This window comes from Panicum virgatum, chromosome 8K (assembly GCF_016808335.1).
Source record: "Panicum virgatum strain AP13 chromosome 8K, P.virgatum_v5, whole genome shotgun sequence".
Lineage (NCBI taxonomy): Eukaryota > Viridiplantae > Streptophyta > Magnoliopsida > Poales > Poaceae > Panicum > Panicum virgatum.
In genome coordinates, this window is record NC_053143.1 from 53,408,510 (window position 1) to 53,468,680 (window position 60,171).

General features: G+C 46.3%; 6 protein-coding genes, 1 long non-coding RNA gene and 1 pseudogene across 11 annotated transcripts; 3 read left to right on the forward strand and 5 right to left on the reverse strand.

Moving 5' to 3' along the window:
• The first annotated feature begins 10,496 nt into the window (after window positions 1-10,496).
• Window positions 10,497-12,011, forward strand: LOC120645226 (ankyrin repeat-containing protein NPR4-like). The gene is made up of 2 exons (XM_039922025.1): window positions 10,497-10,919; window positions 11,210-12,011. The coding sequence occupies exons 1-2, from the start codon at window positions 10,740-10,742 to the stop codon at window positions 11,564-11,566; spliced, it is 537 nt and encodes a 178-aa protein (XP_039777959.1). The 5' UTR covers window positions 10,497-10,739; the 3' UTR covers window positions 11,567-12,011.
• A 2,120-nt stretch (window positions 12,012-14,131) lies between these two features.
• Window positions 14,132-16,021, forward strand: LOC120645966 (annotated as a pseudogene).
• Window positions 16,022-16,251: 230 nt separating this feature from the next.
• Window positions 16,252-22,078, reverse strand: LOC120645227 (stachyose synthase-like). Its single transcript, XM_039922027.1, is given in 5 exon segments — window positions 16,252-16,286; window positions 18,896-19,484; window positions 19,648-20,985; window positions 20,987-21,047; window positions 21,168-22,078. Coding segments are annotated over 4 exon segments (2,694 nt in total). The 5' UTR covers window positions 21,893-22,078; the 3' UTR covers window positions 16,252-16,286; window positions 18,896-18,914.
• A 3,497-nt stretch (window positions 22,079-25,575) lies between these two features.
• LOC120645228 lies at window positions 25,576-35,614 on the reverse strand. The gene is made up of 13 exons (XM_039922028.1): window positions 35,467-35,614; window positions 35,024-35,168; window positions 34,698-34,938; window positions 34,046-34,308; window positions 33,346-33,869; window positions 32,724-32,822; window positions 31,997-32,076; window positions 31,714-31,792; window positions 28,495-28,574; window positions 28,212-28,290; window positions 26,441-26,520; window positions 26,158-26,236; window positions 25,576-26,008 (listed from the first exon to the last, which is right to left on the reverse strand). The coding sequence occupies exons 2-13, from the start codon at window positions 35,080-35,082 to the stop codon at window positions 25,935-25,937; spliced, it is 1,737 nt and encodes a 578-aa protein (XP_039777962.1). The 5' UTR covers window positions 35,083-35,168; window positions 35,467-35,614; the 3' UTR covers window positions 25,576-25,934.
• A 405-nt stretch (window positions 35,615-36,019) lies between these two features.
• LOC120645967 lies at window positions 36,020-39,371 on the reverse strand. Its single transcript, XM_039922666.1, has 6 exons — window positions 39,301-39,371; window positions 38,301-39,186; window positions 36,541-38,219; window positions 36,407-36,463; window positions 36,249-36,335; window positions 36,020-36,172 (listed from the first exon to the last, which is right to left on the reverse strand). The coding sequence occupies exons 1-6, from the start codon at window positions 39,369-39,371 to the stop codon at window positions 36,046-36,048; spliced, it is 2,907 nt and encodes a 968-aa protein (XP_039778600.1). The 3' UTR covers window positions 36,020-36,045.
• Window positions 39,372-40,399: 1,028 nt separating this feature from the next.
• Window positions 40,400-44,981, reverse strand: LOC120645229. Of its 5 annotated transcripts, none has more exons than XR_005664184.1 (4): window positions 44,297-44,981; window positions 41,774-43,450; window positions 40,807-41,165; window positions 40,400-40,616 (listed from the first exon to the last, which is right to left on the reverse strand). It is a non-coding gene; the product is annotated as an uncharacterized LOC120645229 (long non-coding RNA). The 5 variants fall into 5 exon arrangements; XR_005664185.1 differs by having other exon boundaries at window positions 41,774-43,132; window positions 43,324-44,981; XR_005664186.1 differs by having other exon boundaries at window positions 41,774-43,132; window positions 43,317-44,981.
• Window positions 44,982-47,238: 2,257 nt separating this feature from the next.
• On the reverse strand, window positions 47,239-50,703 carry LOC120645230 (ATP-dependent DNA helicase Q-like 1). Its single transcript, XM_039922030.1, has 10 exons — window positions 50,476-50,703; window positions 49,950-50,341; window positions 49,489-49,749; window positions 49,227-49,390; window positions 48,968-49,064; window positions 48,824-48,867; window positions 48,612-48,726; window positions 48,180-48,533; window positions 47,864-48,088; window positions 47,239-47,773 (listed from the first exon to the last, which is right to left on the reverse strand). Exons 1-10 carry the CDS (start codon window positions 50,591-50,593, stop codon window positions 47,669-47,671), a joined length of 1,875 nt encoding a protein of 624 aa, XP_039777964.1. The 5' UTR covers window positions 50,594-50,703; the 3' UTR covers window positions 47,239-47,668.
• A 1,901-nt stretch (window positions 50,704-52,604) lies between these two features.
• Window positions 52,605-54,317, forward strand: LOC120645231 (trinucleotide repeat-containing gene 18 protein-like). The gene is made up of 2 exons (XM_039922031.1): window positions 52,605-53,801; window positions 53,836-54,317. Exon 1 carries the CDS (start codon window positions 52,733-52,735, stop codon window positions 53,780-53,782), a length of 1,050 nt encoding a protein of 349 aa, XP_039777965.1. The 5' UTR covers window positions 52,605-52,732; the 3' UTR covers window positions 53,783-53,801; window positions 53,836-54,317.
• The last annotated feature ends 5,854 nt before the right edge of the window (window positions 54,318-60,171 follow it).

Sequence of the window (60,171 nt, forward strand, 5' to 3'; positions counted from 1 at the left end):
GCCAAGGATGCACAACAAGACGCTCCGAAGACCACAAGATCAAGATCATCGACATCTTCTGATTGATTCGTAAGAAGTCATTGTTATCATCAATATTCTGCTCGACCTCAGAAGAAAATTGCGGTATATTTTTGGATATTCAAAAGCCCCATGAAGTTCCGGTTCCAACGAATCTAGAATGAAGTCAATTGAAGTTTTCTACAAGAAGTTATGGCCAAAATATTGAAGGTCATGCACTCTGAAATTTTCCGGACAGCATGCAGCGCTAAAGTAAAACGGTCATAACTCTCTCGTTCGGACTCCGTTTAAAGCGAATGACCACTTGTTGGAAAGGTAATTTCATAAAATTTTCAATAGAGTTATATTTTGGTATATGTTCTATTCTGTATACAGGGTAAAATCCAAGGCAGGAGCAACATAATGGGAGCAAGATAGAGGAGATAACGATGACGACTACGAGGAGGAGCTTGGGCAATGCTTTCATCAAGCGTACATGATCAAATTCAGAGGAGAAGAACAAAACAAAGACCCCAAGAACATCGACAAATAAAGACACAAGCGGTGTACTTTCGACAAATGAAAATGTTGCAAGCAAACCACGATGGATTACAAGGGGCGACATCAAGCTGCATGGAACACCTTCACCTCTTGCATGAAGGACCATGGCTTCGCATCAATTTGAAGGTAAGAAACTCAAGCTCTATGACTTTAAATGAAGCACTTTGCGGGAGGCAACCCGATCTTTTATTTATTAATATGACCGTCTACATTGCACTCTTTAATCGGAATATCAAGTAACATTGTACCATTGCTCTAACAAAAACCACAACTTCATGTTGTTCATTCTAAATGTTATTGAGGGAGCACTTTGTTATTTGATCTTGGGAAACTTGTAGACCTTTTTGTGTGCCTATTATTGTTTTGAGTCTTTTTCTTTGTGTCTTTTTAGAGAGATTTATGAAGCTTCGCACCAAACTTTGATTCTAAACTTGTGGCTAGTTAGGCTAACTTTTTGTTTTGTTTTAAACCACCTCATCATGTCATATCATTTTGTTCACCTACCCCGTGTTGCGTTGCATACCATGTTGTTCATCTCACCCTTGCATTGCATTGCATGTTGCATAAAAAAACATTTTCTAAAAATATTGACTAGCCTCGCTTTTGAGATCCTAAAACCCTTAGGAAAACCACTCATAGAGCAATCCTAAAACCCCGTGTTGCAGCAAGGGGAACTCTGAGGAAAAGGTGGAGTCAAGCGGGAACAGTGCAGTAGCAGAACGAACCCCCGCTGCGTTGATTCCTGTGGTTACAGTGCACACGAGGCTGTTGGCAGTCGATAACGATGGTTTTCGCCACCAACGCTCCGCCTGATTTCATGAAATGTAGGCCATAACCATGCTACAATCATTATTACTAATGAGTTCCACAAGTTTTGGTGTTTATTTGACTTCAGGGATGACATATACAAATTTGACCCAAAACGGATGCTGTTTGGATAGGAAGGCCCGAATCCGGCCGACCGGCATACTTTCGGTGGAATCTTGGCATGAGAATTCATCAAAGTCACATAGAAGAAGAATCCAAGCCATTCCAATGGGCTAACACAAGAAATGCACAACTTGGACCCGGAAGGTTTGGACCCATATCCAAAAGAGAAGCCAACCTGGGCCATGGTCAAGTATTCAACATACACCCTATCAAAGATTCATACATGGTCAGAGAGGAGCATCTCGGTGCAACGGAGGACCGAGAGGCCACCGGAGGTAGGCTGCCTGGCCCAATGAGGCCGCCCAGCCCAAAAGAATGTCAGTTGAGCAAACCGCCAGAAGTACCGACCTCCCGATGAGATCATAGCCATCCACGCGAAGTCGGTGGCTAGGTGGCACCACCCCCAGACCGGCCAGCCTAGGGGAGGCCGCCCATCCCCCTTTGTCAGCCTCTGGTGACGCCCTTTCGCGTGGAGTTGAAGCCAAGGAAGAGGTAGCGTAGGCTTGCAGCGGTTAACCATTTCACCGATCTTGGCAGCTATAAATAGGACCCCCTCACCTCACTTGTAACACACACCTTGGGAGCTTGAGTGCCTCACAATTTCAGTTTCATCATTAGTAGAATAGGGAGAGTGTGAGGTGAGAGCTTTGGCGGAAGCCGGGCTAAAGGGGCGGAGTCGAGTTCTCTCGACCTTACCCCATCTTATACCCACCTCGGGGGAATCTTATAGTTGAGTAAGTTTTCCTCGCTTGTCTTTAGTTCCTCGCTAGTTTACTCTTTACTTAAGTTACTTGCTTAGTTACCCTCTTTGATCTGTGGGATCCCTTGTCTCTGTGGGTAGCAAATTCTATCCGTTTGGGGTTTCTTCTTGCCTTAGCGCGAGTTGGAAGTCAGTGACTCGATAGTTTAGGCGTGGTGCTTTGGCTTGGTAGTTGCCTCGGGTTGTGTTCCACCCGACGGCACCACAGTGGTAGGTGGCAAGTGGTGACAGCCTTGTCCGTCCCTAGTAGTCCACCACGTTCGGGTATTTTCATAGCAGTAGGATTGCCGAAAGTATGTTGGGCCCCTTCTCATCCCTTTCTGAGCACTTCGCTTAGGCTGCTGAAACAAATCAAGTCAGTAGCTTCTCAAGTTATCTTAGTAATTAGGATTCTATCTGGAGATAAGCCCTCTACCCTCGTACCTCTGCTCCTTAGCGGGTATGGCTGAATTGCTCCAGACCACTAGTCGATGCTTATCGTTCCTTGGATTTGATATCCCAGACTTACTCACCTGGTGAAAGCTACAATCTGTCTCTGTGCGCTTGCGGAGTAATTCGTTAGGCTAAGGAGTGCCAACAAACTTTCTGGAGCTGTTGTCGGGGAACGGTAGCAACACTAGTACTAGAGCTTTTCAGCTGTACACTTATCCATCCACCCTCCCACCTTTCCACATGGAGTATCCTCCTAGTTACCCGGCAGTTCCATACCACGAGTATATGGAACCGCCTCCATCCTGCCATCCCATTCTATCTGATGGTTACGAGATTCGTTCCAGTCTCGTAGCCATGGTTCGTGTATCACCCTTCTCTGGTAGAAGAGATGAATGCCCCTACACTCACTTGCAAGAATTCGAGGAGAATTGTTCTCTCCTTATCATACACGGGATGAACCAGAACACCCTACGGTGGAAGCTATTTCCGTTCTCTCTGACGGAAAGGGCAAAAACCTGGTACTACCGAACTGCAGTGAGAGTTGGAGGAGATGGGATTCAGCTGAAGGACGAGTTTTGTCTTTTCTTTTTCCCTATCCCCAAAGTGATTCCGTGTTGCAGACAACTACTCACTTTTGAGCTAGGCGACAATGAATCACTTGGGGCAGCGTGGGCGTGATTTACGCATCTCGCGACCTCAGGTCCCCCTCACAAGATTGCTGAGGAGATGTTGATGCAACACTTCATTTACGGCCTCAAACCGAAAAGCAAGCATTTCTTAAACCTCGCCTCCGAGGGATCGGTCTTGTATAAGACAGCGGCTGAAGTTAAGACCATCTTAGAGAAGGTCCTTAACTCTACTCCATACACCGATGTCTTTGACGATCCTCCCGAGCCAGAAGTTCCGCCCACTAAAAGGCAGCCACTCCATATCCTTTCCGCTATTTCCTCTCCACCTCCACCACACATAGAGGAAATCACCAAACCACCCAAGTTCTCAGATCACGAGCCACTCCTTGAAGAATTGCCTATGTTCATACCCAACCTCTTCTCAGAGGAAGAGTACATTGAACTCAGCCATGTTTCAAACATGCCGAAGGAACATAATTGCATTTGCTCACGATCGGAGGCATTCATTCCCGAGGCCACCTTGCAGATAGAGGGTCTTTCTACGATTGTGAGCCGGGAATGGATAGAAGAAGTGCAATCTTGTGATAGCATCACCTAGATCTACTGTAATCCTAGACTTCTCTTCTGCACTATTGGGGACGCCTGCCGGCCACAAGAGGCCTTTTACGACCCAAGGGTCGGGGTGAACGTAATGTCCAGAGCTCTGGCAAACCACATCTCGCCCGAGCAGCCCTTGACCTTGTCTCGTAAGCACCTGAAATGGATCGACGGCCAGATCGTGGAGTGTCAAGGTATTCTCTGAGTTGTTCCATTTATGATGGAAACCAACAATGTCTACCTAGACTTCCACATCTTCGATATCCCTAAAGGTGTAGAGTTCCTCTTAGTCGGAAGGCCAATAGAGCCTCTCGTCAACCCCAACAGAGATCGAGCCACGCTCGAGGTTAAGGTTGGCAGAGAAATTATCCCGGTCAGCTTAGTGCGTTCCTGCAACACCATTGCGGAAGCTAGGCTGGAGCAAGACCCACTTGAAGAGGCTGTGGGCACCATCCAAGAAGGGCTAACTCAACCCTCCCTCGATGATGTTGCCACTCATTTCACCCAGGAGCTAGAACCGGATGGCTAGAGTAAGCTGGACAGAGAGGAGCCACCGCAACCTACTCTCCCAGAGCTAAAACCGCTACCTCCTGGATTGAAGTACGCCTTTCTTCACAACAACAGAGCCACACCAATCGTCATCAGCGACAAGCTGACAGAGAGTGAGACTCGGCGGCTCGTTGCAGTACTAGAGAAGTACCGATCCATCATTGGGTACTCTCTGCAGGACTTGAAGGGGATTAGCCCAAATCTGTGTATCCATCGCATCCCTATGGAACCGGACCATAAGCCGTCGAGAGAGCACCAGCAGCGGCTTAATGATGCGATGAGGGAGGTAGTCAAAAAGGAGGTTCTAAAGCTACTGCACGCAGGTATCATATACCCCATGCAAGATAGTGAATGGGTTAGCCCAGTTCAAGTAGTCCCAAAGAAGGGAGGCATGATAGTGGTCCAGAACGAGAGAAATGAGCTCATACCTCAGAGGACCATCACTGGTTGGCGAATGTGTATCGACTACCGGATGTTTAACAAACCTACCCAGAAAGATCACTTCCCACTTCCCTTCATTGACGAAATGCTTGAACGGTTGGCCAAACATTCCTACTTCTATTACCTCAATGGCTATTCTAGTTATCATCAGATCCCCATCCATCCTGATGACCAGAATAAGACTACCTTCACCTGCTATACGGCACGTTTGCCTGTCGATGAATGTCCTTTTGTCTCTACGACACACCTGCTTCTTTTCAGCGGTGTATGATGGCGATCTTCTCTGACTTGATCAAGAACATCATAGAAGTTTTCATGGATGATTTCTTGGTCTATGGAAAGAGCTTTGATGAATGCCTTGAGAATTTGGATAAAGTTCTCAAGAGATGTCAAGACACGCACTTGGTCCTTAATTGGGAAAAGTGCCATTTCATGGTCAGAGAGGGGATTGTCCTCGGACATAGAGTGTCCGAAAGAGGGAAAGAAGTGGATCGAGTAAAGATAGAGGTGATCGAGTAATTGCCACCCCCGACAAATGTCAAAGGGGTGAGGAGTTTTCTGGGCCACGCTGGGTTTTATCGAAGATTCATCAAGGATTTCTCCCATATAGCCCGACCCTTGACATTCCCCTTACCAAGGATGCCCCTTTTAAATTCGATGATGATTGACTCCTAGCCTTCTATACCCTCAAGAAGGCACTCGTTACTACGCCCATCATACAACCCCCCGATTGGAGCATTCCTTTCGAGATTATGTGTGACGCTAGTGACTATGCTGTTGGAGCAGTGCTCGGTCAGTGCAAGGATAAACAACACTATGCCATATCTTATGCCAGTAAGACACTGACCGGCCCCCAGCTCAACTATGCCACAACGGAGAAGGAACTTTTGGCCGTGGTCTTTGCCATGGACAAGTTCAAGTCCTACTTGGTTGGTGCTGAAGTGATAGTGTACACGGATCACGCTGCACTTAAGTACCTACTCACCAAGAAGGACGCTAAGCCACGACTCATCCGTTGGATTTTGCTCCTTCAAGAGTTTGATCTTGAAATAAGGGACAAGAAAGGAGCAAATAACTGTGTGGCTGATCATCTCTCCCGGATGCAAATCCAAGGGTCGGATCTCCCGATCAATGACTATCTGAGAGACGATACTCGCCTGAAGGTTACCGCATCCAGTCCATGGTACGCTAACTTAGTGAACTTCATGGTGACCGGATACATACCTCCAGGAGAAGACAAGAAGAGGCTAATTCACCTCAACAGATTCCACCTTTGGGATGACCCTATCTGTTTAAGGTCTGTGCTGATGGTCTACTTCGTCGCTGTGTCCTGCTTTGTGAGACCCAGAAAATTCTTGAGTGTTATCACTCCTCGCCTTATGGAGGACACTACGGAGCATTCCATACCCATGCAAAAGTTTGGCAGAGTGGTTTCTTCTGGCCTAACATGTATGGAGATGCTAAAGAATTTGTCCGGCGTTGCCCAAGATGTCAGAAGCACAGGAATATCAATTCCTGAGATGCTATGCCCTTGAAGAGCAACCTTCAAGTGGAAATTTTCATGTATGGGGAGTTGACTTCATGGGTCCCTTCCCTATGTCAGAGCAGTGCTAGTACATCTTGGTGGCTGTGGACTACGTGTCCAAATGGGTAGAAGGACTTCCTTGTGTTGTGGCCGACTCAAGGAGCTCCAAAAGAATGTTCCAGGAAACAATATTCCCACGCTTTGGAGTTCCACGAGTCGTGATTAGCGATGGAGGCTCACACTTCATCGATAAAACCTTCAAGATGTGCCTCAGCGAACTTGGAGTAGACCACCGGGGTGCTACTCCATACCTTCCCCAAACGAGTGGCCAGGAAGAAATGTATAACAAGCAAATCAAGAACATTCTGCAAAAGACCGTAAATGCCATGGGGAAGGGATGGAAAAGCAAATTACCCGAGGCACTTTGGGAATATCGGACAGCTTATAAGACTCCGATAGGGATGACCCCCTACCAACTGCTCTACGGCAAGACCTGCCATCTTCCAGTAGAGCTAGAATTCAAGTCCCATTGGGTGCTCAAGAGGTGGAATATGGACCTCCAATCAGCTGGAATTAAGAGACATATTCAATTAGCTGAATTGGATGAGTGGAGGGAGAAAGCGTACCATAGTTCCAAGCTATATAAGGAGCGTGCGAAATGTTGGCACGATAAGCGGATCAAGATCAAGCAGTTTAAGGTGGGGGACAAAGTACTCCTCTTTAACTCCCGCATTCAATTGTTTGGTCATGGTAAGCTTAGAAGTAAGTGGGAGGGCCCTTACTTAGTGCTCGACGCCGCCGATCACGGCTGTAAGGATCACCGGGGTGTCCGACCCTAGAGGGGGAGGGGGTGAATAGGGTCGCTAATCGCTTTCTATCCTAGGGCTCAATCTATTTGCATAAGACAAACCTAAAACGTCCTACACATGCTAGTTATGACTAAGGTTTATCTATGCTACTCTTTACTTACCCCTAAAAGACTTGCAACCTATAGCCAATCCTAATCAAACTAACTAGGAAAGTAAAGGCACACAAGAAAGAGTAAATGCGGAAACGTAATACGGTAAGTAAAGAGGTAAGTGCAAGAGGGATGCAAACTCCCGAGTAGACACGGTCATGTAACGTGGTTCGGCACAAACGCCTACGTCCACGGGACACCTAGGCTCTTCCGATCACCGACTTGCACTACGCCACCAAGGCGATGCCGGCAAGCAAAGGCAAGTGCCCACAAGACATCGAGTCTCGTGCACCGCCACTGTCTCTCTCGGTCACCAGGCCGAAATCCACTACGGAGCTTCTCCACCAAGGAGGGGGTCTCCTCTTCCCCCGCACAAAGTGTCGTTGCCACTCCACACCAAGTCGGAGGGTCACACGATGGATCACAAGGATTGCTTGCCGCAGCAAGACTTCTCTCAAGGGAGCTCTCGCAAGAACTAATCCCTATTACAAGCACTAAGCACTCTCGCAAGTGTGCTTAAGCCTATATGATGTACAATGAAGCTCTAAGGTGGTTGGAGATGATCTTTGGCTCTTGTATACTTCCTTGGTCTCCAGCACTCTTAAATGAGCCGTGGGGTGGCATATATATAGACCACACGCCCCAAACTAGCCGTTGGAAAAAGGCTGACAAAAAGTGCTATCACCGGTTAAACCGATGCTCCCATTTTTTGTCATCACCGGTTTAACCGGTGAGTGCATTTTCCAACTAGCCGTTATACTTCAACGGCCACCTCAATCGACCGACATAATCAACCGATGCAGCATCGGTTTAATCGGTGAGTGTAGTTGCTGAAAAACTAACTCTCTGGACAACTGCACCGACATTCACCAATATCTAGTGTCGGTTCATCCGGTGTATAGATTTTGCCTCAGCTGCTGTGTCCAATGCACTGACGTATTCAAAAAGCCTAACGTTGGTTCAACCGGTGTTACCAAAACTCCCAGACGTGCTCCAAGTCAATGCACCGACGTATGTAATTTTCTTAGCATTGGTTCAACCGGTGATACTAAAATTTCTCTGTCTTGATTGTTTTGACTTGGTTTCTTCACGGTCTCTTCAATCTTCGAATCCTTTGGACCGAAGAAGTTTCAGGGCGCTGCCCTGAGACCCGCGAGGGGCGGCTCCCCCTCGACCCCCGTCCACTAACCGGGCGGCCCTTCGGGCCTAGCTACGCCTGTCTTCTCTTTATCATCATTTGAACCTAAAAACCTGAGAATGGTCATCTTAACAATCATATTAGTCCAAGTGTTGTGTGTGTCATTAATCACAAAAACATTATATTGAAATATGGCATGAGATGCCATTTTCGCTACAACGGTGCGGTTACCCTCCACGATGATGACGGGAACACTTTCAAGGTTAATGGCCAAAGATTAAAAGTGTTCCTAGAACAAGAAATGCCGGAACTCGAGGAAGTAGATGTCTTCGAGCTTTCTGAGATATGAAAAATCTCGTCTATGGTCCTCGCCAGACCCGAAACTGGCCTTATCATAGGATAGAACCCTTCTCTATTCTATTCTTTTCTTCCCTTTCTACCCCTGGGAAAACCACCCCAAGAATTGAGCCCTACGCTTGACGAGATAGCCTCTGCCAGAAGACCAGGGCCCACACTTCAGAGTGTGGGGCCGGCCAGCCTTGCTTCGGTCGCCTGGCCTTGCCCGAGCTGCCCTGCCCTGTCCAGGCCACCCGGCCTCCCCCGGACTCATTCCGGAGAGCCGTTGCATGGCTATGCTCCTCATCGAGTGAACGTTCCACTTCCAAAGGAGCTGCACCAATCAGGGTCGATTTAAGCCGGGAGGCTTCTTCCTCCTTGCCATTCCACTCCCTTCCTGCAGTCCCAGACCTCGGCCACCAATTCTTGAGCCTAGATCACGTCCATGGCATCACAATTCAAAAGCCCTGAGGGCACGAGGAGGATAGGGCCTCCTTTCCCAAACAAATCCAATCCAAGATCTCAACAATCCATGATCAAAACCTACTCCAAAGAGAGGAACAGAGGGAGGGAGACACAGGGGCGGCGGCCTGGAGAGTTAATGAGTCCACGAACAGAATACAAAAGCCGCACTTGACCTAACACAAGTGAAGGGGTATTTATACCCGTGGGACCGGTCAGACCGGTACGCTGGACCGGTCAGACCGGTTGGTTAGACCGGTCAGACCGGTGCCAGGGACCGGTCAGACCGGTTGGCCTGCAGCACCCCCTGTACACGATCTCATCCGACGGCCGAGGTTCTTTCTTCGAAACGAAGTCTTCTCCGCGATGCCGCCGTCTTGATGAAGATCCAGTCCGCGGTTTTGGAGGGTCCGCGAAACCCGGGTAGGTGGCCGGTTTTGAGAAAACCGCCAAAACCTCACGCGCGGGAAGATTCCCGCCTCCGCGCCATGGCCCTAGACGCCGTTCCCGCCTCGGCCTTCTGACGGCCCTAGACGCCGCCCGACGCCCGTCACCTCCTCGCCCGCAGCGAGGCCCTAGACGCCGTCGACGCCCGTCGCCTTCGTCAGTCCCGAGACCGACGCCCGTCACCTCCACGACTTGGCGTCTTCAACCGTCGTCCGCCTCCTTGGTTTTGTGGCGCAAGCCAAGAAATCCGCCTTCCGTCGCCGCTTGCTCCCTCGATCCAGGAGTGGACGCCACAGCTGCCGCCCGGTCCGAGCTCCGGTCCCGGCTGCCCTTCACCGTCGTCCACCGCACGGTCCATCGGCCACAGCACCTCCACGGCAGCTCCCCATCGACACTCGACGCCCGTGTACTTGCAATCCAAAGATCAAGCACACGATCACACCGCACGGTTGACAATTCACTCATCACAAGCAGGATAGAGTACTCTCGTTCCTCAGATAGTATAGTTGCAGAAGAAGTTTGATATAGGAGAAAGCAAATGTGACAAAAATGAAGTATATATATATATATACAAGACGGTTGACCGTCCTTCGCTTTTGACCATCTTTACTTGATTTCCAGCCATCGCTAAAAGGATTATGGAGACGCGTCCTTGGCTGGCTAGAGAAGAAGACGAGAACGCGGCTACTCCAATGCATATGGTGGTAGTATGGGGCAAGATTGACATGCTAACAGTTCTTTTGGAATATGATCCGTATTTGGGGTATGTCATAAATAAAGATGGCGACTCTCTCCTTTGTAATGCTGCATTCCGAGGCCATGTTGGTGTTGCTCGAGAGCTTCTTAAACATTGTCCAGATGCCCCCTACTACAACCCAATAAATGGCTGGACGTGCTTGCACTTTGCTGTATTGTACGAACAGACGGAATTCGTAGAATTTGTCCTTGGTTCGCCACAACTTGGTAAACTCGTTAACATGCAAGTTAAGAATGATGGAAGAACCGCTCTGCATCTCGCTGTCGAGAAGTGCAATCCGAAGATGGTCGCTGCATTACTGCGTCACCCAGACATAGACGCTACAGTTATGAACAGCGTCGGTAACCCAGCTGCCTGGACATTAGTTGATGCCATCGATCATGCCAAGACACTAAACTGGGTACGTATATTTGCTCAGTATATATGTAGGTCTTTGCATTAATAATTAGCAAACAGTCACTACATACGATCCATTCTGCCGGAAGGATTTTAAAACTAAATTAATATTCTAATTTTAGCATCCATCAGTTAGTGTGCAAACAGCACTGTAAACGAAGGGAATAGCACTGATGAAAAGATAGTTGTGTGTGTGCGCGCGCCCGCGTGTGTACATTATTTCCTTTAATATTATATTAGTTACTGCAATAAGTTCCATTGGCATGCTTATGCGAATATATATAATTTGTACAGAATGAAGTGTCCATGCTTATGTTGGAAGCTGATCCTCAACACGCAGGATCTATTTATAATCTCCGCAAGGAAGCCAAGGCTAAAGTGACAAACTTATCAAGACAGGGCATCAAGTCACTGACTCAAACATACACAGGCTACACTTCCCTAGTGGCGATCCTCATCGCGACGATTACTTTTGCTGCTGCTTTCACTTTGCCCGGAGGATACAGCAATGATGCTGGAAGCGAGGGCCTTCCCATCATGGCAAAGAAGGTTGCATTTCTGGCATTCTTGATCTCTGACACCATAGCAATGTGCTCCTCACTTGTTGTTGCCTTCGTATGCATCATATATAGCAAGGTGGGAGGATCTTGAGTTTTTGCTTTACTACAGATCTTTTACAAAGAAACTTATGTGGCTTGCGTACGTGGCAACCACAACAGCATTCGCAACTGGTTTATACACAGTTCTAGCTCCTCGTCACCTATGGCTGGCCATTATGGTTTGTGTTCTGACGGGTTCATTGCCCATTCTTACTAAGCTCCTAGGAGAATGGCCCATCTGGAAGTTGAGGTTTGGGCTGGGTCGGAAATTCGAGTCTGACCTCTTAATATGGTCTAATCTCTTTTCCTTCCGTTACCAGTTCTAGCAACATTCTTTTTTTAGGAAAGAAAATAAGAAGAATCTGTATGTTGCATGATAATAGGCTGATGGCATTATTTTGGTAATTTGGAGTTTCATGGAACCCCAAGCTATGTACTTTGACCATTCTGGTTATGTCAACTTAACCTTGAGCTTATGCGTGATCTTTTTTTTTCAACTTGAATTTCTTGTAGGTTTCTGTTTGTTGATGAGGAATATATCAGGATTTGTCTGGATAACATTTTCTTGTCTGACTTTGGATTTTGATTATTAGTATCTAAGATCCTGAAAACCATTTTATGAGCTTATTAGGATTAATATAAGATCATTTTTTATTGCTCATCTAAAACTTCAAATCCTACATAAGGTACCAAAACAAATTTTATCTAAGAAAAATATTACAAAGACAAAATGTTTTAGAGATCTCGAGATTAACCAACTAACCTTGACCTTATGAACAAATGAATCCAATAGAAACCAGCGATCTAACTAAATAGAAAGGAAAAGTATCATTTAGGGATCTCGGAACCTACTCTATTTACTTGTGGATTTACATCTCCGTATTTACAATTGTATTGAATTATGGTCATGCACTAGGTTGTTATGAGAAATTACTATAATTCATACAAATATGCATTTGCTAAAATTGCTGTGCTATTCTCAGCCTCCTCATTACTTTCTTAGTTCAGGTAGATAACTAAAACTGTTGACACCCTTTATGGCACTTGTCCGGCTGATGCTAATAAGGGGAAGGAAGCTGCCGGGGGAGCGAAGGCAAATTAGCTGATGGGAAAAGATCGACACTGATGGTTTACATTAGTAATGTGCCATGTAGAGTCTGAGTCCTCGGAGAGTCGTTTTGTTATAGAAAGATTGTTTTCTTTATGATTAAGCTATATGGTGTCGTAATCGACTTGGATTTGTTAGCTCGGACAATAAATATTGGCCTGAGGGCTTGTAATTAGGTTAACGCACAATCAATACAATAATTACTAGAACAATTCGGAATATGAGTTGCCTTTATTCTTTGTCTATTTCAGGTTAAATTGACCGGCACCGCTTTGGAGCCTGCGCCGGAGTAAAGTAAATCTTTCAAGTCTTCGTGTGGGTTCACTTAGGAAGCCGATCGTCAATTTTTTGTGTCAATAAAAACTAAACATGAGAAGTAGATATTTGGATCCCACCTGTGATAGTAACTTGAAATGTACTTGCGCCTTATACGAGTCTTCTTAAACCAACAAAAACAAATAAATGCCTCTTAATTCCACTCCCACACACCCTCTCCAAAACTAATTCAGTTCCATCCTCCCTACGTGCCGTTGAAATTTACATCTTTAAAATTGTGTTACTGCAAATGCAAATTAATTTTCCCTTCTAAAAAATATTGAATTTTTTAAAATGAGCTGTCACGTGCGTTTTCCCCTAGAAGCTAAATTTTTTCACATAAATATTGCCTGGCACGTGTGATGTCATATTGGATCAAGAGACCGTCGTTCCATTGTAGCAAGGGCAAAGGGTCATAGACTCATAGTCAACCTTTTGGTGACTCTTTATGTTTAAATTATGGACCTGAATGAAAGTAAACAAATGCATTTAAAGATGGACAATGACTGAAATGACACAATGGTTTGTCATGTTAAGTTGTCCAAACCGTGAGGAGTGAGGATTATCTACTACCAAACACGCGCACTTAGCAGCATTCGGGTATTCATACTGAGAACGAAGTCTAGAAGTTCAAACCATACTCAGATTTTTTTAGGAAAAGGGCGTACTTCCATAGAGTGGCGGAGGAAAGACTTAGGTGGACATAACTTAAACCAAATTAAATATATATATATATATAATAAATCATGACAAAATGCCCCCATATTAAACAGTTGTAAATTCAAAACCACGCAAACAATAAGAGCTAGTGCTGAGTTCTTAATTTGCTTTAACGCACTGGATTCTTGTTTGAAGGTTTGAATTTGAATCCGCCTCACAATCCCAAGTCAGTTCTCTGAATAATCCTTAAATCAAACAATCAAAATTCGAAATCATTTTTGGGCTAAATAGGGCCCTTAATGCTAGATGCGGCCCGTCTTTCTTCTTTTTACTCTTTTTTTTTTGCAGCAATCCGGCCCAACAGGCTGCCGGCTGCCTTCATGTGTCCTAGTCTACCTTTTTGTGGTATTTTGCCATGTATAAATGTATAGAGCAGCGTGTGGGCGTATATAGTGTGTATGGAAGGGGAGAAAAAAATGAACATTATTAGAATACACTTGCCGGCAGCAGTCGCCGGCTGATCCTACGGTGACGATGGCGCTAGATTTTCTTACTTCTTTGTCTTTGTTTATGGTGTTGGCCTTCGCCGCCGGCAGCGGCGGCGTGGCGGCGGAGGTGCTGACGGCGCGGTTCGCCCGGCATGTCCTGTCGGGGCGCTGGCTCACGCTCTTCGCGTGCCTGCTCATCCTCTCGGCGTCCGGCGCCACCTACGCCTTCGGCATCTACTCCCGGGCGCTCCGGGCGTCGCTGGGCTACGACCAGCGCGCCGTCGCCACGCTCGCCTTCTTCAAGGACCTCGGCAGCAACGTCGGCGTCCCGGCGGGGCTGCTCAACGAGGTCGCCCCGCCGTGGGCCGTGCTCGCCGTCGGCGCCGCCATGAACCTCGCCGGCTACCTCATGGTCTACCTCTCCCTCGCCGGCCGCGTCGCGCGCCCGCCCGTCTGGCTCATGTGCGCCTACGTCTGCGCCGGCGCCCATTCGCAGGCGTTCGCCGGCACCGCCGCGCTCGTCACCTGCGTCCGCAACTTCCCGGCGTCCCGCGGCGCCGTGCTCGGCCTGCTCAAGGGCTACGTCGGCCTCAGCAGCGCCATCCTCGCGCAGCTCCACCTCGCACTCTACGGCGGCGGCAGCGACGCCACCTCGCTCGTGCTGCTCATCGCCTGGCTCCCCGCCGCCGTCTCCGTCGCGTTCCTCGGCACCGTCCGCGTCGTGTCCCCGCAGCGCCGGCGGCCGGGCCAGCAGCAGAGCGCGGCTAGCCGCCGCGCCGGCGGCGGCGACGTGTTCTTCTGCTTGCTCTACATCTCCATCGCGCTCGCGGCGTACATCCTCGTCATGATCGTCGTTCAGAGGCAGGCCAGCTTCTCGCGCGCCGCCTACGCCGCGTCCGCCGCCGGGCTCCTCCTCCTCCTCTTCCTTCCCCTCGCCGTCGTGGTCAGGTAGGAGTACCGGATCAAGAAGGAGCTCGAGGAGTCCCTGCGCGCGACGCCCACGATGGTGACCGTCGTCGAGAAAACCGCCGCCCAATTGCCAATGGCAGAGGTGCCGGCGACGCCGGCGAGCACCGTCGATCCACTGCCGCCACCGCCGTCTTCCTGCGGCCTCACCTCCTTCCTGAGGAACGCATTCACCCCGCTGGCGCACGGCGAGGACTACTCGATCCCGCAGGCACTGGTGAGCGTGGACATGGTGATCCTGTTCGTGGCCACCGCCTGCGGCGCCGGCGGCACGCTGACGGCGATCGACAACATGGGGCAGATCGGGCAGTCGCTGGGGTACCCGCCCCGGAGCGTGGACGCCGCCGTCTCCCTCATCAGCGTCTGGAACTACGCCGGCCGCGTCGCCGCCGGGTACGGCTCGGAGGCGCTCCTCTCCCGGCACCGGATCCCGCGGCCGCTCGCGCTCACGGTGGTGCTCCTTTTCTCCTGCGCTGGCCACCTCCTCATCGCCCTCGGCGTGCCGCGCGCGCTCTACGCGGCGTCGGTGCTCACCGGCCTCTGCTTCGGCGCGCAGTGGCCGCTGCTCTACGCCGTCATCTCCGAGCTCTTCGGGCTCCGCCGCTACCCCACGCTCTACAACCTCGGCGCCGTCGCCAGCCCCGTCGGCGCCTACCTGCTCAACGTGCGCGTCGCGGGGCGGCTCTACGACGCCGAGGCCGCGAGGCAGCACGGCGGCGCGCTCCCGGTCGGCGGCGGGGACAAGACGTGCGTCGGCGTCGAGTGCTTCAGGAGGTCGTTCCTGATCATCACGGCAGCCACGGCGGCGGGCGCGCTCGTGTCGCTGGTGCTCGTGTGGAGGACGAGGGAGTTTTACAGGGGCGACATTTACGATCGGTGGCGGAGCAGCGCCCGGGCCAAGGAGGCACCGGAGGTAGTGGAATCAATGGAGGGCAAAGAAATGGCTAGGCTAGCTAGGAGTTTGAGTTGACCTGGTCAAAATTCAAGATGGGTAGCTAGGTGTTTGAGCTGACTTGGTCAAAATTTAAAAAAAAAAAAGAGGACTACTAGAGCAACTCAGAGGAGAAGTCATTACAAAATTCCAACTTAAAATCCATTTCACTGGGAATAATGCAAATTTCACACGATATGAAAACCAAATAATTCAGTCATACATTTTTTCAAATGTAAAAGAAACAAGAGAAAAAGGCAAAAAGTTGTAGAATTGCAAGCATTGTTGGTTGCAGCAGCGGAACCGCGAAGCTAAATTAGCGTGCGATCGCCAGAAGAGAAACAAATGCACGATGTGCAAGTGTCCAGGCCCCACCAAAGCAGCGCTCCGCGCTCCATAGCCCGTACTCCTCCCAAATTCCATTTTTTTCACGTTCCCCCCTCCTTTGTGTTTTCTACCAGAAATAACGTTATCTTTTGTTCCACTTACTTTTGCTTTTCTAATTCTTGTGCTTGGAATTTTGTATTTAGTTTCTTTTCTTAGATTTTGTTTCAAAAACTTGTTCGTGCATGTTAATAAATTTTGTGGATAAGTTTGGCTTCCAAAATTTTTGTTCCTAATTTTTAAGGCCGAATTTGTGTTTCCAAAGTTTGTACATGGTTCTGTTTGCATAAATTTATATAATCAGCAAACTTTTGTATATAAATTTTATATAAAGTATGCTAAAAAGTTATCTACAAGAAAACTCATTCGTGCATATTCATAAACTTTTTGTTGTATAACTATTAAATGCTAAGTTTTTAAGCAGGTCATTTTGATATGCATAACTTTTACTTATAATTTGTTTCCAAACAACTTTTTATAGGATAATTTTTTAACACAACTTTCACGAGACGTACAACTTATAAGCATAATTTTTCAGCCTACTTACTAAATGGTAATTTTAAATATAACTTTAATTTGAATATATTAGAAAAACTTCTCGTACAACTTTGATATATAAGTTTACCATATAGACTATAAAAATATAATTTATCAAGATAACTTTTTAGCATACTTTATACGACATATATGAAAAGAACATCTCGGAAACACAACATAAAAAAGGTAAACAAAAAACTAAAAAAAAAAGAGAATACTACTCCACGCCCAGTCAACTGGATTAGGAGGAAAAGAAAGATGTAGCCATTGTTGGGATTTTTTTCATTTTTGTATTTAAAAAAAATTAAAATTTCAAAAATATATGGCGGTTTCGAAAAATTTCAAAACTATACCCCTGTCGCCCCTTGCCTGGGCGACAGGGGCCTGTCGCCCTCTGGCTGGGCGACAGGACCTAAATGTAAAAAAAAAATACATTTAGGTCCTGGCGCCCGGGACGCATTAAACAGCGAACTTGTAAAATAGATATAAAATCGTAGAAAAATCAGAAAAATACAAACTCAACTGTTCTGGATTTTATGAAACAAGATCTACAACTTTTGTTATATAAAGTTTTTCATTTGATCAAAGTATCTTGCTCTATTTTAAATACTAGTTTAATGCACTTTTATTTAAATCTCAAGATCCATCCTTTGGATACATATCATCTTTGGCCAGAGTATTGCATATGGTAAGCATAGGCTTGTACAAAATTGGTAGGCCCAGAAAACATTTCTAAAATAAGTTTTTAAATTAAATCTTGCAATATGTCTAGTTTAAATGAGTTATTTATCCATGCTGCTATACTGAATTTTAGAAGCCATAACTTTTACAGTACTATTATTTTATTTCCTAAGAGCTACAAAAAAAGTTTGGTAAATTTTAGATAAGCACAACTAAACCAAATGAATTATTTCAAATTTTCTAGGTACAAGAACTATTTTTCTTGATTTAGTGCATTTACCTTAGTCATAATTCATTTGGTCTAGTTGTACTTATCTAAAATTTATCAAATTTTTTATATAACTCTTAGGAAATAAAATAATGGTACTGTAAAAGTTATGGCTTCTAAAACTCAGTATAGCAGCATGGATAAATAACACATTTAAACTAGATATATTGCAAGATTTAATTTAAAAACTTATTCTAGAAATGTTTTCTGGATCTACCAATTTTGTACAAGCCTATGCTCACCATATGAAACACTCTAGCCAAAGGTGACCTGCATCCAAAGGATGGATCTTGAGATTTAACTAAAAGTGCATTAAACTAGTATTTAAAATAGAGCAAGATACATTGATCAAATGAAAAACTTTATATAACAAAAGTTGTAGATCTTGTTTCATAGAATCCAGAACAGTTGAGTTTGTATTTTTACGATTTTTCTATGATTTTATATCGATTTTACAAGTTTGCTGTTTAATGCGTTCCGGGTGCCAGGACCTAAATGTAATTTTTTTTACATTTAGGTCATGTCGCCCATCCAGGGGACGACATGCCCCCTGTCGCCCAGGTAGGGGGCGACAGGGGTATAGTTTTGAAATTTTTCGAAACCATCATATATTTTTGAAATTGTTGGGGATCGGGAATGAATATAGAATGCGTAGGGGACCACTGGGGCCTTTGGGGACCAGACAAAGCTATATATGGGCTGTCCGAATTCGAGCGCTAGGAACTCTCTCAACGCGCTCGCTAAGGGCACTCCCAATGCAGACTTTATCGTAGAGTCTAAACCTCCTATTTATTATGTTTTGCTGCTGTAACAGTATATTTATGGAAGAGAGACGGAGATAAACCAAGACTCCAAGTCTTATTTAGACTCCAAGTCTTCACGCAAATCAAAAATGAATGTGAGAGAGACAAGTAGGCCATATAAACCAAAGTAATACACTTTGCATTGGGAAATATAGTTTCTTGTAATGGAGTCTTTTGAAGCTTAAAACTCTACAAGTAGAGTCTGCATTGGCCCTGCCCTAATTAGCGGCCCAGCGGAACTGCAGAGCATTCTCGTCTCCTAGTAACAGAAGACCACATCAGAGACACCATCTTTCTCCTGCTTCCACGTCACATCAACCATCAGCTTCCCGCCATTTCCCCATTCAAATCCAGCTTCACAGCCATCCACCAAGCTCCTCCGTGGCTTCACGTCAGAGTACACCAGCAGCCTCCCCGTCCCCTTCACCTTCATCCTCACCTCACCGCCACCATACTCCACGTCGACGATTGCTCCGCCGCAGTTCAGCAAGCCGACCAGCCCGATCGGCGCAAACCGCACTTTGGCGGCACCGCCGATGGTTGTGACTGGAGCGAACGTGAAGAGCTCAAAGGACGACGGCTGGAGGGTGAACTGGATGGGCTCTGAATGTGGCGTCATCAGGAGAAGCTCTTCGGTTTGGCATCGGTAGACGGCGTAGGATGCGGCGTCGGCCATTGCAGAGGTGTCCTCTCTCTGGCTCCACTCCACGTCGGCGGGCCGGACTTCGCCGGAGACCGGCTTGTAGCAGTGTGAGTAGCCTCTGACACGGTGCTCCGCCGGGTCCCAACCTGCGCCCTGGCAATTGAAGGCCCCAATGACCCCTCCAAACTGCGAAATGAGACAATAATTTTCAGTTTCAGACTTCATTTGCTACTACAAGTCAAGGTTCAAGAACAGCGCAATTCAAGGACTACTCGACTTTAGAAATTTGCAAATATTCTGAAATGGTCTGATGCAAATGCAGTCTATGCAGAAGAGCAAGATTACTGACCTTGTTGAGGTTCCAAATCTTGAGGGCAGTTTGCTGATCAAAGAGCGGGTTCTTGAAGAGGCAGTCCCTGGTGGGGAGAGCGTAGTGCAGGCACCGGGGCACGGTGCCGTCGGGGAAGACGAGCCTCCTGAGCAGGTCGAAGTCATGGCCGCCGAGGGAGTCGCTGACGTAGACGGGGCCGCCGCAGATGGCCCGGGCGGCGGCGTGGAAGGTGGCGCAGGCGTGGTCGGACTGGAACATGTCCCAGTCCGGGCGGATGAACTGGCCCATCCACAGGCTGTTGTACGCGCAGTTCACCATGTGGGCGCCCTGCAGCCAGTAGACACCCATGGGGTCGCCGTTGGGGTCCTCGAACCAGAAGTCGTCGCCGGCGCGGCCCATGGCCACCTGCCGCGTCCCGAGGAAGAAGAAGTCGTTGCACTGCTGCATGCTGGCGATGACGCCCGTCCCGGCGAAGTTCTTGGCGACGGACTTGGAGAGCCCGTCGTAGTAGGCCCTGGCGAGCTCGACGCGCCCGCCGTGCTCCTCGCAGACGTACTCCAGCGTGTGCACGACGTCGACCTTGACGCCGGTGACGCCCGCGCCGGCGAGGTACGAGTGCATGGACTCGTAGAGGTCGCCGGCCTGGTCGGGGCGCACCAGCCCGATCCCGCCCTCGACGAGGCGGTCCACGGCGAGGTCGTCCATGGTGCCGGCCAGCCCCGGCGACGGCCGCGCCGGCACCACGCGCGCGTCCAGCGGCGTCGCACCGGGGCGCACCCCGCCCCACCCTCCGCACAGCGCCTGCCACACGTACACGTCATCCAGCGCCGGGAACCGCCGCCGCAGGTCCTTGAGGAACGCCTTCAGCCCCAGCTCGCCGGCGCCGGCGCCGCCGTCGTCGGAGAGCTTGGCGAGAACGGCGTCCCTCTGCACGAGCAGCTGATCGAGCTCGCGTCGCAGCTGCTCGAGCTTCGTGTCAAAGCTCGACAGGTCCGTGGCGCCGCCCTGCGCCGCCTTCTTCCTGGCCTTCCGGGTGTTCTCGATCTCGGCGGCCTTACGCACGACGGCCTTGGGCATGGTCTTGTCGTAGAAGAGCTCCGGCGGGCGGCGGATCAGGGCGCCCTCCCTGTACCCGCGGAAGCGAGCGCACTCGTCGAAGCGGTAGAGGCGCGCGGTCATCTGGTCGCCGCCGAGCACGAGCCCCCGCGCGTCCTCGTGCGGCGGGTCGCCGTCGCGGTTCACGCTCTGCCAGCCGTCGTCGATGATGAGGAACCGCGGGGGCAGGCCGGCGCCGGCGAACTCCGACACGCCCTGCCAGACGCCAGCCGGGTCGACGGTGAGGTAGAATGCGTCCCACCGCCCACGTGCACCACCCGAACCGGTCCGCCATCGCCGGCAGCGCCTTCTCCTCTATCAACCTGCGGTGGCATCGTGCAGCAGGCGTTCCAGAGAATCAATCACAACCGTCCGATCGCAAAATTAACGGCCAAGATTGATGCACGAGGAGGAACAAAAAAAACATAAAAGTGTGTACCAACCTGAACGTGCCGAGGTGCACCCGGGCGGCGAGGTAGGCTTCCTGCATGAGCCTGTAGGGGTCGTCGCCGGCGTGGACGTAGGCGATGCGGCGGAAGTCGGTGCCGGTGACGGCAGCGGACCCGCTCTCGGCGCAGATGACGACGCCGTCGTCGTCGCCGGGGAAGATGGCCGAGCGGAAGCTCCCCTGCACGAGCGGCAGCACGAGGACGTAGCCGGCGCCGGAGCCGGCGAGCTCGGGCACCTCGAGGAGCACCCACTGCGTCTCCATCTGCAGGTCGCGGCCGCGCCGCCCCGCCCACGCCGTGCTCCACCACGTCTTGAACCGGAACACGCTCAGGAACCGCCGGGGGCCCGCCAGCCGCCCCACGCGGCACGGCGCGCGGCTCGCCGCCGGCAGCGTGAAGCCCAGGAATGCGCCGCGGCGCGCGTTCGCTGCGGCGCGCTCGGCCAGCTCCCGCGGCGCGTCCGACGCCGCCGCCGCGGGGTCGAAGGCCTCGGCGAACGGGGTGAGCGTGACGTTCCCCAGCACGTCCGTGAGGAGCGCGGCCTTATCGCCGCCACCGCCGACGGTGAGCTCCCCGTCCTGCAGCGAGAAGACGCACGGCGCGGACGACGACGCCGACGCCGCGCCGCGCTTGGCCGACGTGGCGGCGGCGGTGAGCTTGGGCGCGGGCGTGGCGGCGACCTTGGGCGTGGGCTGCTTGGACTCGTTAGGCGGCGCCATTGGCAACGCAACCGGCCGGGCACAAGAAGACTGGGGAGAGAATGTTCAGAGAGAAGAAGATTCAGGCGATGCCGAGAAGGGGATTGGCCGATCCTGGAGGTGTCTGAGGTGATGAGGATTGAGGACAATGTGAGCGAGCGTGTTGGATGGCGATTTATAGGCACGGGGCGCCAGGAGGAGGAAGACGCCGGCCACCTCTTTTAGGAAGGCTCTGGAGCGTGCTGAGTGTTAGGAAAGCTGGATATTGTGCTAGCTTAAGTGCCAAGGTAAAATCTTGTAATCGTGGAAATATATATCGTAATTGGGAAAGCATCGATACATTCTTTCTTGTAGATAGAAAGATATAGGCGGATTGTATAGTTTCCCAGGATTTGAGATATCGATGCTTTTTCCATCTAGGGATGTAAATGGTACGGATATTCCCAATCATATTCGAATTCGATCCGGTCTGGAAGGGTTTTTATCTGTCTGTATCCAATTTCGAGTATCCAATATTCGTAATCAATCCGTATCCGAATGCTCAAAAGTTACATTTTTATTATGTCGATATCCATTACTGTCTTATCCGACAAAAACTAACACTATCTATATCCGACTCCGTATTCGAATACAAATATAAAAATAATATCAGTCCCTATCCAATCCGTTAAAACCCGATTTCCATCTTTGTACCTGCCACGGACAGAAGATACTATACACTGAGTGCTGACGTCGCGACAGGTTAGAGGAGTCTCTTTTTTTCAGAGCATCAGGAACTCTGGGAGAGAGAGACGGATGCAACTGAATGGATGGCAACTGTACAATTCGCGATGTGTGTTGTGTTGGTCACCGTGTCGGGCTCATCAGATGGCCGGAGCAGCGTGGTCGGCGTCGGAGTGGCGTCGGCACGCGCAGCTCGACATGGACGGAAAGCGAGCGGTGGAGCTCGACATGTGCGTTCCAGATGTCACGCACGCTCGCCGATCTGTCTAGTAGCGAAGATGGCAGACGAAGAGACTGACATGTGTAGTGTACGTACGTGTCGCCAAATCTGATGGTGCAAATTGCAAAACCTAATTCTCGTCGTCCACAAGAATCCTCAGATTCAGTAAACTTGCCCTGTGCTTTTGGGGTTAGGTTTGAGTTTCTGATTTAATTGTGCTAATAAGACTCTTGATGCATCTAGAGCCATCCTATAGGAGTCAATGGTCCTGAACTTCTGATGAACCTCCATGACGAAACACGGATGCAATGCAACTGAATGGATTGCAACTGCACAATTCATTACACGAAAAGATTCAGAAAAGGTTTTTCAGATCAGGGAGCGCTTCAGAAGAGCAAATGAGATCTCGATGTGTGTTCGTCAGCGTGTCGAGCTCATCAGATGGGCGGAGCAGCGTGGTCGGCCGCTGTCGGCGGCGTCGGAAAGCGAGCTATGCAACCTTATCCAACCATCTGCGATGGCCTCGTGTCCCTGCCGCATTGGTGAACTGGGAGCAGAGAGGCTGTGTGCCGCTGTCTCGTTGCGAAGATGCAGACGAAGAGACACTGTGTACGTGTGCAGATGACAAATCTGACGACGCAAAACCTCGTACTGTACTTCTTCTCGCCGTCCACAAGAATCTTCATCTTCGGTAAACATGCCCTGTGCCGTGGTTCGCCGGATCTGCAGGTAACTCTGTCCTGATTTGTCTCATGGACTTCGGATGCATCTGGAGAAATCCTCCACGATTCATTCAACGGCTCTGATGAACCTCCACAACGAAATATTCAAGCACAAATAATGCATTCTTGCTGATGCTTGACCTGTTGCCCTGGGATCTAGAACCTGCAGAGGATGGGCCCTCTACAATGCGTCTGAATGTGCACTGTCGTGTCCTACCTGGAACTCATTTTGTGGACCCATTTTCAGATATCTTTCAACATTCTCTTGCCAACTTTGTTTGCTAATAAATTGTGTGATCCATCTCTGAACATTGACCATGAGCAACGTTGGGGTTATCTGAATCATTGATTTGCTGCCCGGGAACCATACACCATTTTTCCTGCTACAGATTCAGTGAGGGCCCAGGATGCTGATCCAGGTAGACGTGTGCGTTGTAACAAGCCCAAATGAGCACTATATTGCAGCGAAGTATATTTTTGTAACTGTAGCACTCTCTTCATTTAAAAAATGTAAGAAATTTAACTTTTTCCTAACTTTGATCAAGTTAATATAAAAATATATCAGCAACTCATTTTTTTTCATTCCTGATAAAGGAGATGAAAACTCGAGAACAGCTCGAACCAACTAGATATCTTTTCATAAAGAGCAAATCCAAGCCACCACACTTCTCTCCATTTGACCTCTCATTTCGCAATGGAAACAGCTCTTTTTCAACAGAAAGTCAAAAATAAAGTTCACTATAGGTGTCTAATTAAGTGAACTTTATGGTTATTGTGGTATGAAACTACGAACCAATAAAAACAATGCCCACTGCATCTACATCCATTAAATTGTTGTGAACCTCCACCATGAAATATTTAAGGCCTAATAATTTGCGATTTGCGGCTGCCCTCCTGTAGTTGTGAGCTGACTCTGTCATCAGGAGGAGGATCTGGAACGTACATGCACACAGCATCAGCATGGGCCCACTAACCTCTGCAAAGTGCCCTGCCGTTACCGTATTCTGCCTGCATAGACATTTCATCATGGGCCCCAACTCACCAACAATTGCATTACTTTGTAGCCAACCTTTCTTGCCGAACTTCGTGATCCGTTTTCTGAATGGACAACAGGCCATGAGCAGCAACATTTTGGCTACCTGAACTTTTTGATTGGTTGGTTACTGAACCGCAAGGGAACTGTGCAGCATTTGCTATTGCAGATTCAGTGAGGGCCCAGGGTGGTGAGTCAGCATGAACTAATCCTACTCATTGAATTTTAATAGTAGGATAATACAGGAGATGGAAAGAGCTGGAACTGACAGTGACCACCCATTTGGCTCCCAGCCATTCAGTCAGTGGAAAATGCTGCTGTCTGAGACGAAGAAGTTGCTCTAATTCTAGCAGAGATTCAGAAGAAACTAATTCTGTGATTAACGTATCAAGGGTGCAATTTTTTTTAGTGCAGCTCAATTTTCCAGCGGGCTCTAGACTCGCCTGCAAAGTGCAAACCGCAACACAATCTTGCCCATTCTACGTCAAACATCAGGGAATAATTAATTAAGCGTAGTTCTGGAAAGAACGTTGTTCATGGCAGGGATTAAAATAATTGCCACACAAGTGGGACCATGCATCCACTGATTAGGAACGTAGGAGAAGGTTTAGCGCACTAGTTGCTTTGCTAATCAAGAAAGGTACTAACTGAGCTCAGTTTTTTTCTTTTTGCAACTTTTACTTTAGAGACGGTTCCTCTTTTTTCTTTTTAGCTCTTTTACAGTGGCAGGCTCCAGATCCGACATACAAGAGATGATTCTAATGTTCTTTCATGCTTTCGAACCATTTTATTTTTTTTTATCAAAAGAACGCCCTGGAAACTCACGCAAATTACCTTTATTCTGTAAGAGCTAAATGCATGGTCCTAAATCATGTTAAGAGCAGTATTACAGGAACCGAATTTCTCGGTCCCGGTTCCGATTGTTTCAGTCGGTTCTCAGTTCTCGGTTAAATTTGCTCAGCCCGATCTCCAATGTGGGGGAAAATGTGCACCTCAACAAGCCAGAGAAGCCAAGTAAACAGCATGAAAAGAAACCATGAGCAGGTTTGGAGATTCGACAGTGTAAACATTTGCATCGAAAGAAGGCAAATTAACAAGAAATTAAGCAACGTCGCTGGTTTAGTACGTGTAGCAGTAAGCAGTGCATAATGTTTTTATTTTCCCAGCAGGGTAGCAGACAGAAGTCAGAGCCATTCCGTTGCCCGCATCTGTCCACGTACGTATCGTAGAGCTCGAGCTGGCGTCGACGGAAGGCGGCGATGTTCCCACACTCCCTCTGCGGCCAGGTGCATCGCCGGCGAGCCCAAGCGCCGCCGCCGGAGGGGAAATGGCCCGGGTGAAATTACGGGGTAACAGACTGGAAGGCTAGGCTGGCAGCATCGTTTGGGCCGATAACGTGCGGGGTGGGGTACTGGGCCGAGAGAAACCGAGCGTGGTATCTGTCAATAGAAGGATCAAAATTTTCAAGTTACATTGTATCTGTCAAATCATATAAATTATGGGAGATAAATCCACATAGTTACCCACTTAACCTATCACTTGTAGGAATCAAAATAGGATCGCCATCCAATGATCAGAAATGCCATACCATTTTGGTTGTATGTAGCTTGGGCCACCATTGGCACACGAGGACTTTGGTATTGTTGTATAGAAGACTGTTGTTCTTGCTGGATAAAATAACAAGCAGGTAGCAGATAAATTAGTGTACTGTGCTATGGAGTGGAATTAAAACAAAGCCCTGTATCCACCTTAAGCACACTCCTTTATGATTATTATTATTATTAACTATGTGTATCAAAACCTAGTCTTATGAAATCATCTGGGTTGTGTGCCCTACATATAAATTGTTGCTTAGTTTTTCTATTACTTACACTGGTAAATGGTTCTGTAGAAAGCATATTAGAGGTTCCTAGAAATGGAAGCTGTGATTGTCCTCCAATTATATTCGATCCTGAAAATGAGGAAACATTATGATTTGAGTCATTGAGAATACAAGGACAAAAAGGAGAAGGCTGCTAATGTAAGATTGTATATATTGCGTGGGATGTATTGCATTGAGCCTCTAGGGCAAATACATAGGAGTACATGATTTGGAGGGCAAGTAGCATCTCCTAGAGATACCGCTATTGATTGTATGAATTCTAGACCTTCAGAGTAAAGAAGGTGGTTCTTTTAGTTTATTTTAGTAGTACAATATATACAAAGACTATTAAGTCAACATGAACATATGGTTGTAAATATGATGGTCTGCAGATAGAAATTTTATTTACCGCTCAAATTTTAGCTGCACGTGATTCCATTTTCTTTTTTCTAGAGTGTGGGCAAATAGCTAGAATAATATATTTAAGTGCACAAAATTGGTGAGGTCACACATTGACAAGTCAATAATATAGTAAAAATCCACATAAATAACCAGATCAACCCACCGATTGCATGACCCAGAACATGATCATTTCCCATAAAATTTGGGTCCCTGACAAGATAATTCGATGGCCATGCAAGTTCATTTGCAACTGAACAGTAATTAGGAAGATAAAAAAGGAAAATTAAGGTATTGAAAATTAATACAACTAGGTGAATCAGCATTGCTATGGTGATCAATGCAATAGAAACAAGTGCACACACAAACAAGGTGAGTCATCTGCATGTTGCTGTTGATATCATCGATATTTCTCTTAGACTTGCTCGCTGCTATAAAAATGTTAGGTAATAAGCCTGTAACACTAAATTAACTTACAAACTTCGTAATAATTACAAAAATGAGTAAAACTGATCAAATTAATTTAACATGCCTGTGAGGCTATATTCCTACCATTTTGAACACAACCCTGTTGTGTTTGCTGCTAAAAATACGATCGCACTTCTTTTACAATACTTTTATTATATCAGTCTATACTGTTATACTCCTAATGGGATGAATTCTAGGCGTTGAAAGTAAAGATATTGGCTCCTGTAATCTTAGTAGTCTACACCATTGATTCAGAAGCTGTCTATGACAAGGGGAATCTAAGCCATTTGTGAGGATGTATGTGGCAATGGGTGAAATAGGATGGGGAGTAAACCCAATCCTATAGAAACTTAAGACCTTGTATTTTGCTCCAACATGTGTTTGGGTGGATGGTAATAGTGAATTATCCTTGAGAAAATGAAAGCAATGATGGATGTATTTATAATGTGTTTCGAGGATATCTTTAGAAGTTGTCATCATCTGCGCATATTTCTATGTATATGATTCATGAAGATGGGCAGTTTTACTCATAGTTTAAAATAATAGATCTAAATTGCAGAAAATTAGAACAACAGAATTAACATGTTCTTTTTAAGTATTAGCTTAGAAAATGTGACTTAACAATAACATGCTATACGATAAAAAGAATAAATACTGAACATTAGAAATTATAAAATATAAAATCATCATTTAGTTTATCTTTCATGGCCAGCTTATAAGAGCAATCACGATGAACCTTTGTGGCCTTAACTATAGTAATATAACAGGTAAATAGAAGGATCAAAATTTTCAAGTTACATTGTATCTGTCAAATCATATAAATTATGGGAGATAAATCCACATAGTTACCCACTTAACCTATCACTTGTAGGAATCAAAATAGGATCGCCATCCAATGATCAGAAATGCCATACCATTTTGGTTGTATGTAGCTTGGGCCACCATTGGCACACGAGGACTTTGGTATTGTTGTATAGAAGACTGTTGTTCTTGCTGGATAAAATAACAAGCAGGTAGCAGATAAATTAGTGTACTGCGCTATGGAGTGGAATTAAAACAAAGCCCTGTATCCACCTTAAGCACACTCCTTTATGATTATTATTATTATTAACTATGTGTATCAAAACCTAGTCTTATAAAATCATCTGGGTTGTGTGCCCTACATATAAATTGTTGCTTAGTTTTTCTATTACTTACACTGGTAAATGGTTCTGTAGAAAGCATATTAGAGGTTCCTAGAAATGGAAGCTGTGATTGTCCTCCAATTATATTCGATCCTGAAAATGAGGAAACATTATGATTTGAGTCATTGAGAATACAAGGACAAAAAGGAGAAGGCTGCTAATGTAAGATTGTATATATTGCGTGGGATGTATTGCATTGAGCCTCTAGGGCAAATACATAGGAGTACATGATTTGGAGGGCAAGTAGCATCTCCTAGAGATACCGCTATTGATTGTATGAATTCTAGACCTTCAGAGTAAAGAAGGTGGTTCTTTTAGTTTATTTTAGTAGTACAATATATACAAAGACTATTAAGTCAACATGAACATATGGTTGTAAATATGATGGTCTGCAGATAGAAATTTTATTTACCGCTCAAATTTTAGCTTGCACGTGATTCCATTTTCTTTTTTCTAGAGTGTGGGCAAATAGCTAGAATAATATATTTAAGTGCACAAAATTGGTGAGGTCACACATTGACAAGTCAATAATATAGTAAAAATCCACATAAATAACCAGATCAACCCACCGATTGCATGACCCAGAACATGGTCATTGCCCATAAAATTTGGGTCCCTGACAAGATAATTCGATGGCCATGCAAGTTCATTTGCAACTGAACAGTAATTAGGAAGATAAAAAAGGAAAATTAAGGTATTGAAAATTAATACAACTAGGTGAATCAGCATTGCTATGGTGATCAATGCAATAGAAACAAGTGCACACACAAACAAGGTGAGTCATCTGCATGTTGTTGTTGATATTATCGATATTTCTCTTAGACTTGCTTGCTGCTATAAAAATGTTAGGTAATAAGCCTGTAACACTAAATTAACTTACAAACTTCGTAATAATTACAAAAATGAGTAAAACTGATCAAATTAATTTAACATGCCTGTGAGGCTATATTCCTACCATTTTGAACACAACCCTGTTGTGTTTGCTGCTAAAAATACGATCGCACTTCTTTTACAATACTTTTATTATATCAGTCTATACTGTTATACTCCTAATGGGATGAATTCTAGGCGTTGAAAGTAAAGATATTGGCTCCTGTAATCTTAGTAGTCTACACCATTGATTCAGAAGCTGTCTATGACAAGGGGAATCTAAGCCATTTGTGAGGATGTATGTGGCAATGGGTGAAATAGGATGGGAAGTAAACCCAATCCTATAGAAACTTAAGACCTTGTATTTTGCTCCAACTCAAGATGGCAATGGGCACCCGAAACCCGAGTACCCGATGGGTTTTATCCGATAAGAAGACGGGTATGGAATGAGTTTTCTACCCATGGGTATATTATTGGGCAAAATCTTATACCCGTCGGGTATGGCGGGTACGGGTGCGGATGTATACTACCCATACCCGCCTACCCGCGGGTAAGACATACCCGCACAAAAACCCATATGGCCCATGAATTTTGCTCAAATCCAATTAATCCCTCCTAGTATATATATTGTTGGACTCTACTTGAAATCTACTCCACACTCACTCCAATTTTAGTTTGAAATGAATTATTTTTCATATGAATATGTGATATTTATATGTAATTCTTGGGTATGTTTTCGGGTACGGGTTACCCGTCGGGTATAAATTACCCGCTGGGTACGGGTATGGAACCATTTTTCTACCCGTGTACGGGTACGGGTAACCCGACGGGTAAAACTTAGTTCTAGCGGGTGGGTATGGGTGGCCACTACCCGTCGAGTATGTACCCGTTGCCATCTTTAGCTCCAACATGTGTTTGGGTGGATGGTAATAGTGAATTATCCTTGAGAAAATGAAAGCAATGATGGATGTATTTATAATGTGTTTCGAGGATATCTTTAGAAGTTGTCATCATCTGCACATATTTCTATGTATATGATTCATGAAGATGGGCAGTTTTACTCATAGTTTAAAATAATAGATCTAAATTGCAGAAAATTAGAACAACAGAATTAACATGTTCTTTTTAAGTATTAGCTTAGAAAATGTGACTTAACAATAACATGCTATACGATAAAAAGAATAAATACTGAACATTAGAAATTATAAAATATAAAATCATCATTTAGTTTATCTTTCATGGCCAGCTTATAAGAGCAATCACGATGAACCTGTTGGACTGAGGATAAAAGCCCCCACCCCTCCCACTATAACACCTGGGTTTTATGGTCGGGTTGGCTAGGTGGGGCGCTCTAACTTGGTACCAGAGCAGAGGTCCTGGGTTCGATCCCTCCCGGCCACGCATTTCCGCTGCGCGATTTCCCTGGCTGCGTTTGCTGAGACCGAAGTGCTGAGACCGGACAGGTGGCACAGCCCCGCGGCTCGCCCGGCTCGCACGCAGTAGGGGGAATGTTGGACTGAGGATAAAAGCCCCCACCCCTCCCACTATAACACCTGGGTTTTATGGTCGGGTTGGCTAGGTGGGGCGCTCGCCAAGAGCACGCTCGTCTACTGCGACAACGTCAGCGCTGTGTACCTCTCCACCAACCCCGTCCAGCATCAGCGGACGAAGCACGTGGAGATCGACCTACACTTCGTGCGCGACAGAGTCGCCATCGGCGATGTTCGGGTACTCCATGTCCCGACTACCTCTCAGTTTGCTGACATCTTCACCAAGGGGCTGCCCTCCTCGACCTTCTCGGAGTTTCGATCCAGCCTCAACGTAGCCGGTGGCTAGTTGTGGCTGCGGGGGGGTATTTGCCCTTTTGTACTCTATTTGTTCTCTCTTCTTGTCCAGTCTTGAACACCGCTGCGTCGGTAGTTCAGACTGCGGGGGGGGTGTTAGCTTTCTTATTGTCCAGTCTTGAACACCGCTGCGCCGGTAGTTCAGACTGCTTTCTTGTTGTCCAGTCTTGAACACCGCTGCGCCGGTAGTTCAGACTGCGGGGGGGGGGGTGTTGGAGTATATTGAGCCCATGTATAGAGGCCCATCTAGAGGCCCATGTTTAGGAACTATATATCCCACCCTTCTAGGGTTTGGAGGAATACAAGCCAATATTCTCTCCTATCCTCTTTTCTACAGAACCTTTGTGGCCTTATCTATAGTAATATAACAGGTAAATAGAAGGATCAAAATTTTCAAGTTACATTGTATCTGTCAAATCATATAAATTATGGGAGATAAATCCACATAGTTACCCACTTAACCTATCACTTGTAGGAATCAAAATAGGATCGCCATCCAATGATCAGAAATGCCATACCATTTTGGTTGTATGTAGCTTGGGCCACCATTGGCACACGAGGACTTTGGTATTGTTGTATAGAAGACTGTTGTTCTTGCTGGATAAAATAACAAGCAGGTAGCAGATAAATTAGTGTACTGCGCTATGGAGTGGAATTAAAACAAAGCCCTGTATCCACCTTAAGCACACTCCTTTATGATTATTATTATTATTAACTATGTGTATCAAAACCTAGTCTTATAAAATCATCTGGGTTGTGTGCCCTACATATAAATTGTTGCTTAGTTTTTCTATTACTTACACTGGTAAATGGTTCTGTAGAAAGCATATTAGAGGTTCCTAGAAATGGAAGCTGTGATTGTCCTCCAATTATATTCGATCCTGAAAATGAGGAAACATTATGATTTGAGTCATTGAGAATACAAGGACAAAAAGGAGAAGGCTGCTAATGTAAGATTGTATATATTGCGTGGGATGTATTGCATTGAGCCTCTAGGGCAAATACATAGGAGTACATGATTTGGAGGTCAAGTAGCATCTCCTAGAGATAAGAAAGTTATCTTGGGATTATAATCAATCTTAAACTAATCATATCCGGAGTTGCCTAATATACTCTAACAGTAAGGGTACAAGTCATGCACCTTTGGTACTAGGGTTCAAGCAATATACGCGCGCACGTAATTCAAGATTCAAACTTTAAATTTTTGACCTATGATTAATCTTGTATAATAAAAAATTTATCTTATAATAATCATATCATTGTATTCATATTTAAAGTAGTTTCATATAGCTATAATTTTGTTGCTACAAACATTATATTATAGGAGATATTAAGAGTCAAATATTATTATTGAAGATTGTGCCAAGTTTGAGCACACATTATATCCTGGGATGGAGGGAGACAGGGAGTAATCATTAGTGTTTCACGGTTTTTTATGTATAAATATGCAGAATAGAACATGAAACTCTTTGCACTAAACTATCTTAAAATAAAAGAGCAGAAAAGGAAAAGAGTTTCAAGTCTTAACTGATTCCCCCAGTATGAGTTGAATTTGGCCATGATGGTTGTTGCATGTTAGGCCTTGAGCTATTTTCTTCTTGATAATCATTGTCACCTAGACCTTGCCCTACAAAAATGTTAAACTTTCATAAAAAAACAAATCTAAGCACATCAAGCTTTTTGTGCCCAAAGTAGCTCACCAAAACAGTCGTATTACTATAATCAAAATGCCTTGTTTTGTACCTAATCAAGTGGGGGCGAGATTCTTTCTCAATAATATTACTTTAAAGAAATAAAAAATATCCATTTTATTTTATGCTACAGAAAATGTTCTCGTCATACAAATGTATGATTATATTTCCTTATAATGTTTAAAACTATATAATTTTATCTTATTAGAGTTAGTTTCGTGAAACTACATTTCTGGTGGAAAATGAAAAATATTTTTAGGTAGCAGCTTCAAAAATTACATACTGATTTATGTTCCAATTATAGGCGTAGATTTATAAAATTACACAAGCAGTAGCTGTGTGGAGTTTATACAATGTGAAGTAGAAAAGGTACCAATTAATGAAATACTGCAAAGTTAAAAGAAATTCAAATACAGAACAACTGAGAATGCATCATAGAATCTGAGAAAGAATACGTACTTTGTCCATTTGAGCTGTTAGGGTGCAAGTTACTTTGTTTTCCTGACTGGACATGGTCCCGCACTAACAAAGGATCTGATAATGCTTCCAGAACTCGTTCCCCAGTTGGCAACACTAGCATCGCCCCAAGCCTAACCTTCCTGTTGTGGGAGTTTTCAAATATTGCAGAACCACTGTAACTTATAACCCCTCGATTAAGGTTAAATCGGCCGTTACTCACTATTGATTTTACTGACTGGTCCACACCCCCTGTTGCCGAATTCCCACGTCGTGGTTTTGTTATGTTGCTCTCAAAATCCTCTCTGGGCCAATAGTATCGATTATTATGTTGATTGAACTCTGCGTTAACGACAACCAACTCAACTGTTCCGGAAGCAAGGGGTCCATTTTCTACGGGTCGACCACTACTAACTTCAACTAGAGCTACACTTATCTTTATGGTTTTCCCCGTTATTATTTTGCCAGTAGGCGCAGATCTGAATTCCAGTCGGTATCTAGGTGGCGGCACTTGATTCATTTGTGATCTGCAAAAGAAGGCAAAACTAACTTGTGAAGCGAAATAACAGAGAGAAGCTAATAGACGATTGTATCCACTTTTGGTATATATTAGTAACAAATTCTAATAATAACTTTGCTAAGTCACTGTTTGTACTGCCCTGAAAAAAAAATGGTATGATGGTACCTAGCAGACAATATATACCTTGGAGCATCAGATTCAGCATGACCTGTGATGTTAGTATGAAACTCCAATTGTTTCCTGATACTTGCAGTAAGCTTCTCCAACTCTTTGCTTTGGCCATTCTGACTTTCAATAAGCTTCTCCAACACTTTGCTTTGACCATTTTGACTTTCAATAAGATTCCCCATCTGCTTGCGTATTTCACTATTACTTTCAGTAAGCTGCATTGATTGTTCGCGCATCTGGTCCTTGAGTTCTGCTAGCAGCCTCATGATGTCTTTGCCCTGAGAGCATGGTAATTGCCAGTACAGTTATTGTGGTACACTGGATAGATGTCTAAAATTCGATGCAGAGAAATTTATGGTGACAAGATCAAAATGAATCCAAACATTTTTTAAGTACATTTCACTGTGAGTGTCGAGGCAGGTCGAGAGTACGGCCCTGTTTAGTTCCAAAAAAAATTTCTACAGTACCCATTACATCGAATGTTCGAACACATGCATGGAGCATTAAATGCAGTTGAAAAAATAACTAATTATATAGTTTAACTGATTAGCACGAGATAAATTTTTTAAACATAATTAGTCCCTGATTATATATTATTTGTCAAGTAACAACAAAATATGCTACAGTACCAAAATCAACAACTTTTCACCAACTAAAGAGGGCCTACCTCATTTGTCATAGCATTTATTGAAGACCGAGTCTGTCGTTTCCTACGTTTAGCTTTGTCTGGAACGCAGTAACCAAGTTTCCGGGACGTACTACCAAGTTCCCGGGACGACGGGATCGAGAAATGAGGAGCGATGAACGGGAATGGTATTTGGGGTGGATTTGTACACCATGGGGATGAAAATGTTCCCGTGCTCCCATCCCCAAAACGGCGGTCGTCTGGAGCCATGTCATCAGATGATCTGTTTGGTCCCCAGAAAGTCAGGCGAGATTTGAAGCAAGCAAATCAAATCAAGAGCTGAATATCTTGGGAAGGCTTGATCATACCTTGCGCTTCCGGAGTCGGGCTCATCATCCGTCGGACCCTTGTGTCGATTGCCCACCATGGCGTCCCCTCAGCTCCTTGTGAGCCGTGATGCAGCTCCTATTCCTTGAAAGGTGTGTCCTATACTCCTATATGGAGGCTCATGTGCTGCCCATAAGCAACAAAAAAAAATTGAGGGGGAGGGGAGAAAACGTGAAGACGCTGCTCCAACCGATCTCTTGAGGCCCCTATCCCCTGCCGCCGACGAACGAGCACCCTCGTTTCACCTCATCGGCCGATTGGGGAAATCACACGGCCGCCTTGCCCGCGGCATGCAGGTAGGCCCCCGTCTCCCCGGCCCGCGCAGCGACGCCGCCGCGCTCGGTCGCGTCCACTCCGGCGACGGGGCACCATGTATGAAATGAAGTCGAGGAAAGGGAGCAGATGGACGAGCGAGAGAGTGTACCTGGCAGATCCGGCGCCACCGCGCCGAGGCGTCGCACGTCCTGACGGCGGCGAATCGGCCTGCACCAGCCTCGCTGGAGCTCCTGAGAGGCTGAGCGAGCTCGCAGGCCCCGCGTGAAATGGACGCGGGGAATATACTAGGGAAAATTGGCTGCCGGACACCATTCAATTGTGGCTTTTTGCCATAGGACATTAAGAAAGAAAGGTTTTGTCAAAATACACTGCTCAAACATATCAATTTGCTGCTGGACATTATAGCTGTTATAATAACATATTTCACTCAAACAGGTAAGAAAACAACATTTCTGGACAAGAATACCCTTGCCCCTTCAAATAAACATTTGAACACCATAACAGGAGAATATTTGAACAACATAACATGGCAATATGATAGAGCAATTCAACAGTATTTTATCTTAGAATAATATGACAGGTTAATGGAAGTAGCAGGTCCAACAAAATATCATGCTCCAGTCATATTAGGATATCTAGTACAGTACCAGATCCAAACATTACAAGGCCACATATTACAAGGTCATGCTTTTAACAGCAACACTACATGAACATATCACTACATAGCTTATGTTTTCTTGAATCTGACAACCTTCAGCTTTTTTGGCTTTTCCTTGTCGTTGATAGGAACTGGAGATAAAGCAAGACATTGAACAGGCTCTATAGTGTCTTCAAGTTCAAGTATCCTCTTACGGCTGTAAATGTAAATAGAGTTGTGTGAAATAAATATAGATAAAAAGCATAAAGGTATAGAGAATGAAGCTGCAGTACCTTCTTGTGATAGGGCTTGGTGTAGAAACTAGTGTCATGGCTCTAGTTGGTGTAGATAAGTCATATTCCAGCATTTTTCTTGACATACTACATATAGGTAGAAATCATGTAAAACTGTAGCTATGACAGTAATACCAACGATCAGGAAAATGCAATACCTCCTTGTCACTGGACTTGGTGTAGAAACAGTGGAGATTGCTCTAGATGGTGTAGCACTGTGAAATGTATATATATATATGAGATATGTGCAAGCTAAGTCAAACACCATAAAGTTTGAGTGAAAAAATCTTACAATGGGTCAGAAAATGATGGTTGTTGCTGTGTTGGTTCAGCAGTACTAGATGGCACTACTGTGACATTTTTCTTGCCTCTCTTTCTCTTTGGTTTTGGAGGGGCAGGAGGTGGTGCATCAGATTCATAAACATACTCGTTACATGTTTTTTCCATGTGTCCAAGCTGCTTGCACCTTTTGCATCTTGTGGTTCTTTTTCCAAAGCCCCCTTCCGCTACTGATTTGTATCTTCTCACTCTTGGTCTCCCTGCTGCCCTTTTGAGAATTGGAGGCCACAACTTGAACCCTGGGTTAACTTGAGGCCATTGTTTCCTATCTGTCATTGGCTTTACAGATTTTCCATAGGCTTTCTTGAACTTTGCCACAGAATAATATTCATGAACATAGTCTTCAATATTATAACCTCGAATTGAGGTTATAATACACAAAGCGTGTGTGCATGGCAGACCGGTGATTTGCCAACGCCTACAGGTGCACTTCCCCTCATGGAGATCAACAGTATGCCTCCAATGAACTAGATTCTTTGTAACACCTTCAACTTCACCTAACATCTCACCTTCTTTACCACCTTCTTTGTGTGAATACCTCCAGATATATTTCAAGCCTCGACTCCTTGCAAAGAGGTCCTTCATGACATTAGGCAGTATCTTATCTTTAAGCTTCATAGCAATTTTTCTTCTCACGAACATTTTTTGCATGCATAATTGTCTTATCCTATCCATAAGATCAACCACATGCAAGGATTTTTCATTCCTAATCCAGCTATTAAATGTCTCAGCTATGTTATTTGTGACATAATCACACTTGCTTGCTTCTGAAAACAAGTGCCTTGTCCAGAGGTGCTTGTGGTTATCATGTATCCACTTCATTGCTTCAGGGCAAGCTTCATACATCAAATTATAGTGCTCTTCAAATCTATGTATCTGGTAAGCTCTACATGCTGGCCATAAGTGCTTCTCAAAGACTTCACCTCGATACCGCTTCTGAAAGTTTGCAACTAAGTGCCTCATGCACTCTCTATGCTCAACCCCATTTTTGAAGATGTGAGTAACAGCAGAATCAATTCCTTTTCCTGCATCTGTTGAGATCACTAGGCCTCGAGGTGAGCCAATAGCTTGATGAAGTCTGCTAAAAAACCATGACCAATTTTCAGTTGTCTCTGATCCAAATACCCCATAACACACAGGAAACATCCAATTATGCCCATCAATAGCAGTAGCCGATGCAAGTTGACCCTTCCATTTTCCAGTCAAGTGGGTGGAGTCCACACCAAGAAAAGGCCTACAACCATGTAGAAAACCATCCACACATGCGCTTAAGGCAACAAACATTCTAGTAAATCTCTTCTTCTTCCCAACTTGCTCAAATTCAATGTCCACCAAACTCCCAGGATTTGTCTTCTCAACCTCTGCCTTGAAACTGAAAATGTGCTCGAAACTGTCATCCCACTTTCCTTTGAGTTGTTCCAAAGCCATATTTCTTCCATCCCACACTACCCAGTATGACAACTGCAGGTGATACTGCTCTTCTAATCTTGTCTTTAGTGCTTTAGCTCCAATTGTAGAGTCCTTTGCAAGCCAATCGAGAATCCTATCCCTCACCCAATGATTGCTTGCCATGCTATTTTTTTCAACTTTCCCTGTGCTTTGACAAGTGTGTGGATAAGGTATTTTCTTTATCTGCAGAAAAAGAACAAAAAAAATCAGTGCACAAACAAAAATGCAATTTGTTCATGCAAATTAATCAAATTTCTGCAATACCTTCCATGTCCTTTCATCTTGCAACCGTGAAGCATGTATCCGCCACTTGCACCGTTCAGCTTTGCAATACCCTCTATACCTTGTTGACTCAGAATAGGGAGCTGCAATTTCGAATTCACCCTTAATTGCATATTGCCTAATTGCTTTCTTAAAAGTATCACCATCCCTAAAAGTTACACCAACTGCTATTGTCGGGTTCTCTAAATCCGTTGCATGTATAAATGTTTCACAACCCAATGCATCATCCACAACTAATTCATCGTCCAAGCCAACACACTCGGCATCATCCTCCAAGTCAACACACTCTAAAACATCATCCAACCCATCACATTCAGAATCAGAAAGTAAAGTTTTGAAAGGATACTCATCATCCAGACCAACATACTCTACATCATCGTCCACCCAAGCTACTTCAACACTTTCCTGAACTAGAGGCTCCAAAAGGGATGGTGCAGTTTCAGATGAAGGTACTGCAATAATCTGGGCATCTGAGGTCTCGGTGCTTCCCTGCAATACACAAGGCATGTTTTGCTTCCGCCCAATTTCATGCACAGAATCTGAATAATCCTTTTTCATAACACAGACTTGCAATGAAAGCCTTCTTATCTCCCAATACATGTCAATTGCATCAATTAATTTCTGGTCAGAACTAACCTCCTCATAGCTACGATTTATTTTGTCCCAATATGTGACACGCAACTTGTTGTTAGGTCCTAGATTAATTTCTGTAGCAATATCAACTACCAAATCTTTCCAATTGGTGTGATCCCTATCTAAAACCTTTGGAATATTACATGCATCACAATAAACACGGTTGCCATCATCAGTCAATTTCACATAAGCACCGACACGCACAGCAAGCCTGTAGGACGAATTGGGATCCATCCTATACACAAATATTGACACAAATTGAAGCAGAATCAACACATGTTATGGTCTACTGCGCAAAATCGAGGTCAAAGTTAAAACTAACCCTAGGGGAAATTGGAAGAAGACTTACCCATCGGGAACCCATGAAAGATCGGTCTGATCCTGCGGGAAAATCTCGCTGAGAAATCGTGGGACCTCCATCTTCTACCGACTACCGCTGGAGGGCCCGCGCTGTGGCTCTGGTTGGCCAAGGTCGCGCCCTAGGAGGTGCTTCCCCTGGGTGCCGTCGCCCGTCGGGCACGACCCCGCGCCGCGAGTGTGGGGGGGGGGGGTAGGGGGAGGAGAGCCGCCAGAGGGGCTGCACGCCGGCGTCGAGGGCGGCGCAGCCTGGGATGCAGCGGCGTGCTACCACCGCCGCTTGTATCGCCGGTGCAGCCAGCCACAGAGAAAGCAAGAAGCGATTGAGTTGGGAGGGGAACGATGCGTGCGTCTCGATCTGAAAAGGCAACAGGGGTAAAACTGTCATTTCGGGTGCATTTACAATTTAATTAAGTAAATTATAGAGTCCAGTGTCTAGCAGCAAAAGACGTGTTTGAGGAGTGTGTCCAGGCCAAACTGTTTTTTCTTAGTGGGCTGCAGCAAAAGCTCCCATCCAACGGTGTCCACGAGCTAATTTTGCCAATATACTACTAGTCAAAGAAAGAGGCCCCTGGCAAGTCCGGTGCAGGTCTCTCCGACCTCCATGTCAAGTCCCGCCCGGGTTAATTATGAATGACACTGATGCGTTGCTCCATGTAACCAGCTGACCCCACCCCCTTATATTACTGTTACAAGTTGTTCCAGAATCCAGATGGAGCATGCAGATTGGTTGTTCAAGTCGATCTCAACTACAATACTCTACTGTTTTTTTAGACGTGTCTCCTTGTCAATCGATTGACAAATAGCTTATCCATCAATCACCTATTCCAGTCATCCAACATCCACCTATTGCCCCCTGTGTTGTTCGCTGTTAATGGTCCCGGCAGTTTATTGTTGCACGACTGTTGTTAATTTTTTATCACAGACACACGGGCGCACTAATGGTCTGCTGACAAGTTAGTTTAGGGCTATTTTTTTGTTCTGTTGGAGGCCTGCTAATGTTGCCGGCCCAATACATCACATTTGAGCCAAAGAACTACATATTTTTATCAACTGGAGTGTAAATAAAGCATCCCAGAAAAAAATACAAGTTTTTTTTGCTAGAAAATAAATTTACACTATTTTTTTTTCAAAACTACTTTGATGTCAACACAAAAGTCAATAATTACAACAAACCAAATAGTTACAATTTTTTTGGGCTTACAAGAAAGTTACAATTACAAATTTCTCCCGATCCATCTTCATACCAAACATGAAAATAAAACCGATGCTCCAGCTATCTAGTCTCACATTCTCTTTGTCCCCACCCTGAGCACATAATAAAAAAACAAACTTATGTGTTAGTGTGGAGAACAAAGAAACCAAATATTTCCAGCTTTATTTTGGTATATTGCATGAATATGCACAGAAATAACAATCTACCCCGAATTAAACATACATTTCTGGTTAAAGAACACATTGAAAAGGGCTCAAGGGGAAAAAAAACTACACATTGTACCTTGTTTTGTTGTTAAGATATGAGAGACAATCTCTTATCAGCTCTGCCTTGTAGCCGGCGAATGCACTCTGCATATTCACACAATATACCAGAACCAGAAGAGATTGATCTTGTAGCAAAGTTGTGTTCCCCTAAGAAGTTTAAGACTTTTAATAACCTCATCTGACTCACCAAATTAATGATAAAGGCACATGGTAAGCTCAAAACTGGAATAATATATTTTTTTACACTATAACCATCTTGGTAAAAAGAAAAATAGAATTCCAACTAAAGATATCTTCTTCTATTCAACAGCAGGTGGTGCTTGGTTTCATGCTGTTGGATCTCTCTGGTGGAAATCCTAATTGCCTCCTTTCAGCCTACAAAAGGATAAAAAATATTTGTGAAACTACAGTAGATGTACACAGCAATAAAGTTATATTTTAAGTTTTTAACTAGTTGTCAAATGACTCAAAGCAGTAGTTTTGTCAAATGACCCAATGCATCACATTTGAACTGAAAAACTGCATATTTCTATCAACTGCAGTGTAAACAAAGCATCCAAAAAAAAAGTTACAAATTTTTTTTTGGCTTGACAATAAATTTACAATAACATTTTTTCAAACCTATTTTGATGCCAACATAAAAGCTAAACATTACAACAAACCAAACAGTTACAATTTTTTTGGGGGCTTACAAGAAAGTTACAATTTCAAATTTCTCCTGATCCATCTTTACATCAAACATGAAAATAAAATTGATGCTCCAGCTATCTAGTCGTCACATTCTCTTTGTCCCCACCCCGAATACATAATCAAAAAATAAACTGATATGTTGGTGTGGAGAACAAAGAAAGCAAATATTTACTGCTTTATTTCTGTATATTGCATGAATATACACAGAAATGACAATCTACCCCAAGTTAAACATACATTTCTGGATAAAAAACACATTGAAAAGGGCACAAGGAAAAAAATACACATTGTACCTTGTATGTTGTTTAAGATCTAAGAGACAATCCCTTATTAGCTCTGCCTTTGTAGCTGGCGAATATGCACTCTACATACAGTGGCGGAGCGTGAGATAAAATTAAGGGGGGACCAATTTGTGAAGGCTCAAGCTCAAAGAGCCGACATGCCGCACCGCAGGCAAGCTTTAAGTGCCACATGTCATGGCGCCCTAGAGCGCAATGGAGAGAAAGCTTGGCGATGGTATTAGATAAATATGCGTGAGGCATCAAATAATATAAACCTAGCTACCTAAGCTTTTGAGGGTAGCAATTAGCATAAAAATAAAGTTATCACCAAAAACTATGAATCTATGAACTTGCAAGGTTAAGTTTTAGAAAAGAATCGACAAAGGGACTAACTGTAGCCCCTTAGGAGCCCTGTGCTCTTCTTCCTATGTCCAGGCGACAGTGCCCAGCGAGCTCCGCAGCCGGTGAGGTAGCAACAGCTAGCAAATACAATAAAAAGAGAGCGTCGCGACGCATTATCCAGCAATCACAGTCAAACGATGCAAAATGCAAGAAAAGCAATAGACATGATTGCACGTGGTCCTCTCTGGATAGTCCTGCAAGATCCATGAATGAACTCGGATACGTGAGTTGCTTGTAATAAGCGGACTACCAAAATAAACCAAAGCCTCGTAAATTCTTTGGGAGGAAGGGGGGGCCGAGGCCCAGGTTGGCCTCCAAGAGGCTCCGCCAGTGCTACATATTCATGTAGAGGTGCAAATGGGTCCCCCTTAGGGTATCCACTGCCCCTCTTTAGTATAAAAATTTGTTATAGTTTCTCAAAATGAACTTCCACTTTGAAAAAACTAGTACAAACTTTTGAACTAAAGAGGGAAGGTGGATACCCATAGGGGCACCTATTTGCACCCATATATTCATGCAATATACCAAAAGAGATTGATCTTATAGCAAAGTTATGTTCCCAAGGTTCAAAAAAATGTTATTAAACTTCATTTAGTCGAGATTAAACTCTAAACAAAAGCCTAACGTCTATGTTTAATCTACGTTGACCCTACGTTTAACCTTCCTAGCACTAGTCAAAAGGCTAGCGCCTGCCTGGTGCCTAGCGTTTACTTGAACATTGTATCTTCCCCTAATAAATTTAGTTCTTTTAGTAACCTCATCTCACTCACCAAATTAATGATAAAGACGCATGGTGAGCTCAAAAGTGGAACAAATTATTTTTTTTACACTATAGCCATCATGGTAAAGAAAAAAAATCGAATTCCAACTAAAAAAAAAACCTTCTTCTATTCAATAGAAGGTTGTGCACTTGGTTTGGTGCTACTGGGTCTCTCTGGTAGTAATCCTAGACAGTTTTCTCCTTTCAGCCTACAAAAGGATAAAAAATGTGAAATTACAGTAGATGTTTTCAACAATAAATTTACATTTTAACTGCTTCTTGTCAAATGACTCAAAGCGGTAGTTTTGAATGGGATAACTGAAAGAGAAGATGTATAAATTCATGACACACTAGTATGCAACAGAATACAAATTTCAAGAGGCAGCCACATACCAATTACCTCTCATAGGAACAGGACTAAGAAGAGCACCGAGAAGAAGGGCTCCATAGCCTTGATGGTCTATGTGAAGGAGACAACCACGTGCCCCAAACTCACATTGGTGAAAACTGAAAACATTTGCCATCATCTGGATCAAAGCAGGATCCGGCTTTGTATTAAACGAAAACAACAGAAGTTCACCATTAATTCACACCAAACTAAAAAAATCCTAGCATCAGTCAAATATAAATCAAGTCTGACACTAACACACCATCAATGCTTGGAACAAACAATTTTTATTGTTCATTTGTGCATAGCGAAAGGCTCCACTAATCCTAAAAGTGACATTATCTTAGCATAGAAAATATTTTAGGACTAACATCTATATCATGTTAAATCCCACACTGTGCAAAAAAGATACAAGCTCCTACAGTAGAATCTACAAGGTCTCTACCCTTGTTTGGTAAAAAAAAATTGTAGTAAGTAGATCTAAATTACACAAGTTTCAATGTTATAATGTTGTCTAAATATTGTAAACAATAATTAATAATTAAGCTAATGACGTGCTACAATCCCAAACGATTACTAATTAAATCACACAACACATGCATCTCTGAACTGGCAAACAGTGAGAAAGACATAAATTCTGAGTGTCAGACATATGAAAGGCTAATGTCTTATTGATTTTCTTATTAAAATGAGGGCTGAGGGATCTCACAACCCTATAGTCAATCAAAATTAATCCTTAGCAAAAACATATAAGGTTGCATATCAAGTGAAATCTAGGAATTAAGCTCAACAATGCAAGTAACGTAACTAGGTACCCCGCATGGACAAGACAAAGAATACTGTCAAAAATCATGCAAACAAGATATTGTTAACTAGTAAATTTAGTACAGACAGTTTGTTTCGGTCATGTCATTCCTAATCCCAAAGAGGAGGTACTAATAAAAAAGTATATCAGGTGGTATCATTTCAACAATTGTTAACTTACACAGTGGTTCACAGCAACAGCTACCTCCAAGCACCTTGCGAATGGTTGGATTCCATCAAACACCTGGTGCTAATCTGACACTCTTAGTCACCTCCAGATGCATTTCCTAGCTTTACTAACCGATGACACAAGTAAGAAAACATAGAAATTGATGAACACACAAATACACAAAATTTACACACCCCAAATCGAGAGGAATAGCAGGCAACCTATAGAAACATAGTTCAGGCACCTCTCATTAGATCCCCAATTTTTTAGACCCTACAGGACTAGGTCGAACACAAACAAATTCCCTAATCCATCCCCACAAATCTAAACCTGAACACAAACCTACCTCAAATCCTCAAATTCAAACCACGTACTACCCCAATCGAACAATTGCAGACCTCAAATCAGACAAAAGACCTACAACGAAGAGCGAACTGACGGAGATGGGGCTCGATCATCTGGTCTTCACGTTCGCTGGCGGCGGATGGGTAGGCGCTGTCTGGGCCGACGGCAAGTGCGACGGCATGCGGGAGAGGCCATCCGGAGGCAAGAAGCAGGAAGACGGAGTGGAGCCATTGGGGCCGCCATGCTCTGAAATCGCCAGCGAAAATGGTCTGAATGAACAGACCAGGGGACACTGACCTTGCTCGCGAGAGGGAGGGGGTCGGAGGGTAGTGATGCCAACCCGAGGAGCTAAACGGGCTGCTGGGTAAGACCAAACAGATGGGCCCATGGTTGGAAATAGCCCGCTATAGCCTCGCTATAGCCCGCTAATAGCTTTTTAGGAGATCTACCGCTACGCTATACAACATTTGTCCGCTATATCCGCTAAATGAGATTTTATGAGATTTAGCCATGCTAAATGTCCGCTAAATAGGTTTCTGTGAGACTTAGCAGCAATAAATGTCAATTGGGTACTGTTGGGTAGTTAAGAGACATGTTAGACTCAAATTTTAGGTGTTAGACCAATGATACTTATAATTTGTATTAGATTATTTATTATTTTATCATTTTGCTAAATGATTTAGCTTTCGCTATAGTCCGCTACAGCTTCGCTATAGCTATTCTATAGCTTTTAGAGAAGGTTACCGCTAAACTTCATAGCCCGCTATTTCCAACCTTGGATGGGCCTGATAACACAAAGCACATATGAGCTGACCCGAAACACATGATTTACACAGAGGCTGATCTGCTCCGTCCGTTGCCAATCGGACGAGCCAAAGCGTTGATTGATAGATAAACGAGATTTCAACCGGTTGACAAGGAAGAAATCTCTTCGTTATACCCGGCGCGTGGTTCTTTCTTATGCATGTACGTACAAGATGGAAACGGACAATGGACATGAGCATAGTCAAAGAGGGGTTAGGCGCCGGGTCTGCAAGTCCCGTCCCTTTTTCGAGAGATGGAAACTATTTCTAATCAGCCAAATACGTACTCTCCATGGTAATAAAGTAGCAACCTAATAAAGTCCGGTGCTAGTCCCTCCTACCTCCATCTCAAGTCCCAGGGACTTGCATTGGATGCCCTCTTTTGGAAGGCCAAGGTTTTGGAGCCTCAAGCGCGGCGTGCCAAGTCCCTCCGACCTCCATGTCAAGTAGTCCCGGCCTTATGAATGAAACGGCTTCCGGATGGAGCATGAACCGGAGGTACATACTCCTTACTCACATCAACATGGGTTCAACTGAACCTTCATATAGCTTGAACACATGCAGAGCATGAACCAGAGGTAACTTAACCAACCCGGGCACCATGTCTTCTCGACACCAATGCAAGTAGCTAGCCAGCAACGAACTGTATATATGAAACATGCATGGCTCGCTCTGGCTTGCTTGGAGGAACCAAAGCTAGCTAGCTATATACAGAGGCCGACCGACTGCTTGCATGCAGCAGCATCGAGCCATTGATCGACGTCGTTCATCATTCTGCGCTCCAGCAGCAGGTGCATTACATTCTTCACTCCGACTGCCCCCTTTTACTCTTGCATTATTGAAGCTCCATGCTTGCAGGACCATCATCATCAGTGCCAAGTTACATGGCGGGGTTTTGGGGCGTCGTCGGGAAGGCGGCGAACCTGTTTCAGCTTCTGGGACTGGATGCCATCACGCTCGTCACCGTCGTCACGACCTGCTTCCTGAGGTTGCGTGAGATCACGGAGGAATGCAGGAAGCTCGAGGAGCGTGTGCAGGTGCTCGCCAAGCTCCTGCTCTCCCCAGCCCGCTGCTGGATCATGCAGCAGCACAACTTGGAGCAGCTGGGGCATCAGGTCACCAATGCGCTCAGGGATGCGCACGACCTCGTCGAGTCCTACAACGGGAGCACGCTGTTCGCGCGCGTCTGGAGGGGCAGGAGCACGGCCAGGCGGCTCCGTGATCTGCGCACTAGGATCGACTCCTACTGCGGCCTCATCCTCTCCGTCGACGCCTTCCTCTTCGCCTCGCAAGCGAGCCACCACCCTACTCCGGAGACCGATATTGCAGGCGTGCCAACGTCGTCGACCGGAGATTCCACGGATGAAGAGTCGACACCTGCGGCTGCTAGTGATGATGATCACACTACTCACACCATCATCGATATTATTAGCGACGATGAATGAGTAGTACGTCATATATACACGCACACAAGAGAGGAAGCCCGGAGTCGATCATCAAGACTACAGAATTAAGCATCGATCGATCCTTTTAGGCTTTGTGAGGAATAATTGTTCTATGATAATTGAAATGCTGGAATAAAATGCCCTTTATCTGTAAAAAAAAATAATGTATCTCTGTCATGGTGTATACTGTATCGATGCATGCTCTGTACAATTTTTGGTACAACAACTGATTCGACTGTCACCTCAATATGTCGCAATGAGCCAACTTGGTCGACTATATTCTGAAGGTTATGCCCGCTTTCACTTAGTCAAAGCTTCAGTGTCACGCGGACGCACGCAACCAAATTGACAATGACCAAAATTTGTTCAGACAGTTTAAGCAGGGTTTGCATTTTCGTCGAATGACCAAATCCCCCTTTTTTTTAACCACAAAACAGTTGTAAAGATTTAAATGAGGCCAAAAGTTGGACAACAATGAAGGCATGATCCACTCATCTGTTCGCCAATAACATCAAGCTCTTCTTGCTGCGATTACCGAGACAACCAGACTATAAACCAAAGCATGCACCTCGACAGGCCACTGGAATGAGGGTATGCGGCCAAAACATCAGAGCACCTAACTTTGCACATCGCGGGGGCACTCGTTTCGGCACTGGATGCTATATACATAGACAGGTTGACCTGATGTAGACAAGCTCTTACAGTTACAGATCATGTGGAGCGCAGGCTTCAAAAGTTTAGAGTATCACCAAGCATCATGAAGATTATGGCCATGCCTAGTTTTCCGACAATTATGTCTTCAGGCAGTTGTCACAGGGGCTAGGGCCATCCCTGCACCTTTGCCTGCTGTACTGCTCACCAAAGTGCTCCAGGAGCGCCTGCCTCCGACATTCAGTCTGCATGAAAAGGGAGAAAAATCATCACTTGTATATTGTTCAGTTTATGCAGAACTTTTGACAGGATAGTGTACTGAACTGTAGATTTACCTTCAGCTCGCAATACGATTGCATCTTCTTCGCTTGCTCCATCGCCGCCCTGAAGCTCTCGCTGTTGAAGTTGTCGCCGTTCCTCAGCATGCACACAATGCGACTGAAGTCTTTCTTCTGGTACAGCACGATGCAGTGCGCGGGAAGGTCGTCTCTTCCAGCCCTCCCAGACTCCTGATAGTAGCTCTCTATTGATTTCGACATGGTGTTGTGGATGACAAAGCGCTGCACGGTGAAGATATTAGCACCACAAAACTTGAAGAGACGGACAGAACACAGACAGAGGTATATGCTAACGAAGGCTGAAAACACGTACCACGTCAGGCTTGTCGATCCCCATGCCAAAGGCTATGGTAGCACAGATGACCTTAACCTCCCCACTGTGCCATTTTTCTTGGACACTGGTTCTCTGACGAGCTGCCAGGCCAGCATGGTAATGCGCGCATTTGATCTTGTATTTCTCCCTCAAGAACTTGGCGGTGTCTGCACATTCATTCTTCGAGAGACAGTACACAATGCCAGATTTGTTCATGAAGCGCTCTTTCAGGAGATCACCCAGCTGCTTCTGGGCAGTTTTCGTCTTGCCAATCACCTCATAGTTGAGATTCAGTCTATCAAAGCTCCTCTTGAGAACTACAGCATTAGGTATCCTTAAAGCACCAAGGACGTCCTGCAGGTTCCATCCCCTTAGCAGTAAGCAATTTGTGCAGTTGTGCCCAAGCTGTTGTGTGAGGGAGTGCCTTCTTACCTTACGGACAGATTCAGTTGCTGTTGCAGTTAAAGCCATGATTGGGACCCTAGGGAAGTTCTGCTTGAGGCATCCTAGGCCACGGTAATCTGGACGGAAATCATGTCCCCATTGACTGGTTTAGAAATGAAAATCAGAATTAATTTCAGGGTATAAGCATATAGCCGCTTCCTTCTAAAACAATCATCACAAATGACAGATTGATGTGTTACCTTACACAGTGTGCTTCATCGATCACAAATCTTGCTAGCAGTCCCTATTCAAAGACATTGATAATACCATTTATCAGCAAAACTTAGATAAAAAAAATCCTATGCAGAAAGTAGAATTCAAACAGTGAAGTTTCAGACTAGTACCCTCTGATCTAAGCCTCTCAGGATCTCCATAAACGTGTAGTTTGCAGCAATTCTTTCTGGAGTTACATACAGAAGTTTGAAGGATGGCTTGCCGGATCTGCAACAGGATAATATCATGACAACATGGCATGCATACAAAGATATGTATCCGTTTCATTGGTAATTAGGTACTCTGCAAGACATTTCTAGCACAGCTAAAAAGAAGGTACATACATTATAGATCTAATCTCAAACGTTACAGAGACCACATAATGATTACCTGAGCTCTTGGATTACTGCAGATGCCTGAGCAGGAGTTTGCTGAGAATTCAAGAATGCTGCCGGTATCGCAAACTTGTAGGTTAATGCCACAATCTGATCCTGGATAAGCGACAACAACGGGCATACAACAACGGTGACGCCTTGGTGCAGTGTTGCAGGAAGCTGCAAGAATAGTAATTTTGATGAAGCGTTCAAGGTCTTGACACCAAGGCATAGAAGAAGAAAAAATAATGTTGAACAAGAACATGGAATCAGCTGACCTGATAGCAGAGGCTCTTCCCACCACCAGTTGGCATAAGTATGAAACAGTCTTGATTATCCATTGCAGCCCTGCAAGCTTCATACTGCAGAGGCCTGAAGCTTTTGTTGCCAAAGATGACAACATTAGCAAAGTTGACATCATCTAGACAGCTAAGCTGCTCATAATTAAGAGTTTCTCTCTTCTGATGGAATGCAGCTGGGCGCCTCTCTTTATTTGAAGTGGGAGTCGTGGAGTCATATCTGTTGGCTCCCCCGGTCACCTGCAAATTCATAAAATCAGCAGCAGAAAGGCAAGAGGACAAGCAAGCTTGTTTGAACGCACAGAATGAACACCATAATAGCATGTTCGGTATCCTGTCTGTACGCAAGCTCAATCGTCTTCCGTCATGGTATCACCTTACGCAGAACTAAAATGAGAATGGAAATGGCTAGTAGAGGAAGATCATGATAGGTGGCTTACAGTAGACTTTGCCGAGCTCCGGCTCTGCATTCCAGAGTTTCTAGATTGCGCTTGCCTTTGGATACTGGAATAATTATTGCGACGGTTATCAACTCCATCCCCCATGTCAAAATCTGAATCATCCGAGGGGACATCGAAGGCCTCCAAACCATCAGGAGCGCGGCGACCAAACGAATCCGTCTCCCTGAAGGCACCAGAACCGCCCATAGCAGCGCCTCGATTACCGTCAGGCGCATTCGTCGTCATCATCATATCATTCAGATTGCCGCAGGCTTCGGTCTCGATCCCTCTGAGGTCGTCCCAGTCGTCCGTGGGCTGCGTGGCGTCGGCCAGCGAGGCGAGGAAATCGTCGCCGCAGTTGTCGACGGTGACCATGCCCATGCCATCCTCCCCTGCACCGCAGGTTTATTTATTGGCGGCGCGGAGTGCTGTTAGTTTCCGGGCGGGGTGGGGAGAGGGGGAGAAGTAGCTAGGCGGCGGCGGAGGAGGAGGAGGAGGTGCCGTGGGTGGGCGGGCGGGTAGGTACCGTAGATGTCGAGGAGGCGCACGAGGCAGCTGGCGGCGAGGCTGCGGTCGAAGCCGCAGTCGGCGGCGAGGTCGAGCAGGCGGCGGCTCTCCCGCTCCCTCCGCGCGCGGTGGTCCATCGGCGTCGCCGGCGAGCGGGTGACCGACGGGCCGGGCCGTCTCTCTCTGCCCGCGGGCACGGACGCGGCGGAACCCTAGCGCCGGCGGGCGGCAGGCGGGAGGGCGAGCGGGATGGGCGGGAAGGCGGGGAGGAAATTGGCGGGAACGGACGGGCGTGAGCGGGTGGTGGTGATGGGCCTGCTGCTGGCGCTCGCCCCGGCGGGGGATGGGGTAAGCTTGGGCTGGCTGCAGCAGGGCCGTGGGCCGGCTGCCCAGCCGCCCAGGTGGCGGCGGTGGTGGTGCGCTGCTGTGCGTACTGGCGGGTGGACGTCATGGCGCGTCCGTCCAGGCCAGGACGGAACGGAACGGGCGTCACTGACGCCTCGTCCTCCGCTCTCCGTCCTGGCTGGGCGGGGCCTCGACACAGCGCGCGGCGGCCGGCCGGTAGGCGTTGCACGGCACGGCACTGTGCGCCGCGTCACCTACCCGTACGGAAGGCGGACGCCCCCACCTGTGGGCCGCCCCACAGGTGGGGGCCGGTGGAGGGGCCGGCCGGAGACGCTGTGCACTCACGGAGGGGCCACCTTCTTGCGCGCCGCCGCCGCATGCATGCCCCCACGCCGCGTGGCTCGGCACGCGCGCGCACGTTGCCCCGCACCTACCCTCTACTCCGCCGCATGCATACAGCCTACCTAGCATAGCAAACCTGTTGAGCAATGGACGCCCACCGCGGCTGTGTTTAGTTCCCCCTGAAATCTACTGTAGCAGTGCGGGAAAAAAAATACTGTAGCATGTTTCGTTTGTTTGTGGTAGATATTATTCTACTATGACCTAACTAGGCTCAAAAGATTTGTCTCGCAACGTACATCAAAACTATGCAATTAGTTTTTTTATTTACCTACATTTAGTACTCCATGCATGGATTATTCGCTACATTTAATGTTTCAATGTGATGGAGATATGATGTTTTTGTGGGAACTGAACACAGCCCGCGCAATCTTCCGGTTTTTTTAAACGAAAACGGTAGGAGCTAGACCTTTCATTCTATTAATAAGTAAAAAATATTTGCATATCTGCTGCCGACTTAACCGGAGAGAACAAGTCCAGTCCAACATCGAGATCAGCATTTTCAGGATCAATACAATTTCCTTTATATCAACGAACATGCTCAGTCAGCGATCGCAGCAAATTAGCATTTGGCTGTGTTTAGACGAGGGGAAGTCGGGGAGAAAAAGTCACATCAGTCACTGTAGCACATTTTAGCATTTTTCGTTTATTTGTGGTAAATATTATCCTACCATGACCTAACTAGGCTCAAAAGATTCGTCTCGCAACGTACATCAAAACTGTGTTTAGATGTTTTAATGTGATAGGAGATGTGATGGATGTGATGGAAAGTTTGGAAATTTTGGCCATGTTTGGTTGAGATGTGAAAATGTTTTGATGAGAGAGAAACGATCCTTTGACCACTAATTAGGGGTATTAAATAAAGTCTAATTACAAAATTACCTCCACAACTATGGTACTGTAGCAGTTGCTCTATCTAATGAGGCCTTTAACCGCATGATTAGAGGATAATTGAGCGCAGTTACTGTAGCATCACTGTAGCCAATCATGATGAAACTTGGCTCATTAGATTCGTCTCGAAAAGTTACACTCATCCCTGAAAAAGTTTTACAAATAGACTTCATTTAGTACTCCATGCAGGCGTTTGTCTTTTTGTGCAAACTTGACAAGACGTTTAACTAAACATGGCCTTTGTGGAACTAAACACACCCATTACCAGTACCCTGCATGCGAGTGCATCGTCGCCTGGCAGTGGCAGCTGGAAGCTGATGCAGGACCCAGAGGAGCCGCTGCCTTGCGATTACGCGGTTTGGCAGGGTCAGATCTGGAAATATGCAAGGAATATCCTCCCACGAGAACCCCTGCTGCTTCCGATTATCCCAAATACCCCCTTCCCTACAGACCAATCTCGCGATTTCCAAAAACCACAGGGGCTGAATCGCAGGAAAACTTCCCCTAGTTAAAACCACGCTTCTCCCACCCTGTTCCCACCACCACCACCGGCAGCAGGCAAGGCACACCAACCCACCACCGCCTCCGGCCTCCGCCACCTTCTCCACCGGCCCCCGCCACAGCCAGCGCCCGACCACACGATGGCCGCCGCCGCAGCAGCAGCGGACGCCGGGGACCCGCCGCCCTTGGCCGGCGGGTGCGACGACAGCGCCTGCTCCACGCCGTTCGTCAGCGCGCCGTCCAGCCCCACCCGGGACCGGGACGCGTTCCTGCCTCACCACGCTGCCGCCTGCTTCTACAGCGCCCCGGCCAGCCCCACCCGCGGCGGCGCCAAGGACTTCGGCGCCGGCCTCCTCGACTTTGACTTCGACTTCTCGTCGCAGTTCCCGCCGCCCTCCGCCGCCGCCATGTCGTCCGCCGACGAGCTCTTCTGCAACGGCCAGATCCGCCCCGTCCGCCTCGCCGCCGCGCTGCTCCAGCCGCAGCAGCCCCACGGGGACGCCGCCGCGGCGGCGCCCGGACCCGGCGCCGCGCTGGAGGAGGACGGCTGCTGCGGCGACGGCATCGACGCCGTGCTCGACGAGCGCGGCCGCGTCCGGGGCCGCTCCGTGCGCCGGAAGGCGCGGTCCATGTCCCCGTTCCGCACGCACTGGATGAGGTCGCCGGCTCCTGCAGCGCAGACGCCGGCGCCGGAGAACGAGCCCGCTGCCGACGAGGAGCAGGCGGCCGCGGTGACCCCCGCGGCGTCGCGCTCGTCGTCGTCGTCCTCCACCGCGTCCTCCGCCTCCTCGGCCTCGTCGTCCTCGTCCTCGTCCTCCTCCCGGGGCTCCCGCCGCTGGGGCGGGTTCCTCAAGGACCTCCTCCACCGGAGCAAGTCCGACGGCGGCAAGACCCACCACCACCATTCGCACCTTCCCGCGGGTCCCGCCCCGCCGACCTCGCCGTCCCCGGCCGCGGCGCCGAGGACTTCGGCGGGCGGCCACAGCGGCGGCCGGCGGAGGTCGGCGCACGAGCGGCTGTACGCGGCGCGGCGGGCCGAGGCGGAGGAGATGCGGCGGCGCACGAACCTGCCGTACCGGCAGGGCTTCCTCCTCTTCGGCTGCATCGGGCTCGGCCACCGCAGCTACGGCGCCGTCCACGGGGTCGCCCGCGGGCTCAACGCCGCCGCCGCCGTCTCCTCCCGGTCGTGACTCGCGGCCGGCATGGCCCTGCTCAGCTCACCTCACCTGGGGATGTGATGTGATGCGGCTCAGCTCCTTGTCGTCGCTGTCAGTGTGGAAGTGATTAGTGGGTTAATCTAGTGCCAAGAACTGCATAGAAAGGAGTAGCTAGTAGGATTATTTTGGTGTGATGTAAACCAGCTCGTTCATCCGGTGGAGATTAGTGGAAAGATGTTAGTTGCCATCCCTGATTTCTCAGCTTGTTCACCCGCAACCTGAAAAATCGAAGCTTTCTACTACATTTCTGATTGGGCATTGTTGAGGGGGGGGGGGGGGGGGGGGGGACTGAACAAGAGCATTGTAGAATCTCGCATTCTTCCTCTGTTCACTGCAGAACTCCTCTGTCCACCTTCAGAGGTAGGGACTCGAAGCATTTCACTTGTAGGTTCTACCAGTTTCTCTGTTTGGTGTAGTAGTTCAGTTGGGTAACCGTACAGCAGCTTCTGTTTCAGTTCGAGCAGAGCAGGGAGAAAACCGATTTCAGGCAGCTGTGCCGGATTGAACACGCATGTCTCGTTTGCTCACAACAAACTTGTCCCTTTCATCGGATATCCCTATCAGTTCGATCTTCGACACATCCGGACCTTCTTTTTTTTTAAAAAAATGAAGCAAACAAAGCAGCTATTTTTGCATCAACTGGAAAGGTGAGCAAGAGAGTCGGGTGTAGTAAGTGCGTAAAAAAAAAACAGATTAGGGAACCCAAAACGGAAAGAAGATGAAGGCTGGCGGTAGCATGTGAAGAGCGCAAGTTTTACAAGGATCGATGGAAAGGAAAAAGCAGGAGGTCACGACGCCTTCTTCTCCAAATCTTTCGTCCCCTCGCTTTCGCTTTCGCTTCAGACCCCCGAGGCGAAGCCATCGCCTTTCTTTTCTCCTCCTTTCCTCACTAGCTCCTTTCCCCGAGAGAACACAACAGACAGGCTCAAGTACGCGTCACGTGACGGATGACATGTCGTTTTTACCCCATCTCCCTCTCAGGGGCTGTGTTTAGTTCCCAAAAACTTCCCCCCAAACTCCAAATTTTCCATCACATCTCCATCACATCAAAACATTAAATATAGCAAATGACTCATGCATGGAGTACTAAATGTAGTTAAATAAAAAAACTAATTACATAGTTTTGATGTACGTTGCGAGACGAATCTTTTGAGCCTAGTTAGGTCATGTTAGGACAATATTTGCCACAAACAAACAAAACGTGCTACAGTGCGCTACAGTGACTGATGTGACTTTTCGCATCCACTTTTTACACTCCTTTTACGGAACTAAACACACCAAATTTCCAAACTTTCCATCACATCCATCACATCTCCTATCACATCAAAAAATTAAATATAGTAAATAACCTATGCATGGAGTACTAAACGTAGTTAAATAAAAAAAATAATTGCATAGTTTTGATGTACGTTGCGAGACGAATCTTTTGAGCCTATTTAGGTCATGGTAGGACAATATTTATCACAAACAAATGAAAAGTGCTACAGTGTGCTACAGTGACTGATGTGACTTTTTCTTCCCAATTTCACCTCATCTAAAGACAGCATCAAGGGAAGGGGGATGGCGGTAAATTATAGCCTGCGGTGCGTTTACTTTTACCCGCCCAAGGTAACCGAAGAAACGGCCTTTTCACCGCCCTGCGTGCAGCAGCATCGATATCGCCGCTCCTTGATCCACAAGCCGCAGCCAAGCTCGGTGGTAATTAGTAGAAAACTAATAACAGCGCGGTCAGAGGCTAATAGCAAAGTCCAGGCGGAGGTGAAAAATTATTGCTCTGTACTAGTACTAGTTCGCTGGGAGTTACCTGCGTGCGTGCGTTTACCTGGTGTGCACTGCAAGCCTCCCTCGGAGGCTTGTCGCGCAAGCTCCTTGCTTCTAATCTTTACCGCGGCAATGCCTGGCTGTGCGCGTGCGTGCGGTGTGTGTGCTAGAGAGAGAGAGGTCAAGGCGTGCCCAGCACACAGCACGGCAGTCAACAACGCATACTTGCTCCCCACACAACTAGCTAGCTGGTGAAAGTGCACTCCTAATGTAACCAGCATCGCTGATCAGCAGCCAGAGATTAGCTGAAGCCTCAATCGATAATGTCTCCCTTTTTTTTCATACTAGTTTTTTTTACTGCGATCCGCTCTGAGCTAGAAGAGAGAGAGGAGAAAGAGACAGTAGTGCCGAAAGAGAGCAAGTACAGTGCAGTACAGTACGTGCGTTAGCGGAGCAACGCTACAACAGTGACCATACGGCCTCTGCCCCTTCTTTCACTGACGCCTTGGTAAAGTCCACGGGCTCCACACTACTACTCCCCACTCACCACAGCCTGTTTTTATAAGGCAAAAGTCTATTTTACCTCCTCCAACTATCACCAAAGTTTGGTTTTCCTCCTACAACTATAAAACCGGGTATTTCACCTCCCTCAACTTTTCAAACCGTCCATTTTACCTCCCTCGAGCGGTTTTGAAGGCTGTTTGATACAGTAACCGCAGTTTTGTCTTTTTCTTTTTTAAAAAAATTTCAATTGAATCTTTGAAAAATCATAGTAAATCACAAAAAATCATAAAATAGAAAATCCAATTTTGTTGGACTCCACATGAGTAGATATACTCAGTGAATATATTATATGGTATACTTTAGTATAATTTTTTAACTGTAACTTTAGATATATACTTTTCTGTAATTAATTTATAGCTACAGTTTTCGTCGTCCCATTATGGTGAAATTTTTATGGTAGGCTAATCATTATATGATTGAGCTATAGTAAAAATTTTATGATTATTAGATCATGTATGACTGAGTTATAGATTTATCTATAGATTCGTCTAGATTTTTCTATAGATTTATCTAGTTTATATAGATAAATCTATAGATCAGTCAAACATGATCTAATAATCATAAAATTTTTACTACAGCTCAATCATATAATGATTAGCTCACCATAAAAATTTCACCATAATGGGACGACGAAAACTGTAGCTATAAATTAATTATAGAAAAGTATATATCTAAAGTTACAGTAAAAAAATTGTACTAAAGTATACCATATAATATATTCACTGCGTATATCTACTCGTGTGGAGTCCAACAAAATTGGATTTTCTATTTTATGATTTTTTTGTGATTTACTATGATTTTTCAAAGATTCAACTGAATTTTTTTAAAAAAAGAAAAAGACAAAACTACGTTTACTGTAGCAAACAGCCTTCAAAACCGCTCGAGGGAGGTAAAATGGACGGTTTGAAAAGTTGAGGGAGGTGAAATACCCGGTTTTATAGTTGTAGGAGAAAAACCAAACTTTGGTGATAGTTGGAGGAGGTAAAATAGACTTTTGACTTTTTATAATTACCGCAGCCTGTGTGCAGTGCAAGGCATTCATCTCATCTCCAACAGTCACATGTCACTATTACCCCCTGCACAAGGAAAGTCCCGGCGCCTGCTCTATCTGCTGCCCCCTCTGACACGCAGTAAAAAAGATCACGGCTGTGTTTAGTTCCAAAAAACTTCCCCCCAAACTCCAAATTTTTCATCACATCTCCATCACATCAAAACATTAAATATAGTAAATGACTCATGCATGGAGTACTAAATGTAGTTAAATAAAAAAACTAATTACATAGTTTTGATGTACGTTGCGAGACGAATCTTTTGAGCATAGTTAGGTCATGATAGGACAATATTTGCCACAAACAAACGAAACGTGCTACAGTGCGCTACAGTGACTGATGTGACTTTTCGCATCCACTTTTTACACTCTTTTTACACGGGTGTGTTTAGTTCCGTAAAAGGAGTGTAAAAAGTGGATGCGAAAAGTCACATCAGTCACTGTAGCGCACTGTAGCACGTTTTATTTGTTTGTGGCAAATATTGTCCTAACATGACCTAACTAGGCTCAAAAGATTCGTCTCGCAACGTACATCAAAACTATGTAATTAGTTTTTTTATTTAACTACATTTAGTACTCCATGCATGAGTCATTTGCTATATTTAATGTTTTGATGTGATGTAGATGTGATGGAAAGTTTGGAGTTTGGGGGAAGTTTTTGGGAACTAAACACAGCCCGCATCTAAACACACCCCACGAGGTGGCCACGCAGCAGCCGCCTCTGATGGATGATAGATGGATGGATTGGAGGGGCGGATGTGACAACACCTGTCCCAGCTCGCCACAGTAGCACTACACCCCCTTCACCCCGTGCTGTGCCCCCCATCTCCATCCATCCATCGTCTGCCAACGTTCCTTCCCCACGCAGCGCAGTGCGCAGCAGCTCCGTCGTGTCGCCGTCCGCCGAGGCACGCCGGCGCCAAAGCCGGGGACGGCTTCGGCATCGGCATCGGCATGGGCGCATGGCTGACGCAGCAGGACGACACGAGACAGCAGCTGGGACGAGACGAACCGACGATCGAGGAGGGGTGGCCATGCCGTTTTGCTGGGAGCATATCTATGCAGCCGGCGGTGGGGGTCACCTGACTTGAAGAATGTTGTGCAGGGCGGCGGTAGGGCACACACGGTGGTGTCCCGGCCGGTGCCGCTCGACATGGCCGGAAATCTGTGAGCGTCAAGAGATTTGTCAGCGACGGTTAAGATAAAATGCAGTTTAACTTCAAGAAAAAAAATAGATTTCACTAAACTGGTACGAGTACACTGCACAGATAGAGACTTTGACTTTCACTAACCGCGTGGACCATGGGAGTCTTTGACTGGTAATGACGACGATAAAAAAGGCAGCCGCGTAGCTCCAGTGCTGCGACCTGGCCCCGGCGGCAGCGGCACTCATCAGTCGTCACTCGCCGGCAGCTCGGCTGGCCCAGCGTTCCTCCCAATCATCTCCACTAGCCACACATGTCACGCACCACGCCAACCTTGTAGTCCTAGAGTACACCAAACCAAGCAAGCAGCAGACCTGCAAAAAGGATCCAATTATCCGATCCAAAGCATAGGTGCATACATAGATTCCGATCATTGCCACGGCGCAAAAGAAGAACGAAGAAAGAAAGAGAGAGAGATACAGTTTAGGTAGTGATTGGGTTCCTATCATTGCCACGGCACAAAAGAAACAGAAAAAGATCCGGCTTTTATATCGTTCTAGTACTACAATGGATAAACTTTGCAGGTAGAGAGCGAGAGAGAAGAAGAAAAAAAGAAGAAGAAAAGGCTTGGCTGACCTGACCCGACCCGACCCTGGCCTCCAACTCCAATGGCGAGAGCCCCGTGCGCCGGGCGAGATCCAACCAGATCGCCGCGGCGCTAAAGAAACAGTAGGATACAGCATGCATCCCGCTACGGCAGCAAGCACTACCAATTCGTCATCATCATCAAGACTCCTTTAAAAAAAAAGAAATAGACTCCTTTTTGAGCATCGCAAATTATATTTACATACACACACATAATTTGCCCAGCACTTGATTGATGGTATTTTTTTAGTAGACATCATTGATGGTATTTTATCCGGCTGATGATGATGCTTGTGGCGGATTAAGAATCCAAGGGGAGCTGATTCAGAAAACACAAAATCTACTGCCCCGATCTGCCGTGGTTCGTGTCCAAGAGGCCACATATCCCCGGGAGCCGATCCTTGCACCCCACGGTCCGGACCGCCGGCGTTCCAGGAGGCGGTGCCGAGGTCAACGCCTGTCGCTCCCCGGCTCCGGCTCCGGCGGGCGGCCGGCCTTGCGCCGAGCAACCGCCGCGCCGATCCCCAGGCCGCGCGACACGAGCCTCGCGGCCGGCCATGGAGTTCGGCAGCAGCTGCTGGGGTTGGGAGTAAAGAACGGGCACTAGCAGCGGCAGGTTGATGGGCAGGGGATAAAACAATGCGTGGATGGATGGATGCACGCAGAAAGAAATGGCGGTGCCCTGGCTCCTCTCCTCTCCTCCTTGCAGCAGCTGTGGGGACCTGCATCAAAATGAGAGCAGGGTTAGAGAGAATCCAAAGGTGGCTTGCATGTGCCTCTGATCCTGATGCAAACAAGAGTATCTTCCTTGCACTCAAGGGGAAAAAAAAAGGTACCTTGTGCACTAATTGAACAGACTTGGCACCAACTGGGAGGGAATTATGCAGTGGGCCATCGTGATTAGACTGTGCAGAGTACTCCTCAAGATGCTTCTAAATCTTTTCTTTGTAAAGAAGTAAAATCAAGGTAGGGAAGGAGCAGAGCAAGGATGCCTTTAAACCTGTTGGGTACATACAGTCATTCTGTACTTATACAAGCCTAGTTTTTGGATAACAGTTGCTTTCTTGCCTATAATTCAATAACCAGAGCTTAGCATGAATGACAAAACAACTCAAGATTCCCTCATCTTGAAATGAATGACAGAGCATAATATGCACTTTGCTGGGAAAAAAATTCAACAAGTGTTTTTCCGGAAGTGA

What these genes read in the sequence shown, in the direction of transcription:
- LOC120645226 (XM_039922025.1), top strand. Translation starts at nt 10,740, where the DNA reads ATGCAAGTTAAGAATGATGGAAGAACCGCTCTGCATCTCGCTGTCGAG. An exon ending in ATGCCAAGACACTAAACTGG is followed by an intron (nt 10,920 to 11,209) that starts GTACGTATATTT and finishes TAATTTGTACAG; the next exon opens with AATGAAGTGTCCATGCTTAT.
- LOC120645228 (XM_039922028.1), bottom strand. Translation starts at nt 35,082, where the DNA reads ATGGTGGGCAATCGACACAAGGGTCCGACGGATGATGAGCCCGACTCC. An exon ending in CCCGACTCCGGAAGCGCAAG is followed by an intron (nt 34,939 to 35,023) that starts GTATGATCAAGC and finishes GGGACCAAACAG; the next exon opens with ATCATCTGATGACATGGCTC. An exon ending in TAAATGCTATGACAAATGAG is followed by an intron (nt 34,309 to 34,697) that starts GTAGGCCCTCTT and finishes CCATGCTCTCAG; the next exon opens with GGCAAAGACATCATGAGGCT.
- LOC120645967 (XM_039922666.1), bottom strand. Translation starts at nt 39,371, where the DNA reads ATGGAGGTCCCACGATTTCTCAGCGAGATTTTCCCGCAGGATCAGACC. An exon ending in CCATCATTTTCTGACCCATT is followed by an intron (nt 36,464 to 36,540) that starts GTAAGATTTTTT and finishes TACATTTCACAG; the next exon opens with TGCTACACCATCTAGAGCAA. An exon ending in CCAAGTCCAGTGACAAGGAG is followed by an intron (nt 36,336 to 36,406) that starts GTATTGCATTTT and finishes ACCTATATGTAG; the next exon opens with TATGTCAAGAAAAATGCTGG.
- LOC120645230 (XM_039922030.1), bottom strand. Translation starts at nt 50,593, where the DNA reads ATGGACCACCGCGCGCGGAGGGAGCGGGAGAGCCGCCGCCTGCTCGAC. An exon ending in GGAAGAGCCTCTGCTATCAG is followed by an intron (nt 49,391 to 49,488) that starts GTCAGCTGATTC and finishes CTATTCTTGCAG; the next exon opens with CTTCCTGCAACACTGCACCA. An exon ending in GCAGTAATCCAAGAGCTCAG is followed by an intron (nt 49,065 to 49,226) that starts GTAATCATTATG and finishes ATCCTGTTGCAG; the next exon opens with ATCCGGCAAGCCATCCTTCA.
- LOC120645231 (XM_039922031.1), top strand. Translation starts at nt 52,733, where the DNA reads ATGGCCGCCGCCGCAGCAGCAGCGGACGCCGGGGACCCGCCGCCCTTG.